Source organism: Myxocyprinus asiaticus, chromosome 48 (assembly GCF_019703515.2).
Source record: "Myxocyprinus asiaticus isolate MX2 ecotype Aquarium Trade chromosome 48, UBuf_Myxa_2, whole genome shotgun sequence".
NCBI classification, from domain to species: domain Eukaryota; kingdom Metazoa; phylum Chordata; class Actinopteri; order Cypriniformes; family Catostomidae; genus Myxocyprinus; species Myxocyprinus asiaticus.
In genome coordinates, this window is record NC_059391.1 from 5,417,537 (window position 1) to 5,489,625 (window position 72,089).

Here is a 72,089-nt window from a genome sequence, read left to right on the forward strand (position 1 = left end):
AAACAAGTGAAAAAAATCTACCAGTGCTGAAGAAGTAATCCAAAGTATTTAGAATATGTTACTGACCTTGAGTAATCTAACGGAATACGTTACAAATTACATTTTACAGCATGTATTCTGTAATCTGTAGTGGAATACATTTCAAAAGTAACCCTCCCAACCCTGTATATATATATATATATATATATATATATATATATATATATATATATATATACACACACACACTTCGTGCCCAATTATTAGGCAAATTGTATTCCTCAGGATTAATTTTATTGTTGAACAAACACAATGCTCTCAATCAATCCAAAATGTTATTGAACCTCAAACCTGAATTTTTAACATAGAAAAAGTGAGTTTTGTCTTTCTTAGGGGAATATATAAGTGTGCACAATTATTAGGCAACTAAATTACAAAAATAATTTCTCCCAACTCAATTGTTTATTCTCAATTTTTAGAGTAAGTGCAACAAATAAGTAACACAAAATGACAATTAAATAACATTTTTGGCCTTTCAAAAATATTCAGTGACCAATATAGCCACTCTTCTTTTCAATAACTGCCATGAGCCTTCCATCCATGGAGTCTGTCAGTTTCTTGATCTGTTCATAATCAACTTTCGCTGAAGCAGCAACCACAGCCTCCCAAATGCTGTTCAAAGAGGAGTATTGTCTTCCCTCACTGTAAATCTCATGTTTGAGAAGGGCCCACAAGTTCTCAGTAGGATTTATGTCAGGTGAGGAAGGGGGCCAAGTTATTATTTGGGCATCTTTGAGGCCCTTGCTGGCTAGCCAAGCAGTGGAGTACTTGTATGCATGTGATGGAGCATTGTCCTGCATAAAGATCATGGCCTTCTTGAATGCTGAGAACTTTTTCCTGTACCACTGCTTGAAGAAAGTACTTTCCAGAAACTGGCAGTAGGTTTGAAGTTGAGTTTCAGTCCATCTTCAACTTGAAAAGGTCCAACTACCTCATCCTTAATGATAGCAGCCCATACCAGTACCCCTCCTCCACCTTGCTGGCACCTGACTCAAAGTGGTGCCCTGTGTCCATTAGTGATCCAGCCACGGGCCCATCCATCTGGTCCATCAAGAGTCACTCTCATTTCATCTGTCCATAAAACCTTTTAAATTAATCAGAAAAATCTGTCTTCATGTATTTCTTTGCCCAATCATGACGCTTCAACTTGTGAATATATTCAGTGGTGGTCGTGTTTCAGCCTTCTTGACCTTGGCCATGTCTCTAAGTACTTGGCACCTTGTACTTCTGGAGACTCCAGGTAGGTTGCAGTTCTGGAATATGGTAGCATTGGAGGATAATGGGTTCCTGGTAGCTTCACGTTTAATTCTTCTCAAGTCTTTTGCAGTTAATTTGCGCCTTTTCTTCTCCATGCACTTTTTTGTGCCCCAGTTGACTTAATAGTCACGACTCAATAGTTTAGCTATTTCAAGAGTGTTGCATCTGTCTGAATGGCATTTTACAATATTTGACTTTTCAGTGTCAGTTAAATCTCTTTTTTGGCCCATTTAACCTGAGGTAATGAAGCTGCCTAATAATTATGCACACCTTGATATGTGTTAGTCACTTTCGCCACACCCTCCCACATTACACAAATACATACCACCTGAAAATGATTGAATCCAACAAGCATTCAAGTTTATATGGTTTGGAGTTGGAAAATGTTTATGGAAATTATGATAAGATCAGAATAATCACTTGCCTAATAATTATATATATACAGTCTTCTTCTTTTGGCTGCTCCCATTAGGGGTCGCCACAGCGGACCATCAGTGATCCGCATATTTGACTTGGCATGCCCTTCCTGATGTGACCCCCAGTGGCTGGGGGACTCTCACTCACACCTACAGGGCAATTTAGAGTCTCCAATTCACGTAGCCTGCATGTTTTTGGACTTGTGGGGGAAACCGGAGCACCCGAAGGAAACCCACGCGAACACGGGAAGAACATGCAAACTCCACACAGAAAGGCCCAGTTGAATCGGGACTGTTAGGCGACAGTGCTACCACTGAGCCACTTTGCTGCCTGGTGTTGTATATAAATAAATAGGGTACAATGGGGCTAAAGGCACCCCTTAAGTAAATTTAGCTTTTTTCTGGTCAAAAAATATATCAATATTGATAATATTGAATGTTGAATATTGATGGAGCAACATAATGTGTGAAAAGAAATTATAACAGAAGGTTGTTTTGATTAAAATTCATTTTTTTTTTTTTTTTTTTTTAAAGTTGGTGAGGGAGCCTTTTACCCTACACTTGGGGTAAAAGGCTCCCTCACTTGGGATAAAAGGCCCCTAGGGGGTTTAAAGTGATATTGTGTAGATACAGGGGTAATAGTTAAAGGGCACAATTTGTCAGTTAATGCAAATAATTTTGAGACAGCAAGATGCTTTTTTGAGTAACAAATTAAGATGATGCTTACTCAAAATAACTACTTCAGAAAAAGTCAACAATTTCCTGTTAATTTCAAACACATTTGGCATTTTATTACATTTCAAGTATTCTATAAATAAACTAATCTCTATTATGATTGGATGAGTCAATGTGAGACCACTTTGAGCATTTTTCATAACAAATCTATTTCCCCCACTTTAAAAAAAACAACAATGTGTTTTATAGGGGCCTTTAGCCCCTACAACAGAGGGGCTTTTTACCCCAAATACTATCCTCTTACTTATTGGACAGTTATTGAAAATTGTTTGATTTTATGACATAAAATAAAACTGAAAATGGTAAACAAGTATTTAGTTTCAAAATCAATTTGCAAAATTTTTAAATATATATATATAAAAAAATAGATCAAATTGCTTCCAAATCAATCTTTAGACATTAAATGCAAAGATCTCATGGATCAGGAATATTTTGCAGTGTATAGTGACAAACAGGTTTTTAGGAAATTGCTGTTGTTGTTTTTGTTGATATTTAGTGTTTTGGGATGATGATTATATTTTGAAGAACAGACGAAAGAAAAGCTATATATATATATGTTTTTTCAAACACAGTCTTTGTGTCTAACAGCATTTCTTGTCATATGTCACTCCGAGACGTCTTACAGGTCACCCACCACAGTGGCAGGTAGATGAACAAAATTACCCGCCATACCCTGTTTATATGTTATTGTTAAAAATCGGTTTGTCTATTGAGAAAATAAATGGGATTTTTCCTTCTGGAATCAGACTTTATTGCGCTTTATTCTGGTCTCTATGTATGGCTCGAGTCAGGGGCAGACTGGCCATCGGGAGAACCGCGATAAGCTGAAATGGGCCGCCGCATTATGAACGGGCCACAAAACGGTGCCGCGATATGCCGAAGGGGGCAGCGATATGCAGAAAAGTACAGCGACACTGCCCCCAGTGGCCAAAGCGGTAAGTGTTGGGCATGTGTGAGCTCCATTTTCCAGGAGAAAATTCCATGGAGTGGGGCCAAAAGCGAGTTGTAAAGTGAGATGTTTTCAGCTGTACAGGCTATAAAACTGTGAAGAGGAATGCATATTTTATAAACTGAACCCCCAACCCAAACCCCAGACCTAACCCTAACCATCAGTGGAGTAAAAATGTAATCCTCTGAATTGCACTCGTCACTGATTATGTGGACAAAATATCTTTCTGGTTTTAACACGGGATCCGATTCCGGGTCTCCCATGCTGCTGCCACAATGCGGTTCCAGTCGAGCCACAAGGGAAAGTTAACACATTGGAGACGAAGCAAAAATGTCTGATTGGAGACGCTGCTTGTCGGTGAGTTGGCATAATGTGGCCGATCCTAGAGTGCTGGAATTCTCGGAAACAACATGCGACTTCCCATGTGATCTGCAATAAAACCCAGAGGCTATGTCCTTTTATGGCCTAACCTTCATAACCATGATAATTAGCTGGTGATTTTTCATTTTCAAGCTTGCACAGTACCTAAACACCACATGTATCAAAATACCTTCTTGTAAATGTCTTCGTGCTGCTGGCTTTATGTCTCTCTGCTATTATCTATGAGCCATCCAGCTAATTATCATACAGGTCAAACCACTAATGTCCAGGCAAGTCACGTAGGACATTTGTCCTCGTATTGATCTTCAGTATGAGTGAGAGATAGCACACTTACCCTGATGAATGTCCAATGTGAGAAGAGACTAGATGGGAATGTGAATATTTATATGTTATTTGATTTAATGGTTTTGAAGAAGAAATGAGCAAAAATTGGGCAGTGAATTTGTAATTACCATGTATTATACACTGGCTGACGTTGGCCAGATCACATTTCTCTCTTGTTTGAAGATGCAGCATAACCTGACCTTGAATCACATGCTTTAATTCAAAGCAATTTTGAAGCAGTTCACTAGAGCCTTATTTGAAAATCTAATTAGTGGTGTTTGCTTAGGCAAGCATCATTATTACTATTGCTTATATTTGAATTATAATTGAATTTGAGCAAACCCCTGTCCCTATTAATCTTTGGTGCGTAACTTTTTCCTTGTTTGTACAATGGAGATGAATGATATCTCAAATTGTGCAGCATGTTGAGGAGAGGTGTGCAATTACTTTTCTAAGAGATCAGTGCTATTTATTTTCAAAGTTTATTTCCACATGGTGGATGTTAAAATGGGTGAAATAATCCCATAGACTTTTTTAGGAGGGACCAGAGCCATGGACACCAGAATATTAAGACTTTGGGGTGGAAAACTGATTAAGCCCTGTAAACAATCACCCAGAACCACAGAGAAGACCCTAGCAACCACATGGCAACACACTAAAAATCACTCAGAACACCATGGCGACTGCACATTAACACCCTAGCATCATGACAGCAAGTTTTGCCAGCATCACTCACGTTTCAACAGAAAATGTACGTATTATTTACTCTTTTTAAACTTCCAAGTGTGTAGGTGCCTTTTTTTACTCAATGCTTTTGCATAAGTGTCTAGTTTATTGTAATAGTACACGATGTGCTGTATTGTACTTGATTCCAAATTGCATACGTTTGGAAAAGATAATCAGTCTTTAGCTGTATAGTCAATTGTCCACACTCTGCAGTTTCATTATTACTGAGCTGCAATCAAAATAACAAAACAGCCATTTATTCCTACTTTCCTGTCTCCTGTATGATAATGCTATGGAAGATAAGTCACAATATCTGATACTCAGCAATAAAATAAATGGTCATATTTCGTATTTTATTTTGAGTTAATTAAAGAAAGTTCTGCAATCTCCCACTGTTCAGTTCAATCCTATCTCAGTTAGAGAGCTTTGTTCAATGGTTGCTGGCTTGAAGCATCCTTACAGAAAGCTTTGACCCTGAAATACTGAGCCCATGGCAACAGTAGCTAAGAGGAAGTGCTTAAATAGAAGACACCTTCAGTTGGACCTGCGGGCAAATCTCAAAATCAAAGAGAACAGAAATTTGATGGATCTGCATATTCAATTGAATAAAAGACACAAAGCAAAACTCAATATGAATTAATCAAATGCATTTATATTTCATGAAGAAAAAGACAATTAATAACTTAGAATACCTTTAATTGTGATGTTTGGTAAAAAGATGTCTGGACCAATACATCCATGACAATAATTTCCTGGAATCAATATTTACTTATAGGTTTTATTGTTATGAAATATAGATTTTTCTCCGTACATTTAAAAATCGAATTAATATGTTATTTTGCAGATGAAACAGCTGATATATTAACAAATGTCCATTTCTTGCCTTTATATTATATAACATTAAGTTTAGAATATAGCAACTCTCTGATGCTTAAACTGATGCATTTAATTGTTTCATATCACATCTCTGACACAAAATTTTTTCCTTTTCCGTTTTCACAGTAAATATGCTATTTACAACACTACTGTATATACAGAAAAGCAATAAACTATCGATTACAATAGCTACAGTAGTTATACAGTTTATGATGAGTTTGGAAGGTAGAGGAGAGATCTTTTGCAGTTTAATCTGTGAGCCTGGATTTCATCAACTTGACAGTTTTAGCTCTGGAAAATCAATAAAGGCTGAAAATAACAATCTGAGTCTTGAAGACTATAAAGAACTGACTCTAAAAATAGAATACAGTTGGCTGATGTTACAAAAACCAGAGCTCCACCACAACCTAACCTCTTAGTGCTGGATAAGGAGTGGGATAAAGAAATATGTTCCGTGATAATATTTGGAAAATATACAGGTCAAAAAAGGACAGCTTTCTTGGATCAAGCAAATATATAGTACTATACTATTTGTCTTTATTCATTAAAACAATATTTCTTTGCTGACTACAGTGTTGGGTGTAATCTTATTACAAAGTAAGTAACTTTTAGTCTGTAACGCAGTACATTTTAAATTCTTGAAAATAGAGGGCGACCGATAGTGGATTTTGCCGACACAGTAACTAAGGTGGTGGAAAATGCCGATAACCAATTAATCGGCTGATAGGTTTTAAAACTGATTTATAGAATTTATAGAAGTCTTTCCTTACTATGGTGGGCACAGACATTGAGGCTACAATAGTCCAAAATGAATAAAATCACATATGCAGATTATTGTGCAACTAAAATCCCAATAATAACCAGAAAAAAATAAAAAATAAATAAAAATAAAGATTTGGTGTATAACGCAGGACTTTTAATTACAGTATAAACAAGACCCCAGAATAGACTTATTTTGAAATGACAGAGACTTGGCTCCATTACAATCCTCTATATTTAAGTATTATCCAAATTAAACTTTTTAGCATACATTCAATAGATTAAAGCTATTGGCAACTATCGTCATAGATTTTTGCCGATAACCGTTAGTTCCAAAAAGCAACATTCGGCACCATTTAATCAGTAAAACCGATACATCGGCCTACCTCTACTTGAAATCAGCTAACACTTACTGACAAATAAGTTAATTATTTTTAAGTATGTTACTTTGGTTCCTATTTCTAAACTATTTTTTTAAATGGACAATCTCATATGTAGAGCACGCAAAATCGGAGGAATGTGCAAAAAATCTACCTGTGTCGATCGGTTTATAACACCGTGTCCTAACCAGAAGTGACGCGACACCACGACATGCGATAATAGGTATCTTTTCCATGTTAATACGAGTTTTTGTCCAAACTAGCCACGATACATGACGAGCGACAGTGACAGGGCTTTCTATTTTTGAAATGGTTTCTATTTATGCAGTGTCACGCCGGCCAGCGCAGTCAACAAATGGGTCTAAAATTATTGTTATTACAGTATATTAAAGCCATCATCACACTAGCTGGTTCACAACAACTTGATTTTGGCCAAGTGTTTCACACACCTATCAAATGTTGTGCTTGAGGTCTCACTCTCTTCAGCCGGAGCTCTGTCACACACACGCACAGATTCAGAATGGCAGTGGGGAGACATACCGGCTCATCCCCGCTTCCCTGTCACGTGGAGATCGGCGAAGTTACAACAGAAGTAACACATGAATATAAACAATCGTAACAGACTGAATAAGGATCCGATTCATAAAGTAACTTTGCCCTGTGTATGTGTGTGATTGTGTATTTACCCCCTCGGGGCTTGCTGTAGAAGGCATATGCACATATGGAGCTTCAGTGAGAAAATGAGTTGCATTCAGTAAACAGACTGGTTCGTCTGTGATTTTCTCAGTTTTCTACATTTTATTATCAATTATCCTCATTTTAGTGTATTAATATTGCAGTGTCCCATCGCCTGGTGTGGACAGACCGATTGCTTGTCATTGGAATCTTATCGCATCGCATCTGGTTAGGACAAGGTGTTATGATTAAACTGTTTTAATGTCCTTACCCCAATAAAGGAAAGCCATTTAAGGCAGTTACATGACCATACATGTTGTCATCTAATTAGGTATAAAGGGTGTATGAACATGTAAACGTGCTCATTGAAAGGGAGAAATCTATGGTGCTGTGTGTATGACAATGAACAACAGACTGACCTCACAGTGAAATCGGAAACAGTAGGTTGTCATTTCTTCAGCTGAAATGGGTCTATGATTAACGAAATTCGAAACACTGCCCCAGTGGCCAAAGCGGTAAGTGTTATTGGGCGTATGGGCACATGTGAGCTCCATCAATGTCCACAGAGGGGCGCCCAAAGTGATTTGTGAAGTTGTTTTCAGCTGTACAGTCTGTAATACAGTGGAGAGGAATGTATGATTTATAAACTGTACCCCCAAGCCAAACCCCACACCTAACACTAACCATCAATGGAGGAAAAATGTAATGTTAGAATGAAAAATGCAACCTCCAAACTGCTCTTTTCACTGATTATGCAAACGCAGTTACATCCTGGTTTCAACACAGTCTCTGAATCCAGGTCGCCCATGCTGCTGACGCAACACACTTCTGGATGTGCCAAAGGGGAAGTCAAACATGCTGGAGCCAAAGCAAAAATGTCTGATAGGAGATGGCACTTGTCAGTGAGTTGGCATAATGTGGGCGATCCTAGGGTCCTGGAAGTATCGGAAACAACATGCCGACTTGAACGAGACGTTCAACAAGAAGGAAATGTGGACTTTATTTGTGATAATTTTTCTAATGAAGTAATGAGTAGTGTAATCCATTTATAATTTTAGAGATGTAATTAGACATTTGTATTGGATTACTTTTTGTTTGTTTGTTGAGTAACTAACCCAACAACGGTTGGTTATCTGGATGGGTGTGAATGGACAAGAGGGAATGATGTGGGCAAATTTTATTTTTTGAACATTCAATTAATGAACTGAAAAGCATAATGGCACAGTTTCATTAATAACCATATTAATTATCTAATTGACTCATAGTTCACATATTACAGGGACAGTTCTCCTGAAATAACTGTTTCAATCAAGGTATCAGTGGTAATAGATCATGCATCAAACCTTGTGGGGTTTAACCTACAACATTTCAGTTACCAGCCCAGATATTTAACCACTAGCTGATAAGTTGGTCTGTCCTGACTGTGGGTTGTTAATGAGGAACCCCATGCTGCTCGCTCTCTCTCTCTCTCTCTCTCTCTCTCTCTGCAGTGCGCTTTAGCTATTTTAGTAGAAAGCATATGGACAAAACGAAACGCACAGATCAGTGATTTGAGCACAAATTTCTTTTGAAGAATGGAGAGCGAGAGAAGCAGCGCTTTCTTCATTGTGTTGAAGGGAGTTGTTGAGAAAGGGAGCGTATTTAAACCAGTATTCACTTCACCTATCCACATGTAACGTGGCAACCGGAGATGGCAAAGCTTTTCAACAAGTGAAGCTTGTTTTTCTGTTCCTTGAATAATCACGACATGGATGCGGTGAACGTGGACAGCCCCGTGGATCGCTTTAACGACAGTGTGGAGGAGCAGTACCGGACGCTGGCGTATGACACAGCGCTCAGTACTTTACTCGCAGTGCTGGTCTACGTGCTGGTGAAGGTGAGCCTGGACTGCATCCGCCAATGGCGCGCTCGGATCTCGGTTCTGATCGTGGGCTCGGGTCCAATCGGGCTGACCGCGGCGCTGGTCGCTGTCCGCTCCGGGAAAGTGCTGAAGTTGACGGTGCTGGACGAGCGCTACCGGAGCGCGCTGCTCTGCAGACCCCAACAGATCGCGCTGGACCCCCGCAGTGTCCGCTTCCTCTTGGACCTGGGGGTGGATTTCGACAACATGGAAGGGTGCTGGCACAACGAGCACTTCTTCACCAAAATCGGAGTGTTTCAAGAATATTTGCTGAGCATGCTGGAGCAGAAGAAGCAAAAGGTTGACGTGAAAGTTCATTTGGGTACAAAGGTTCGTGCGTGTTATTGCTCTGCCTACAACATTTCTTGTAAAACAACGTACAAAAGTAATTTTTTAAAAATGTTTTATTATTATTATTATTATTATTATTATTATTATTATTATTATTATTATTATTATTTTGCAGCAGTTTTTATTTGAATTTATTTTTATGCAATTATATTTTCTTACTTTATTCAAGTATTTATTTATTTATTTATTTATTCATCTACACAGGATCTGTATTCTTCTGAATTTCTTTTTTTCTTTCTGTGGATTATTTAATTCTGTAAATACTAATTATTAAATATGACTATCTAAGCAGGTCTTTACTTCAGTCAGTCTACCAGCTATCGAAGTTGGATGATATCTCTTATTTTGTTCTGTTTGTAATGATTTGTTCCTTAATACTTTTGAGTTTTTAATTGACCAACTTGACATTTACTCATAAATAGTGCATATTCTCATTTTAAAAAGGATTAAAAAGTGTAGGGTTCAACGGGGCTAAAGACACCCCATAAGGAAATGTAGCTTTATTTATTTATTTATTTAATAATAATAATAATAATAATAATAATAATAATAATTATTATTATTATTATTATTTGAATATTGATGGGGAAACGTAATTTGTGTGAAAAGAAATAATTATGGAAGGTTGTTTGATTCAAATTATTATTTTTATTTTTTTTAAACAAAAAGGTGGTGAGGGATCTTTTACCCACACCTGGGTTAAAAGACTTCCTCACAAAGGCCCCTAGGGGGTTTAAAGTGATATTGTGTTGATACAGGGGTAATAGTTATAGGGCACAATTTGTCAACTAATGCAAGTAATTTTGAGACACAAAGATGCTTTTTTGCGTAACAAATTAAGATGATGCTTACTCAAAATAACTACTTCAGAAAAAGTCAACAATTTCCTGTTAATTCAAACACATTTGGCATTTTATTACATCTCAAGTATTCAGATGTAAGTCAGTGTGAGGCCACTTTGAACATTCTTCATAACAAATCTATTCGCCCCACTTTAAAAAAAACAATGTGTTGTATAGGGGCCATTAGCCCCTGCAACCCCAAATACTATCCTCTCACTTATTGGACAGTTATTGAAAAATGCTTGACTTAATGACCTTAAACAAAACTGAAAATGATAAATAAGTAAACAAGTAAAGAAATGTGTTAATTTCAGGGGTTTTCATTAGCTACATAAATTTGCAAGATTAAAAAAATATATATTAAAAATTAGATTAAAATTAACACTTTTTCAGTTTATTTTTTTTATCCCACAAAGCTTGGAGTAATATGGCCTTAGGAACATATAATAAATGCTTCTTTTGAAAGATTTAGTTTGCTCAGTCAGATTAGCAATTGGAATTCACTATCCTAAAAGTTCTGTCAATGTTAACTCAGCAGAGAGAGCTGAGGAGACAAGGAGATCAATAAAGCTGCAGAAAATGACCTTCACCATTTTAAATCTATATATATAGAAAAAAACAAAAACAAACAAACAAACAAAAAAAAAAAACATAATTTCCTGGAAACATGAAGTATACCAATATATTGACCATCATCTGCTTTCTGTTGTGTGGCTCCTGACATTTTCTCTATGCCTCTCAGGAGTCAAAATGCTATCTTTTTACTGTATATAAAGCAGATATTGCCTCAGTAAAAAGAAAGGTGCATGAAAATACAAGCTGAAATAAATTTCTATAACCATGAGCCAGTTTTACAGATAACCATGACATACAAGGAATTACAATGATTAGAATTTAAAAGTGATGTTTTTTCAGGCAGCTTAAAATGCTGCATGTGGTAACATCTAAATTCATTAGTTTAATAAAAAAATATATATAATAATAGGCTGGAGTCTACCGGACTCACCCACAAAAGTAATTTTAAGGGTTAGATCTAGTAGAAAGAAAGAAAGAAAGAAAGAAAGAAAAAACCTCCTGAATTAAAAGCTGAAGCATATAATTTCTCTGCCACGAGAGTCACTAAACGGAATTGCAAAAATAATGTGAGATGAAAAACACATCACATTATGGTGCTTTTATGACACTTTTGGCTCACGTGCCGACTCGTATGCTCTTCAGGACTCGTACCCCACTCCTTTACATTACAAGTGTAACACTCTGTCTGTTGATCTCACTCAACAAGCTTGTAAATGTAGTTGGCTATGTAATGCAAATGTTAAAATGTATCACCTTACAAATCAAAGTAAAATTTTTTAGATGTCATAAGATAGCATTGTGTGAGGAACAGAGGGAAAAGTGTTTATGAACTGATAATCTGCCATTTTATGCGTGAACATGCGTGTGTTAAAGAGAATAAAAGTCGTTGTTGTAGCACCTCTAGTGATTATTTCACCAGGAAACTGCAGCGATATTTACAAGAGCCGTGTAAAAATCCTTTAGCAAAAATGTAAGTAACATGACTCTATGAGACCAGATTGTTTTGATAGCACCACATAATCACAGTGTAGTTTTAGGGTATAAAATTTATGGATGAGAGTTCAAAATGATGAAAAAAGGACATCCACTACATTTTAGGGTATTTTACACAAGCTTAGACATTATGTTGAAAGTGTGTTTTTGTGATACTTTCTTTGGACACAAAAGACATTTGTCTGCCTATTGATTTAAAATTCTGTGCAAGTCACTTGTGACCTGTAAATGTTTTTCAAACCACAGCTGATTGGTTTTAATAAATACAGTACACCAGGCTCAACTTATTCAGCAGTTGGTGAACTGATTGAACAGTCTGTTGTCTGTATCGCTCCCTGTTGTATTATGAACTGATTGTTTTGTTTAAGCGGTGCAGTGTGAGCCATACTGACACATTTTCACAGCAAGAAACAGCCATGAACCATTGTTAAACATTCACTTCTGCTATCTGGTCCCTTTCTATCACCCTTCTGTTCTCTGTCTCTTTTCTGTCTAGGTCTTTTGTGATGGCCAATGGTATTTGCTATGAAAATACTCTTTCTTTTCTGGACTGCTGCATGTTGTAAAGAGTTTATTTTTAAGTCACAGCAGACTTTTGTTTGGCTTCCTTTGGACATTTTATCTTTATTTTGTTTATCTGCAGGATTACGCTAAATGCCAAAAATACAAATATACTGCATTTCCCAAAATGTGTAGTGTATATACAAATAAGGAGACTATGCACTTGACTATTTTGGTCACATTAACCTTAACCCTAACCCAACCGAAACTCTAACCCTGACCCTAACCCTAATGTTAACCCAACCATAACCCTAAAACAATCCAATCTCTAAACCAAATCCAACCCTATTCACCTCTAACCACATTGCTATCAGCAAATACAAATCCTGCAAGTATCGCAGCACAACGGTTACCATCAAGACATGACCAATGTAAGGTTAAGTGCTTTGCTTTATGCACCATAGATATGGACTCAATACTTAATCAAACTGCCAAGAGTTTTGACAATTTTTACACCAAGACAATTTAAAAGTGCAAAATAACCATTTTTATTTATGAGATGACACCTGAAAGAAACATGCACGTAAAGAGGTTGTATGACAGTGATATAGCATATTAATAATTGAAATGCTTATCGTTACATAACATACACTTTTTCACATACTATTTACTATTTGAAAAAAAAAAAAAAAAAAAACTTTTTTCACAGTATATAATGAGCAGTATGCAGCAAGCACAACTATTCCATTCTGAACACAGCCGTATACTTGCAGTTCATGTTAAAGAATTTGTCTTGGACATTCAGGCCTGCCTATTAATGCCACCTCTCTGAAATAGCTAGACACATCCACAACCCTAGACAAACTCACATCCAATGAAAATGACAAGCTATTTTGGGTGACAAGCTGTTAGTCTTGTTAAATAAAAAATGTCCTGCTGCTTGGAGGAGGACACACATCAATGACAAACAAGAGCCATTACCTGTCACCATGTCCTTGCTAGTAAATGGTTAATGCTTGTGAGATCCATCATGTCCACTTTGAATTGTTCTTTGAGGAATTAGGTATTTTTAGAATTCTGTGGACAAAGAGCGCAATAGTGCATGCCCACTTTTTCAGCTTTCTTGGTTCTGGAAGTATTTTTCTATAAATTTTTTCGATAGGGATTTAATTAAATTCTTCATAAAAGAGTTCAAAGGCATGACACAAACCAACCAGCTCCAAGATGAATCACAACATTACAAACTTTGATTTGATGAAAAAAAGTATGTAAAAATTTTGGCCCAAAAAAAAAAAAAAAAAAAAAACAAAACAGTACAAGGCTGTGGACTTAACATCTATAATGAAGGAAGTAACTACAATCTCATGAACCACTGCGAAGTGTAGGGAGATCGACTCTCATGTGAGTGGGCGGTCGCTGCAGAGCTCTTTTGGCGCGTTTTGTGAACTGCAATTATGATTGGTGGATTTGGTGGATCATGAATAATAAAAAAATTGAAGTTGAAGAAACGCAGACTGATAGTTTTAACAGAAGAATATGCCATCGATTAACAACCTCAGAACACAAAAATCCATTTGCCTTTGGAGAAAATGAATGAGATTTTTTCTTCCGGAACCAGACTGTTGTGCTCTATTGCAAAATAAGATCCGGGTGCTCTGGCTTATCCTAAGGTTTAGTGGTTTTTCAAAAGGACTGACTTGAATTTAATCCTAAATCATGCTGCTATTGAGGAGAGGTGTGCTATTACTTTTCTAAAAAAATCTGACTTCTGATGGCAGTGGGCTCTTTTGACTTGCACCAGTAAGCAACCACCTTGCCTCCACCCAGAACTGCCTAGCAATCACCTACCAATGTCCTAGCAACCACCCAGAACACCTTAGCAACCACATAGCAACACCCTGACAACTGCACAGCGGTGCACTAAAACACTCAGAATACCTTAGCAACCATCCAGAAATGCCCTTGCAACCACTCAAAACACCTTAACAATCATATTGCAATGGCCTGGCAACCACCCACCACACATTTTAGCAAAGGCAAACACCACTCACATTTTCATCACAAAATATAAACACATCTAGTTTCCTTATACTGTTCTTGTAAAGACAAACTTGGTAACATTGTATTTATAGCAGTGGCGAATTATCAGGTCCAGCAAATCCTTCTCTGCTGGCCTAACATGCCTAATAAAAAATTATCTTTTCATTCTCATTCACCTTTTTGCCCATGTATTTTCGTTCGCTTTCCACTCCTAATTCATCTACAAACGAATAAGGGGAAAAAAGAAAAGTTTATCCAATCAGAATTTATTCCTTGACGCTTACAAGTAAAGCGTGACGGCTGTTTCACAAATCGCATGCCCAAAGCCGAGCTCGTTAGCCGAAGCAGCGTGCCTTCAGAATTTCCAGTGAATCCCTCAACAGTTCAAGTGAATCGGCATCAAATTGTCAGATTCATCAGCCAATCAGATTGATTTATTTCTTCTTGGTGGGTGTGGTCTTTAGGATATGTCCCGGTCAAAGCCTTCTAGCTGGCCTTGAGTGACGCAATCACGCTTTAAGTGATGTACGTAATTTGAAAGCAAAGAGCACGAGGTCTAGCTGACGAGAGTCAGCTGTTATCACTGCCGCTATCACCATCGAGAAAGAGATCTTTATGGATTTAAAACCCGAGATGTTCTGCATGATCATGTGATGGATTAATTTATTAAACAGAAAAGGAGGACTGATTTTCACTTCAAGTAAACTGGTAAGTGCTTTTTGCATTGTTGTAAAAACATCTCAAGTTTTCTAAGTGTAAATAAGGCTGCTTGAGCATTCAGTGTCATTTCAAGTTTTGAAAAGTAATCGTGTACCCTGACGAAACAAAATTTATTACAAGCAAACATTCATACTGAATCCATTGCATTATATTTTCAAATACATTTGTATTTGAGAAATATATGTAATATGATGACAAATTTCTCTCCACGTACTCTGTTGTTGTAGTCTGCTTTCATGTCCATTTGAAAATTATCGCTTTTGGTGAAGCATTTATAGTGATGGTCTCCAACACAAATGTGAAACTCTAATTCAAAATCATGCTCAGTTATAACCTATGCTGACCATACTTCTAACCTAAACATCTCTCTTGTTGCAATTATCCAGTTTAGTGAAGAATACCTGAGGAAGATCCCGAGGGGGGAGTTGCCGCGTGTCATTGTAGTGGCTGATGGCTCATGTGGTGATTCATGCTCTGTACTGGGCATCAGCGATGATTACATCGTAGAATCTTGTCGTGTTTATGGGGCCAATGCTTCTATAGAAAGACTAGACCAAAGACAGGTGAGTTACATACAATCTTAATGGTATAGTTCACCCAAAAATTCCAGATGTGTATGACTTTCTTTCATCTGCAGAACACAAATTAAGATTTTTCGAAGACTATTTCAGCTCTGTAAGTCCATACAATGCAAGTGAATGGGTGCCAAAATTTTGAAGCTAAAAAAAAAATTACATAAATCAGCATAAAAGTAATCCATAAGACTCCAGTGGTTAAATCAATATATTCAGAAGTGATATGATAGGTGTGGGTGAAAACATTCTTCTCATGTTTTTGATGATTCACATTCTTCATGCATATCGCCCCCTACTGGGCAGGGAGAAGAATAACTAGGAAAAAAATTACTTAAATATTGATCTGTTTCTCACCCGCACCTATCATATCACTTATCACATCCAAAGACATGGATTTAACTACTGGAGTCGTATGGATTACTTATATGTCTTTATGTGCTTTTTTGAGCATAAACTTTTTGGCACCCATTCACTTGCATTGTATGGACCTACAGAGCTAAAATATTCTTCTAAAAATCATAATTTGTGTTCTTCAGAAGAAAGAAAGTCAAACACATCTGGGATGGCATGAGGGTGAGTAAATGATGAGAACATTTTCATTTTGGGGTGGACTTTCCCTTTAATAAGCTACAATGCAACATGCATGTCACTTTACAGTTTAAGTCAACATGAAATCAAAACTGAATATTTACTTTCTCAATACTTGTTCCTTTTCCTGTTCATAACACATTATATATGATTTTAACACAATATATGATATATCTGGCATTATCAATGAATATTCAATGAAGAAATTGATTGCAGGTGTTTCTTAAATGTTAAATGTTGATTAATAAGAACACACACACACACACACACACACACACACATATATATATATATATATATATATATATATATATTTCATAATTTTAAGTAAATCATAAATCAGTATTTCTATGCATTATTTGTACTGTATTTTCCATTTCACTTCCCTCTTCCTCTTGCATTCATTATATCATATTACATCACTTATTTAAATCTCTATAACATCATTTGTTTTCACATGCTGTTTTTCTCCGAAATCTCTTGTTTGTGTTTTTGAATATGAATACAGTGTGTGCACAGTCTGTGGCCATGAGGTCATCAGGGTCTTTCAGAGCTGTATCAGACTATGAATATGGGTAGAAAATTAAGCCATTGTGAATAATAATGGAGTCTATTTCTGTCAGCAATAAACTCTGATGATGCAAGTAAACCAGAGAGAAGCTACTAGCCTTCTTCTGTATCTGCAATATCATAGTTTATGGGTAACATTCACATTGAGTTTATCTGTATTTGTACAGTTGGTCAAATAGTTAACACTGACCTAGGTTAAGAATGGGGTTAAGTCAAGTCAAATCAAATTTATTTGTATAGCACTTTTCACAACAGACGTTGTTTCAAAGCAGCTGTACATGAAATTATGCAATAAAAGAAAATTAATGAACGTAATGCCAATATTAGTTATTGATGTTTAGAACTATTAGTGGTTAAAATTTGTAAACTAAGTAAGAGTTGTGGGTCAATGATTAAACAAAATGATTTTATATTAACTATACGTTTTAGTGTTAAAGTGGGAATCGGACATCAGGCAGAACCGGAGATGGATCTGGCAGGCTCTGGTAACCTTGGGATATAATCCCGAGGTTTAGACAAGGAAAGAAATAGAATAAAATTAGCATAGATGCCATTCAATTTAAAGCAGGGTTAAAGAATAAAAGAAGTGTCTTTGGTTCTGGCAGAACAAACTAAAGCATTATAGCTATGAATTAAGGGATAAATTAGGTATATGCCTCGCTGAATAGATAAGTCTTTAGTCTAGACTTAAACTGAGAGAGTGTGTCTGAGTTCTGAACCCTGCTTGGAAGACTATTCCATAGTTTAGGAGCCAAATATGAAAATGATCTCCCTCCTTTTGTGGATTTTGATATTCTCGGTATTGTTAACAGGCCAGAGTTTTGTGATCGTAATGAGCGCAATGGATTATAGCGTGACAGAAGGTCACTTAAGTACTTTGGAGCTAGACCATTCAAGCTTTGTAAGTAAATAACAGTATTTTCAAATTAATACGAAACTTAACAGGCAGCCAATGTAACGCTGATAAAATGGGGCTGATATGATTGGTTCTAGTTAGCACTTTCGCTGCTGCATTTTGAACCAACTGAAGTTTGTTTATTAAACCTGCTGGACATCCACCAAGTAATGCATTACAATAATCTAGTTTTAGGTCATGAACGCATTAATTAGTTTTTCGGCATCAGAAACAGATAGCATGTGTCGTAACTTGTCAATATTTCTGAGGTGGAAGAATGCAGTTCTACAAATATTGGAAATGTGTTTTTCAAAGGTTAGATTGCTATCAGATATAGCACCTACATTTTTTGCTGTAGAAGTTGATGTTACAGTACATCCATAGTCAGATTATATTTTAGCCTCTTATTTTTTGAGGTTTTTGTTCCAGTAAGTAGTACTTCTGTTTTATTGGAATTGAGTAGGAGGAAATTTCTAGCCATCCACTCTTTGATATCAATTATACACTCTGTTTATTTGGAAAATTGTAAAATTTCGTTGGGTTTCAAATAAATATAAAGTTGTGTATCATCGGCATAACAATGTAAACTAATTCCATGATTCTTGATAATGTCTCCCAGTGGGAGCATATACAGTATAGGGAGAACAGCAGAGGCCCTAAAACTGATCCCTGTGGCATGCTATACTTAACTTTAATTTGATCTGACAGTTCCTCATTTACACAGACAAAGTGGTAGCGGTCAGAGAGATAGGACAACCAAGCTAATGCCTGTCCACAAATGCCAACATAAGTTGCCATGACTTACCACAATTGTTTGTTGTTGTGGTGGTGGTGGTTTTTGATCAGCAGGGGTTTGAGATCAATGTGAATCCCTCACATAACTGTTGATGTTGAGGTGGTTCCTGATCACCAGTGGTTTGAGATTGATGCAGTGATCCATGTAAAATATTTGTGCGGTAAAGCACGCAGTTTAATCACGCTAAAAGTGGAAAGGCGCGTGTAAGTGGTAAAATGCACGTAGTTGTATCGCGTTAAAAAATATCAAAGCGGATAAAAATATGCAGAAACAAATGGGAGAGATTAGAGATTAAACATTGAAAATAGAAAGATAAGCAATGCTAAGCAGGCTAGCAGGCTACACACACGAGTGCTAGCAGCAACAGGAACAGGAAATAGGAAACAGCATCACCACAGTGTCCCTGTGAATGTTTTTTCTCTCTCTCTCTTTAGTTAATGGGTTTTTGTTTGAACAAATTAGCTAACATCATGCTGATAACCAAGGTCCACTTCAATCACCTGTCAGGCTGCTTTATCCATCTTCCGTCAGGAATGATTTGATTTAATCCTGAAGCAGAATAAGAGATAAGCAGTGCTTTTCAGACTACTGATTTTTAAAAGCCACTGAAACTTCAGCCTCTGCATATTGCCTAAGATGAAGGGTGCTTTTCATTCAGAAGTGATCATCCCTAGTCCTATTCCCTTAGAAGACTTTACTATCCACTGTGAGAGCTTTGGAGGGATGAAAGGTGTGGGGCTCAAAAATAACAATCATTCTAAGTCATTTCACATTTGAAGTAATTTCTATTGGAAATTACCTTTGAATAGACCTTATCACATGATTATAATGATTGTTCTCCCTTCGAAGTGCCCTCTGAAGGCATCGTTTATGCCATTTGGAACACAGGGGAAGTGTGCATTTTCTGTGCCACTAGCGTCAGGAAATGGAATTGCAAAATCACTGTTTTCAAACAGATTCAAACTCCTTCATCTCCCATTGGTTGATGGACCTGCTCCAAACTCTCACCATTGGCTGAGGTAATGTTGCAGAAAGCAATGTTAGCCAACATTAGTCGCAAGTTTCATTGTATCCAGCATAGTTCAACGATTTGGTGTTTCCTGAAACCATGGTTCCAATAGACAACTGCAAACTGCATCGCAAAGTTGTTTGGTAAACACAATTGGAGTTTACTTTTTAATTTAAATTTAAATGTTAAATGTCTTATAGAATAAAACATTTATCCACCTCAAGTGAGCATAAACGTTTTTTATGCACATTTTGGAGATTTTATTTTTATCTTGGTGTTTCCATACAGCAACTTTTATGCGATATTCCAAAATACGCATAGAAATACGTGGATGGAAACCCAGCTACAAAGTTAGTGTTACTCTTTTCAAGTAAATCAATCTACGGATGGTGTACAAATAGATGTCTCTGGATATTAAGCCACAATACTTTAAGTATTTAATCGTCCAAAAAATGGTGGAGATCATAGCAAAGAAAAGTCTCATTAAAAGGCTGTTAGAAAATTCTTTAAGAAACGTAATTAAGAAGTCTAATATTACTTAAATAGGAAAAAGGTAGCAAAGCAGAGTGACAGAGAGAGGACCCCTATAGCACCACTGTACGTTGTTTCTTTTTTTTTGTTTTTTTTTAATATCAGACAATTTAACCTTTTTATGACATTATTATTATTTAAGATTAAAAACGTATGATATTTCTAAATAATACTTTTCACACTGATATGTCTGAAATTATTTTTGAAAATAATGATTAAGATTATACACTAATGTCACATTGAAAAACTAAAAAAAAAAAAAAAAGTTTATAAAGCAACCTACTGTAATAGCAGTGGAAACGAAGCTGCTTTTAAACATGTATTGACCCAAATCATTTACCTGAAAAGTAGCTGAAATCAATTACGTGTGGGAATAAGTTATATATCTGCTAAATGACTAGATGTAATTACAAATGTATAATATCATGTTTGTGTACATGTACATGAATCTTTTAGGATCAAGGAAAATATGTGCACGTGTGAGTCCAACTCAGTGCTTGTGCTCAGAACTACATAACACAGCAATTATACAAATACACATACAGTTGGGACCAAAAGTGTGAAATCACATTGAAAAATTTGGATTTTTTATTTAAACATGAAAATAAACAAAGTTTTAGTATTTTTGGAAAAAAAAAAAAAAAAAAATAGTTATTACTAAAATGAATATATTTCAGAATATGCATTCCTTCTTTCTAGGTCACTTATAATAATAATAAAAACATTGACCACGTGAATGCTACAAGGCCATATTTCTTTGCTTCCACTGAAGCACTCAAGATGCTCTTTGGAACATTGGAACTCAAATCATGCTGGATAACATGATTATCAGGTTTTGCACAAACTTGTGAAGTCAGGTGTTTTATACTTTAATTAACACTCCTTCCACACATTTTCACACACAGTCTAACATTGTATTCATATTCAAAATTTGTTTGGACAAAGACAAATGTATATGTGACATTTACTGACTGATGGATTGTACCTGATTGATGATGTTTCTAATTCTAACATTATTAGATTTTTTCAGAAAAAAAAAAAAAAAAAAGGCCTGCTGGGTGATTTTGCCCTCCATTAGAAATGTGATTAGTCCAGTCAAATTTCCTGTGCTCATTTCATCAGAGTAAAAGATCCCCAATTTGGGCAGAGATTGGGCACAGAAGAGGCAACACAGTTTTATCTCTGCAATGATTAATTTGAGAATCATTAGTTCAAAGTAATAAATGGGCATGTAACAAATATCTCATTTGGATGACATGAATAAAATATTGGATTCCATTTCAAAATGGTTTGCTATTAAAACAACAAAAGATGATCCAGTCCTGATCTAATATTTATGATTACTATGGTGTGATTAGCTTATTAAAACCGTAGTTCAGAAAAGGGTCAGTTAACAGGAAATAATACAATATTTTTTCAACATTTACTTTACAATAAGGTATCTCTCTGAGGCCATATAAATGACAGTATTTGAATTAAATGTGTTAACGTTAGGTAACTTTTATTTAATTTTATGGGTTATTCTTCAGTTAGGGAAATTGTCTCCTTTTCTGTCCCATAGGATGATTTCAAAGAAAACATGCTCTTTTTTTAAGGAAAAATAATAAGGAATATTGTACTGTTAGAGCTTTAAATGTTTTATCATGTCTCTTTAATAAAGGGAAGGTTGAAATTTACCAAAATGTCACTATTTTGGGTTTGTCCCCTACCCTACTTTTTAATTACCCCTCTTTGATAAATGTATTGTCTACTTTACACTTCTTCCCAAGAACCATATTCATTAATTAATAACAATTAAGTGTTGTTAAATTGACAGATTTCTAATCTGATCATTGGTCATTTATCCTACATATATTAGTGGAGAAACACGGGCTATTCAAAAACTAATTATTTTTTAATTCCCTACATACAGTATATTCCCCTACACCATCAAGTTGAGCATTTCAGAGAGCAATTGAGTTCTTCCAAAAAGTTTCTATTTGGTTCTGATGGAAATAAGAAGTGACAGGAGAGCACATCTCTGCAAGGACAACGGAGTAGTTTAAAGATCAGAAATGTCATTCAATTTATGATTTTTACATCATGAGCTTTATTACATGTTATAACTAAACCGCTCAGTATTTGAGAATTTTAGTTTATGAGAACTCATAAACAACCAAGTTTTATAAATTAATTTATTGCAAGATAACTTTTCCTCCAAAAAGTAAGAAATGTCATAACCTTCACACACAACATAAACACCACATTATACCAAAATTCATTTGAATGCTGATCAGGGTCATGATCATTTTTTTATTCCAAGGCATGTTATTGTGTACCGTAGATGAAACATAGTTTCATTTTTAACGATTTCAAGTAGTCAAAGGTGCCCTATTTGATGAATTACCCTTATGCATAAATAAGAAAATAATAGTTTGGTGTCTCTCTTTTCTAGGTTCCCACACCAGAGATCCGAGCTCACAGTTTATACTTTGATCTATCAGCATACGGGATTGACACTGTGAAATACCCACACAGCTCCTCCCAGCCTGCAGCAAAGCCAGGATTCCACCTGAAGATATACGGAACATTTCGGAACCGCTACATGGCTCTGGCCTGCACTTCAGATGCAGATTCCAAAATGATGCATTTCCTGCACCACACAGCCAACTCTTCTGTAAGACATCTCCTTCTCAACATGCATCTGTTTTACTCATGATCTTAATCTGATTTTAACTTCAGGGTTTTTATCTTCACCCCAGTGTTGTTCCAAGTCTGTATGACTTTCTTTCCTCTGTGGAACAGAAACTTTCATTGTATAGAAATGAAGACTTAATTGAGATGAATGGTGTCAAAATTTGATTGATGGATGAGATAATGATGATTGACTGGTGTGTGTGTGTCTGACAGCTAGAGTTTTGAGTGACGGGTGGGTGTGGCTGACAGCTGTTTTGAGTGATAGTTGGTTGTGACAGTTGGGTTTTGAGTGTTTTTAGTAAGAGGTGGGTGTGAGGGCTGGTTTTGACTATTTATTACTTTAAAAGGGTGATGTTTTTGAGTTGTTTGGAAAATCATTTATGACCATGGTTGTCTTTCTGGTCTTTTCTAGTAATAAAAGATAAAGTGAAGGCAGACATCACATGTTTGACCCAAGCGTAAATAAAGTTAACATTACACCATTTTGTAAACAAAAGGACTAAGCTACTTAACACAACAATCCATATGATACAGCATTCTACAAATTTAAATGCAAACAAATATTTAAATTAGATTTAAATGTTTAATTCTGCAACGTATAAATGAATGCTAAAACAAATGTACATCGGTCATTTAAAAACCTGCCATGTTTAAAACTTTATTTACACTGTTTTTAAAGTTCAAATGCCTCAATATGGTTAAATTAAACATTTTACATTTGTTCTTTTATTCATAATAATAAAATGTACACTATTTAAACATGATTATCAATTTATCAATTGAAATAGAGAGAAATATTTCAAAGTAATTGTAAATGTTAAATAAATAAAATGGTGACAATATATTACTTTTAACTGTATTACTTTTTATAATAGTCATGAGTTCATGCTATTCCAGAAGTCTTTCAGCAACGTCCTCTGGTAATAAAACAGATAACACAGAAATCCAACATGTTTGACACATACATCCTTCTCTCTCTCTCTCTCTCTCTCTCTCTCTCTCTCTCTCTCTCTCTCTCTCTCTCAATAACACACAACTTTTAGAGGCCTAGTTGCTCTGTAAACATGAGTGAGCACTTTTCAGGGATTTCCTCTTGGCACATAACCTCACCATGTTCAACACCACTAACTCTCTCTGGCCACCACACACTAACCATAAACCTTACACTGGAGAAAAGGCTTATTTAAAACTTGCAGTAAAACAAACTGATGTAGAATCTTTGTACTCTTCTAAATACTTGATTAGGTAATATAAAGACTATTTCATCATCCTTATGTCTATAACTTCATGTAAAAGCAATTAAAATGGTGACAAAATTAAAGTTCTTGTACTGTGAATTGATAGTTGACTGAACAAGAAATTAGTAGTTCTCTCAAAAAGAATTTTTGCATTTAGTGAACAAACAAATTCACACTGACTAAACAAAGCAATGTTATTGAAACAATTATTAAGACATTTGTTGATAAAAGTCAAAAATCTCTCACAGCCTGTTGCCATGATATTTTGTGTTTTCACAACTTTTCATTTTTTACAGTGTAAAGTCTTTATTTAATTTAACATCAATATCATCAAGAGGATCTGTCAACTAATTTAATAATATAATGGTCTGTTCTTGTAAATGATCTCATGTTCTAGCAAGAAGTTCCTTAACATCTGCAAAATTCACTATCTGTGATAACATGAGAAGGTGTAAAGGAATCCTGTTCATACAGACCCTCAATATACATACATATATAGTGTATAATATAAAGACTCATGCTTCATGTTGACAAGGACCATTACCATATGTTCTCATTACTGCTTACTTCTGAGGTGTTACTAATGTACCACACAAGCATATATCTGTTGTTCTTCACACTTGCACAATCCTAATTTCTGAACAACTGCAGCTTCATTAATCAAGAGTTTACTTTGATTTTCAAAGAGTCTGTTCACATTTTGTTTCGGTTGGGATACTGTAAATACTGGTAATCTACAATCGTTTTTTTAAGGATTTTCAGTATGTCTACTTGGACTCACCCTTAAAAATGACTTTTGTTGGTGTATCCTGATGTACATTTTAGGTAAAAAAATTTTAATTGTGTTTACAGGTGAGAGGCATAGCCAAAGTACTGTCAGAAGGTGATTGTTTCTGCCTAAGAATTACATTCAAACAAAAAGCAACTTTTCCCTCCATAATATTTCTTTGTGTGCAAATTTTATGAGGTGACTTTTTTGACACCTGCCTAAACACATAAATACTAGTGATAACTAGAAAAAGTCTTTCAAGAGATGTAGCAGTTATAAAAACCAAACTGGCCTCTAAAACGGCCAAATGTTCTTGGGGTTATTTCAGTTAACAGATACTGGATGTCATTCTGTCAGTCTGGTACTTTCTTTCACAACCCAAGTTACAACCTCTTAATGCATTTCAGCTGAATGAGTATCAGGATCATAGCATTAAAACTATTATCATCACTCGGTTTTCACCACTCTTTAATTGTATTATTTTATAATAGTTTGTACAGGTTGTAGAATACTATTTTAATATTTAGAAATTCACAGTCAACACTTTTTTTGGCCATGTAACTTCTAAAAACACCAGATGAATTAATAAATGTACACAATGGGCCGCATTCATGAAACATGAGCAGAACAAATTTTTTGTGTGAATCATTCATACATTTTCAGATTCATGACATTTTTGTATTTTCAAAATTTTAGTTGGTACGAACAACATTTACACCTGTTCCCGACCACGTGTAAATCATGTGTAAGACATCCAAACATTTGGTGTTCTTTCAGGCAAAATGCCATGACAACATTTTGACAGAAGTGAAATTAAATAAGTAATGAAAAAATTAGCTAAGGAGTAAAATAAATCTTAAAAATAACATAAATTAGTTAAATAAAAGCGTGTTGACAATTTCTTTTTAAACCATATAGGCCACTTAATTAAAAATGTTTCTTTGAGACTTGCATTTATTTCTTCAAATTTTATTCCTAACTGTGCTTCATGAATTTTATGTTGTTTTTTCAGCAGAACTGCTTGACATGGGGTGAAAAGGTCTTTGAAAGATGTAAATTTTGTTTGCTTTTCTCAAAAAACAAAAAACGAAAAAAAAAATTCTATTCATTTCTCTGAAGATTCTCCCAATTGCAAGAGAAGTATTTCACTGTTCCCATCATAATTTAGCCTACATGAGAAGTTTCACCAATGTTATCGGGAACGTCCATTTTATGTGCAAATTACTCAGAATTTACTCATATTTTTACAAAAGTTTAATTAATGATGCCAATGTATGTTGAACTGCAGAAAGGCATAAAAAGAGTGTTTTTGATCATGTTTTAAAGTAGCGAATTGTGTTAAAAGTACATAGAGTGTATCTGAGACAAGAGTTAGTGCAACCTTTACTTTAGTTCCAGTACTATTTTAAAATATACTTTAAATAAACGTGACCTCACAGATGTAAACTTTTATTATAAAGTGTATTATATTCCTATTTTTCCATCAAAAGATGACCCCATCCATATCCACTGAGCTTAAAACTGCTCCTGGAGTTAATACAGTTCTTTAAAACTGACCTGTGGACCAAATTATGTTGGGGTTTCAGGCTGATTGGCCTGGTTTTTGTCTTGTCATGTGTTTCTGTGTGCTTTGTGTTCCCTCCTGTGTCTGTTTGTTTACAGGTGTCATATGCTGGCCATGAACCAGGGTTTCCCCACAGGGGCAACTGTTCACGGCTGCTTCCTTATCTGCTCAGCCCGGGGCAGCGTTCCTTCCTGCCCTCCACTCGGCTGGATGAAGGCCTTCACTCTCCCAGATCCTCTCACTCCTCACCTCTTCTCCCACCTTGGTCCCTAGCGCCCCCTGCTGGTCTGCCACTGCCAATGCCCTGTCCTGGATTTATTCTCTCCCTTACTGCATTACTCTAGTGTGTTAATAAAGCTTACCTGTGCAACTAATCATCTGCCTATCAGATCTTCTTTCTTGCCTGACAGAACAATCTGGCTAAGATGGATCCTGCAGATGATGCCAGTATTCAAACATCCCCCAGCCAGCAAGGTGTCCCTCTTGATCGACATGCCAATCAGCTCACTGCTTCCAATCAGGCAATGGAGGCAATGGCGGCGCAGATTTCCGAGATCTCAGCCCAACTCTAACGGCTTCTCCAGTCAGACTCTGAAGCTTCCCTATTGACTGAGGCTCCTCCTGCCCCCAACCCAGTGTGGCACCCTAAGAGCCCCGGCTGAATCCTCCTGCTTCCTATTCCAGGGATCCCAAGTCATGCTGATCCTTCCTGTCCCAGTGCTCTCTGGTGTTTTCCTTACAGCCATCTGCCTTCCCTACAGAATGTTCCAAGGTTGCATTTGTAATTACCCTGCTCACAGGCCATGCCCGAGAATGGGCGACTGCCATGTGGGATGCCCAACATCTGTGCTGCTCTTCATTCAGTGACTTCTCCTCAGAGTTCAAGAAGGTGTTTGATCAGTCTGTGTCTGGACAGGAGGCAGAGGGGTTCCTCGTGGATCTCCGGCAGGGGGAGCGCTCAGTGTCGGATTATGCCATTGATTTCCGGACTCTTTCTGCTTCCTGTGATTGGAACGAGGGGGCTCTGTGGGACCAGTTCCTGCATGGACTTCCTGTCAAGATCAAAGATCAGATCTACGCCTTGGATCTTCCAGAAAGATTTGATGACCTTGTTACCCTAGCCATTAGGGTGGACAACCAGCTTGCCCTTCCTCAAGGTGGGAGAAGAGTTGCTGAGCGAGAGGATCTGGGCGAGGGAAGGCCTACACCCGGCCGAGTGGAGGGCAGGAAGGAACGCTGCATGGGGCTGAGCAGACTGGAATCCAGGGAGGACCAGGCAGTGGTGTGGGAAGACAGGCATACACCAGTGGAGAGTTCTGGGGTGGCCTAGGCAGGGAGTCTGGAGCAGAACAGCAGCAGAGTCCGGGGTAGATGCCGACAGACAGAACAAACAAAGGGGAAAAACAGACTGGAAAGACTCTGACTTAGAAACACTAATAAACGAGAACTCTCAGGAGAGAGACGACTCTGATCGACACACACATGACAATCTGACAGAGAACTGAAGCCAAGAGGATGTTATATAGGGAGTGGGGTAATAAGGGAGATGAGGAACAGCTGCCACTGATAAGGAAGCAGCCATGAACTATTGCCCCTGCAAGGAAACACCGGTTCACGGCCAGCACATGTCACCTGTAAACAAACAGACACAGGAGGGAACACAAAGCACACAGAAACACATCACAAGACAAAAACCAGGCCATTCAGCCTGAAACCCCAACAAAATATATGTGTCAGAGTGTGACCTGCCTATCTGAGTGTGATACCATCAACTTAACAGAGAATGTGTAGTTTTAAGTGTAATAATATGAGTTAGAAGCCTATTTGTGAAAATAACAGATGAGATTTTAATTAAGAAAAACAACCTAAGTATACAACATAACAAAAACATATATAACTATACCCATGTTATATACCTAACCAGATGTCAGACACATCCACATGGCTGACAAACAACAATTGTCAGCCATTTTCAACCCTCAGTCAAATTCAGCTGTCAGACACATCCAGCATTACTCAAAAACCAATTGTTAGCCACAACCATCACTCAAACTCAACTGTCAGACACATCAGCCCATTGCTCAGACAGTCATAGACACCCACCTATCAATAATCCTCATCATATCCGTCAGTCAAATTTGACATATGCCATTTAGACTACTGTCAGGTCCCTTTAATAACTTTGTAACTTTAATTACAGAGCTACACTGTAAAAATAAATGTATTTTTACAGGAAAAATACAGTATAATTTAACATTCACTCCCCGTTTTTCAATAAAAGTGATAAATTCCCCTCAAATACTTTTATTCACACTAAATTTACATTTTCCGTGTTACTTAACTGATTACATGTTACTGACAAAAACAGGCATTCTCCTTTAAATGAAGGTAACCTTCATGTTTTTCATTTGTGAAAATGTACTTTTAACCTGAGATGTTTTTAAAAATACGTCTGTAAAAAAAATTACTTAAATGTGTACAGAGAAAATACAGTATAATTTAACATCAATTTCAATTTTTTTTAATATCCACACCAAATTTGCATTTTCAGAAGATATTGCTCATTTGATACTTAAATAGTTGTTTTTAAATTTATTTGACAGTTCATTTGCAACGCAAGGTATTGGATTTATGCTGTATTCATAATAATGAAGAAACTCAACAAATTATTTTGAGTCAAAATTAATCTTGAATTTAGTACACTCTAAAGTAAAATGTATTTTTGCTGCTCGATCAGTTTACCTCATTAAAATGAAAACAAATGAAATTTAACTTAGTGAAATACTGAAGACATTTAAAATAAGTTTAATCCATTTGTGTTGGGATTTCTATAACTGTAAAAAATGTCTGTAATTTAACAGAAAAGAATGTAAAAATTGTTAATTGTTTAACAAATAGTTACCTTAACATATACAGTATAAAATTATAATATATTTCATTAGACAATACAAGTAATTTCACAGTAAAATACTGGGGAGAAAAAAAAGTAAAAGTACCATATAATTAATGGTACAAATTTGTATTATGTCTAACAAGAGAATACATGTACTTTTACATTTTAACTATTGTTAAAATTACAGTGAAAAACAATAATTGTGCGTTCCCAGAAGTTCCTGTGTGAGCCATCACATTTCATTACATTTTATGGAAATAGATTTGTTTTATTTTTATTTTTTATTTTTATATCAGTTATGTACATTGGGGTGGTCTGTGTTACATTTTATGTAGTTTAGTTCAAGTTAATTACATTATTTTAGTGTCATGTGTTATCCTGTAGGTGTTTTGTGTTTGTGTGTGTAACACTGTTGTAACAGCTGAGACTTTTGCCCTTGCGGCCACCAGAGGTAACTAGGAGTTTAGAGGCTTTTAGTTCCTCATGTTTATATGTCTGTTCTGTTATTGGTTCCTGTTTAGTAGTCTTGTTATCTTGTTATTAGTTTAGTCTAGTCATTGGTTATCTTTGCCATGTGTTTCCCTTGTCAGTGTATTTTAGCCCTCTTGTTTGCATTAGTCCCTTGTTGAGGACTGTTGGTTGTAACTCTGTTTCCATGTCCCATCTATCCGGTTCCTAGTTAAGTCTAAGTTTATAGTTAAGTCTAGTCTAGTCATTTCTGTTTGTTTTGTTCCGTTACCAGCACTGTAAATTAACTGCTCTTGGGTTCACACTTCAGTTACTTCGTCTCCATCTGGTACTGTCTTCAGATGTATTCAGGCCAGAATATTACAACTGTGCACTGTCTCTACTTGTGCTTTAATTATTGCTCCTGAAAAGTCACTCTTGATGAACTTTAAGTCATCATGTGGATTTCTGTAGTTACTACAGTGTTTAACAATACAGATAAAAAAGGAAAAGAAAAAAAAAGGATATGAAAAAATATTTTTAGTTCCAGAAGGCTCATATTTTAAGTTTGTAACATTTAATAATATAAACGGTAGTGAACTGTAAATTAAGGTTTCTATGTGTAATGGGCTTGAAGACCCCCTGTGAGGATGTGGGGTGGGAGAACGGATACATAAATGGACCATTTACAGTTTTCTAAATTGTATTACTACAGACAGTTTGTGCTACAGACATTAAGATACCTCATACCGTCCAGCTTGTTGAGGGGAGGTGTGATTTTACTTTTATAAACGATCATACTCAATCCTGATGGTCGATAAAATGTGGGGAAAAACCCATTTACTTGTCATATATAGAGACCACATTTGGGAGGGCTCTATTGACTTGGCCAGTGAGTAACCACCCAGAAAATTCTAGGTAACCACATAGCTAGCAATGTGCAAGAAAAAAAAAACCCTCAGAACACCCTGGCAAATGCATAGCAACACCCTGACAACACCCACAACAACACCATAACATCACAGTGATGAGTTGTGGAAGCACTACTCAGATTTTCTTCAGAACATATAAAATTAAGTTTACAGACTATTGTGTTTGTACATGTAGTTCACTGTCACTTTTCCTTCTGTTCTTTCAGATCATGAAGAACATCTTCCACCAGTCCTTCAACGCATACAAGATGGACATTGAGCCCCGTCTGAGTGATCTCACCATACACCACATGCAGTGCAGTCGCAAGTTGTTTGAGATTATGCTGTCATACAGACGGGTTAGTGCTGCTTACATTGAAGGAGATAATATCGCAGTCACTGTGGAAGGAGAAGCTGCAAGAGTGCTCAACTTTGACACGGGTGAGTTACCCGCATGTTACAAGGCCAAATTTATTTTATTTTTTTTTACTTTTAAGAACAATTGTTTGGCATGTATTTATAACTATAGATTTTGATGGATGTATTCACACACACACACACACACACACACACACACACACACACACACAAGGCTGGGGCTAGTTGTCACATGAGCTATATCTCAGTAACTATAAGGTTTAGAGTCAAAAGTCCATTTACACAAATATGTTTTTGTTCTTCTAGCAGTGGTTTTGTATGTTGGCTTCAAACACCCACTATAGTTCAAACCTCTCTTAAATTCTAAAAATATTTGTGAATTGTGTCCTCCAAACAAAATTTTCAATATCATCATATTTTTGTAATAACTATTACAGTTTTTCCCAATGGTTAACACACGTTTGCTGAATCTTTGGCCCGTTGTCCCAAAACTCTAACACAAAACTCTACAAATCTCTAGCAAAAGCAAACACTGCATTCAAAACTGTTTGATCTCTTTCCAAAATGTTTTTTTTTTTTTTTTTTTGCATCAAAATGACACACACACACACACATCATATGAATAGATCTGTCTATCAACAACACACTGATGTGCTCAACACAAAACACTACTATGAATATCCCATCAGTAGGTTTATTCCTTTTGCACTGTCAGTGCTACACTGTAGCCGGTTGTAAAAGATTGTTACAGTAATGTATACCTACTCAAATATACATAAATAAACACACACAAATGCAATACAGTAACAAAAACCATTGTCATTTATTTCCAAAATGCAGTATTTTTTAACACTTGGGTTTTGTATGTGACACTTTCCATTCCCAACAGGAGACAACCAGGAAAAACATTCAGTAAGATAAAGTGTTTTCTGTGCAAAAAGAAAAAATGAAAGTGGCTCTAAACTCTAAACACAAAAAGACAAAAACACATGCAAAATGTAAGAAAAAAGAAATTAGCTGCATCCTGTCTCCAATTTTGGTCTGGCCACAGCACCTCATCTACATCACAAGTGATGTTCTCCCTGGCTAAACAGCGGGGAAAGAATCTTCTGGAGTGACGGATCCAGCCGTCGAAAGCCCCCACATCAATTTAACCACACGCATCCTCCATTGGCTGGAGAAGAGGCATGCGTGCGAGTGGATGGCGGTCATACACCTTCCATCACCATGCCGAAAAAAACTCTTTAATTGGGTTTAGGAATGGGGAATATGGTGGGAGGTATAGAACAATAAATTGTGGGTGGTTGATGAACCAGTTGCAGACCAGAGCAGCCCGGTGGAAACTCACATTGTCCCAGATGACAACATACATGGGCTGCTCTGGTCCACCCCTTTGCTCGGCTGGAATGAGGATGCCATGTAGTGTGTCCAGCAATGTGATGAGAAAAGGGCGACCAAGGTTGGCATGGTGAAGGAGGACGCCTTGCAGGCTAACGGCTTGTCCCTCCACGCTGTCAGGGACATTCACAATGGCACGGTGACCAATATTGTTCCGTCCCTGTCCCCTTCTTTTGGCTAGGTTGAAGCCAGCCTCATCAATGTAAATATAAATGTGCTGAATTGCAGTGGCATCCAGCTCCAAGACTCTCTGAAACAGACAACAAGACAATATGTGAAATAGACCTAGAGCAGTCAATATGGTGAGGCACAATGCACTGGATTACAGTACTGTAATGTGTCTATACAGTGCTGATATAATAATAAATTCACAGTGTAGGACTTACTTGCACAGATTCATAGTGCTATTCTTTAACCCTCTCTGAGTTTCGCTCAAATGGCACCCTGTAGACATGTTTCATCCGAATTCGGTTGCGCTGTAATACATGATCCAGTGTAGAAAAGTCCACCTGGTGAATGTTATTGAATATTGTGTTGTCTGCAATTATGTGGTTCTGGATTTCTCATAGTCTAATGGTATTGTTTGCCACCACCATGTTCACAATAGCGGTCTCCTGTTCTGGTGTGAACATCCACCATGGCCTGGCCGTCTCTCATTTCTGCAGAAGATCCACAAATATGATATGATTGGTTACAGTAAGCTAAAATAATCTCTTTTCTTTCAATATGAAATTATATTACCTTAACATTGGCCAACATTCACTGAGTAACATAGGCCTACTGATATGTCGGACTGCAGTATACAACAGTAACCAAACATAAAGAGCATAGTGTAGATGGTAGGTAACTTACTGGTTCACATTTCTGAATGTACGGCTGATAGATGCAACCGTGTAGCGGCTCAGGTAGTGCTGAACTCTCTGCCCAGCCTCCCTCATACTCAATCCATGGTTGAGCACATGGTCAACCAATGTGGCCCTGATCTCATCTGAGACAACTGTCCTTCCTCGTCCTCCTCTTCCTCATCTTACTCTCACTCCTGCGCCTCTAGCTCTTGTTTCACCACTGACTTCCATTTTCCTTCTAAAACAGGAGAGCTCATCTGTGGCCTTTTATAGTGCTAAAGCTCTGATTTCTACGTGAACAATTCAGCAACTAGTGTTTACACCTGTGAGGAGTGGGTGTTGCCAATTGGTGTATAGAGCTTGGCATTGTGATTTGCATTGCTTTCCAAAAGGACTAAAGAGATTTTAATTTGGAATGTTGTGCCTAATGTAGAGAACTATGTGTATAGTTTTGCAAAAAGTGTGATATAGAATTGAAAACTGAGTGTAAAGCAGGAATTGGGAAACCTAAATGGTTTAGGGATTTGGTACATGAGTTTCAGGTTTCTGTGATTGTGTTTCAAGTTCCAATTTTAGTGTGTAAACAATTGGGTCATTACTGTAATTTAATTAATTTTCATGTAAAAAAGTAGTGTAACCCATTAGATTTGAAATTCTTGTAATCAAATTACAGTTACTGACTTTCAGTTTAGTTAATTGCTTGTAAGTATATTACTTAGGTTAAACATATTTCTAAAAATATATATATAATATAATTTATGGAGAGTAATATGTTTAAACAAGAATTATGCTAATATGTAATCAGTAATCGGCAATGGATTACTTTTTTGAGTAATTTACCCAAAACTGATTTTGAAAGAATATTTTAATTGAAAGTTTTAACTATTTCAGGACAAGGGTATTTTTCATAATTGTCAAAATGGGGCAAGTTGTCACATGTTTTAAATATCATAATTTGTCAATTAACAGGATATTATTATTAATTCAGTTTGTGAATTATAATAGTTGTTGGCCAAAACAATGGTTTGATACTTCTGTATGTTACCTTTTCCATGTTTGCTGTTTCATGACTCATTTTTTTGTTCAATTTTTGTTTTACTATATATTTATAGTATATTTTGCTGAAAAATGCCTATAATTAGGTATGTATTTTAAGAGAGGCAAAGATTTTGTTTTGGTGTTGATGGTGGGGTGACAGGGTGACATGTCCTATCAAATGTACTCCTCAAATGCCACTGGTTTAACTCTAACTTCCATTGTGACAACTTACCCCACATTTCCCCCAAATACAAGTGCAATTTGAAAATGTACATATATGATCAAGTATAAAAATTATAATTTCATTCATGTTTATATATGGCCATATATCAGGTTTCTGTATGGGAAATTATATTTGATATACTCAAACTATTTGTCTTTTATTGATTAAATAGTGTTGTTTATGTGATAGGTTGTGGTGTGAACTTTGGAATGAGAGGACTGGAGTCGCTCGGATTGTTCATCTACAGAACCGCCACAGCACTGGACCAAAATGACGTGTTTGAGGCGCTCTCAGCCAAAATCCAGCATTCCAGACACGTGGCAGAGACCATCAGGCAAACTGGACTGGCCTCTGCAATGTTTGAATGACACTTTCAGATTTGTGTTTGTTTAAAAGAGAAAGAGACAGTTTGTGAGTGTGTATACTTGAGGTACGTCATAAAGAACTTGCAAAACAAAATACTTACAAATTGTAATCTGAACTTTTATTTATAATAATAATAATAATAATAATAATTCTTTACATTTATATAGCGCTTTTCTAGGCACTCAAAGCACTTTACATAGTATAAGGGGAATCTCTTCAACCACCACCAGTGTGCAGCATCCACCTGGATAAGACAGCAGCCATAGTGCACCAGAACACCCACCACACACCAACTATTGGTGGAGAGTAGAGTGATACAGCCAATTAATGGATGGGGATTATTAGGAGGCCATGATTGAGAAGGGCCAATGGGGGGAATTTGGCCAGAACACCAGGGTTACACCCCTACTCTTTACAAGCAGTGCCCTGGGATTTTTAATGACCACAGAGAGTCAGGACCTCAGTTTAATATCTCATCCAAAAGATGGTGCCTTTTTACAGTATAGTGTCCCTGTCACTAGGATAGTGTACAGTATAGTGTCCCTGTCACTAGGATAGTGTACAGTATAGTGTCCCTGTCATTAGGACCCACACAGACCACAGGGTGAGCATCTCCTGCTGGCCTCCCTAATACTTCTTCCAGCAGCAACCTTAGTTTTCCGTAAGAGGTCTCCCATCCATGTTTTTGAATGTTGTTGAGCAAGTGTGCAACTACTTTTCTAAACCAATGAATTTGTATTCAATCTGTGAAGCAACCAAGTTTATTAGTGTATTGTGATGGTAAAATTAGTTCATTTAACTTTTGTGTGTGTTTTTACATTGAACAAACCTTTTGAGTTCAGCCAAACACAATTAATGCTTTTATTCTCCCAAAATCAATCTCATAAAATATATGCATTGGGCTACTTTACAGTTGATAAATACAAACTTCAACACCATTATCATATAGGAAACTGACATTTAGGCATAGCTTATACTTAAACACCATTATGCAAATGAAGCACATAACTTGAATTTTTTAATTTTATTTTTAGCAAATTGCACCAAGTGCCAACTTAACTCAGTATGTTAAAGGTATGGCCATGTTTGAGGGATTTTGTACTCTTTGGTGTCATAAAGTACTGTGTTTCCAGGGTTGGGAGGGTTACTTTTTAAATGTATTCCACTACAGATTACAGAATACATGCTGTAAAATGTAATTTGTAACGTATTCCGTTAGATTACTCAAGGTCAGTAACGTATTCTGAATACTTTGGATTACTTCTTTAGCACTGGTAGATTTTTTCACTTGTTTTGACTATAAAAACTCCGCCAGTACAGTAAGACAAAATACACGTCAAAAATACATTCTCTGAAAAACCTAAATATCTTATGCAGTGTTGTTTCTAAAACAAGATCAATCAAACTGATTATTATCAAGAATACGATTTTTGCCCTAATATCAAAGGTCTTACTAGAAAAAAGAAATTATGATCCAACGTGAATTTTCTTGATAAAAAAATTTGATCGTGCCTGATAACATGTGCATGTAAAATGGCTAGAAATAGCATTTTAGCTTAGCGTAAAGATGACAATTTACACAAGGTTTATTTCTATTTCTTCTGCTCCAAACTTACTTCAAACTTACTTCTCTGTCTGCTCGTATGAATGTAACACATCACAAGAAAGTGTTTCACCACTGTTCAAATGCATTTTGGATCGCATCATTTATATGTATAAATGTTTTCCATCTGAAAGGACTAAATATTAAATGAAACAAATGACAATAAAATGCAAAGTAATCTCTTCAGTAATCAAAATACTTTTTGAATGTAACTGTATTCTAATTACCCATGATTTAAATTGTAACTGTAGTGGAATACAGTTACTTATATTTTATATTTTAAATACGTAATCCCATTACATGTATTTTGTTACTCCCCAACCCTGTGTGTTTCTCATAGATATTTAGTGGCTGTGAGTATGGAGACATCTGTTCATGCTCACATAAACAAGTTATCACTATAACAAGGAATGTCAGAAATACAAATTGCTGCACAATTAAATTGATATACTAACAAAGTAATCTGCATATTTGCTGAATCTTATTTAAGATTTTGAATGGTGGGATTTTCAGCATGCTGAACGTGAATAGCAATTAATGCAATACCACAAGCAGACATAGACACTTAATGAATTAAAAATTAATGAATCAACAATGAAACTACAAAAGTGCCTGTCAGAAATGAGGCTACCAGCACTATGTATTAGCTTATCTTCCCTACGAGGTTACATAATAAAAGAATGAAAATGTATATGTATTGTATGGCAGTTGTTAATAAAATAAAGTGTTTGGCTTATGTGCATTTTTTAAATAAAGATGACATCTTCAAATAAGATGTTTTTAATAACCCTGCTGGGGAAGTTTTGGCACTTTTTAGCCGGTCAGGCTAAGAGACTAGTTTAAACCTGACCTGCAAACCAAATTAGGCTGGGTATTAAAAATGTATGATAGAAAATACTCAAATTTGAAAAGTATGCAAATGATAAAAAATGATTAAACTCTGCACACGCATGTTTGCTCATGATGGCTGTAAGTAAGCGCTTTAAGATTGAACGCTTCACTACAGCAGTTCATTAGCTCTTATCAAAAGTCTGGTGATGATGACCTCTGGTGGAGATTTGAGTAACAGAGGTGAATACTCTCTAGGGCACTATATATTGGCAAAAATGTACATGGGTATACAATGTCCATTACGTTTCTTTTTATTTTTTTTTATTTTTTATATAAATCTAAAAATTTATATAATGTATATTAAATCCCTATGTACATGAATGTATAGGGAAAGTGTATATTTTAGGTCGTGTAACTTGTCACCATTTAGTTTCTCCCCATTTTCTATCACCTTTTTGTTTACACTCATTTCCTTAATGGCATATCTCTTCAGCTTAAATTTGATGTGTCGAAAATGTATTTATTAAAAATGAAAATTGTGAATTATTTTCCCTCTATTATTTAGATGTAAGGAGAGTTTGCATTAACTTTGTACTTGAGTGTAAAAATTCCTACCGGAATAGACAAATGAGAGCTGCATAGAAATTGGTGTAAATTAAAAGCAATTTACCTTAAATATCCTTAAAGCTGAAGCGTGTAATTTCTAATTGAAACAATGTTGCTGTGTCGAGCTGGATGTTTTGATAGCACCACAGTATTACACTTTCACATAAAATCAACCTACAAATGGTTTACTTATAGCTGGGATGCAAAAAAGAATTTTACCACATACACACTCTCCATAGACTTCCATGCATTTTATGGATTTTATACAGATCTAAAGATAATTTCTATCCCCTAACCCTAACCCTAACCCTACCCCTAAACCTAACCCTCACAGAAACCTTTTTGTATTTTTACATTTTCAACAAAACATGATTTAGTATATTTAATAAGCCTTTTCCTTCGTGGGGACCGCTGGCAGGGTCCTACAAACAGGCACACACACACCCTTAATTACAAGAAAGTCTGTTTGTTGGGAAAGGAATATTGTTGTTCAAAATGTTCAATATGTTGCTTATGTGTCTCACATTCAATCACATGCAATAAAGAATGCAAAAAAGAGTACAGCGCTAGTTGCACATGCACGAGATGCTCACACTTGTTCAATAAAGAGCTCTTTCCCACTTCAAAGCCAACACATTATGCACAAACGCTTCCCAGTGGTGAGCAGCGCATTATATCATACAATGAACAAACTAAATTGCCTTCTGTCCTGTTACACAGACGCGTGGCGAACCCTTACGGGCATTTCCGACTAGGTGCTAAAAACGATCTAACACGGTTATATGATTCAATTTGCACGTCGGCCGCCCCGTTTCAATGGTGTTCTGTCTTCCACGGTTCCATCCGAAGATAAAATACATAATCTTCTCGCAAAGAACGCAATAGAGGTTGTTTCGGGAAAATTTATACGCCTGCTGTCCCGCTGCGTGAATGCGTGGCAAGCCCTCACGGGCGTGCCAGACTGGGTGTTTAAAACGATCAAGCATGGTCATACGATTGAATTTGTAAACCAGCCACCTCGCTTCACCAGCGCTTTGCAATTTTGTGGTCCGACTACAGGATGTGCAGGTGTTACACGCAGAAATTCAAAAACGCGATAGAGACTGCGATAGAGACTGCCCCAGACTGCGACACACACAGCGGGATTTACAGCTATTATTTCCTCGTTCTAGAGAAGGACGGCGGGCTTTGGCCCATTCTAGTTCTGAGACGCTTGAATCGCGTGCTCGCAACATGCCCATTCAAAATGTTAACTCAGAAACAGGTCTTATCGCACATCCGTCCTCAGGACTGGTTTGCATCAATAGATCTGAAGGATACATACTTCATGTACCAATTGCACCACGTTACATGTTCAAGGGAACTGAGTATCAATTTAAAGTCTTTCATTTCAGTCTGTCTCTGGCTTCCCGCACGTTCACAAAATGTATCGACGCGGTGCTCACCCGTTGAAAATGAACAGTGTGCGTGTTTTTAATTACCTCTGCGATTGGTTATTACTAGCCAATCAGAGGCACTACTGACCGAACACAGAGACTCTTGCTTTGCCATATGGAAAATATGGTCTAATGTCAACTCTCACTTTCCCCCAGCCAGTAAATCTCCTTTTAAGGAGTTCATCTCGACTTTGTGAGCATGCGTGTGCAATTCACGAACAGGCGTGTACAGACCATTCTTCGGTGTCTGTCTCAGTTCAAACTGGAAAAACATTACCACTGAAGTCATTTCAGAGAACGTTGGGTTTTATGGCGGCAGCATCCGTCATCATACCGTTAGGTCTGTTACACATGAGACTTCTCCATACTGGCTCAAGCAATGTTCCACATTGTGCCTGGAGCCTCGGGCGCATGTGCATCGCGGTGACTCGCCACTGTCTGGCTGCTCTAGCACCATAGAGAGTGCCGGCCTTCTACTAGCAGGGTGTTGTGCATGTTGGGTCAAATTTTCAGAAGGAAAATGCTAACCACAGATGCATCCAATACAGGTTGGGGCGCGGCGTGTGATGGACGTCTGACTTTCCTGTGGTCCACTTTAGTGAGGAGAGTGAAATCGCAGTGCGAGCGAGCTGAATGGGGTGCGTGCCAGGATTTTGTCAGTTCGTTATGAACTTCCAGGAAGAATGGGGCAGATCTGTGGAATGCATTTGCTTGACGGTGTCCGGACTGCAAGAACCATTCATCAAGGTGAGATTTTTCAGGTTTCTCTGGAGGAGACCACTCGAAACCAAGCTATTCGACCGCCCTTGAAAGGACGCAAAGCATCTCCTTGTCAGTGGCGCATGCACGCTCTTTGCCCTTGCTGGGGGAAGGGGCGGCAAAGTCCTCCATTGACGACTCACCAGATGCAGCGAGAGACATAACATCATCATACCCAGCATCAGAACCCCATAACGTCAGCTTAGTGATGCAATGTCTCGTTCCCTTCATCTCAGAGAACCGAGGTTACATAAGTAACCGAGATGATTTCTGGTAGATGCCGACAGGAAAACTTGAAGGCATCAATAACTAAGGGAAGTGGGGCTTATGTATCATATCTTATCTCTCACTGTGTTTGGTCACATGTGTGTGCAAGAGAGAGAGAGCACTATCATCCATGGCCTTGAGAAATGCAAAATTAACACAAAAGTATAGCAACTGATAAAAATAATATGATGATTACTAGTGTTGTCAAAGGTACTGGTACTTCAGTACCAAGTCGATACTAAAATAAAAAAGATGTAACGATACCAGTGTTTCTGCAGTACCGGTAGTACCGAGCACTGACTCAGTCCGGTACCATTGTGCAGTATGACTGACACATGACTGCTTTAAAATGCTAATTTTGAACGTGTGCTCTGTTACTCCTTACACTGAAATGGACAGTTGATCAAATTAAAATCGTGACATGTCCTAGTGTGATTTATTAAACCCCTAATGGCTGCAATCTTAGTGTGGAAGTGCTGCGTGCTTTGCATGAATGTATAATTCCAACCGCTCACTCTCTGGAAACTCCACAGACATAGAGAATCATTCACGACACCTTGTATCAGACGACAGAGCAGAGCACTAATCTACCGTGAACCATGCAGCACATGTAAACTATATATTTCTCATATATCACAACATTTGTGCTTTAATCTCAACTCAACTTTATTTATAAAGCATTTAAAACAACAGAGTTGACCAAAGTGCTTCACAGTAATACAATTTAAAACATAACATTTTAAAATTACCACATACACAAACACCAGTAATCTAAAACACAAAATACAAACACTCCAAAACTGTGTCCTACATTTCATTTGTCTGACTCAAAGGCCAGTGTAAAGAGATGAGATTTCAGACGTGACTTAAAAGTGTTGCAAACTGTTTATCCGGAAAGTGAAGATTTCCAAACGCATTTTTGCGCCCTTGAAGGGCACTTCGGGAAGGGGACGCCACTTGAAGTGTCGTTCCAAACAAAAGTAAAAAGCTTATTTTTTCCACAAAAGGGTCCTTTTACAAGACATTTAGTGAAGGGTACATTCAAACTCTAATGCCATGCTCTCTTTAGAGAGCCCACATTAAGAGCTTTGTCCTTTGTAGTGAGTAGGGCATAGGGATGATCACTTTCGACTGGCATTCGTCCTCAGGCAAAAAATACACATCATAATAAAAGCCCATTTCAGAATATAAGCTAAAGCCCTGAAATTGAAGAAATTCTACTATGACTACTGAAATGTTGGTACCATGAGAACACTAATGATTACAATATAATGATTTTTTGGAATGTGCATTCTTTGCCATGCCGCAGGATTTTGCATAACCACAATAGACACGATACATTTCTTGACGTTAACATACTGGTATTCCGTCCACCCCAATGCAGAGCCCTGCATCCATTTGATGCTTATTATAATGCATTAACACATCAACAAGTTTTAATATATTTTTAATACGTTTTTGGACCCCAGGTTGGGAACCACTGCTGTAAATCATGTTCAGTGAAGAAGTCACCTACATTAGAGATGTGTGGCCTTTGCATTAGGGTTAGGGTTAGGGCAGCAACAGCGCATGAACGTGAATCCCACGATATCTGTCTTTGATCTCGTAGGTGTCTGATCCACAACGAGAAGTGAGAATTGTCTGACTTGACAGCTCTTATTTCATTCCTCCCCAGATTGCAGCCGTCTACTCTTGTCTACTTTCAAGGTGAGGCATTTGGCATCTCAAACGAGCCTCGTCTCATAAACTTTTGGATGCTTCCGCTTATCTCAGTCGTTCCCATAATGGTCAGCTCTGGTTCATTTGATTAAAATAGTTGCTTCTTCTTCTTCTTCTTCTTCTTCTTCTATTAACGGTGGTTCACTAACAAAAAAATGTGTTGCTACACAATAGAAGAGTGTAAAACTGGTTCTGTTACAGAAATAGAAAAGTGGGAATAGACCTTTTTCACAGACTGTGATGACGCGTTTCCGCCTTGTTAAGCAGCGTAAATCTTGCAAACTTTTTTATATGATAATTTTAACCTGGAATTAGTATTAAAAAATTAATTACCACAGCTGTGAGGGGGTTTCGATTACAGCTGCTGAGAGAGTGACATTTAGTTTGACATCTTCTCCCATCTGACTTGCCTTAACCACCGCTCTCTATTTTTTTCTTCTTCCGGAAAGTCATTCAGACGTAATAGTGGATTTTTTATTTTGCTCTTGGAGCAAATGGGTAAGTGAAAATAACATTTGCTGTGGTCTCCCATTCACTCCCATTCATCGCTGTCCAACCCTGTGTCTCAATCAGCTTCTCAGCACCCTATGGCTGTGTCTTGTTTCGAAGGCTGCATGCTAGGTAGGGAAGGGAATGCATGAGGTACATTTTAGGAGAGTTATAATTATGTAAAAGAAAAGAAAATAGATTTTACAGGTGTAGTTTTAGTCTAATACTTTATTTTAATTATATATTAATATAATTATACATATTATATACTCTGCACCTATCTACTGAGGTACTTCAACTTGGGAATTAACATTTCTTGCATTTGAACATCATATTTACGGGCAAATTGGGGTCATTGGGGTCATTTGACTTTCCGTTGAAGCAAAGAATTGTGGGTTGTGAGTGCCCACGAAGGATACACCTCATGCATCCTCCGAATTCCCGTGAAAGAAAGTTGCATTCGAAGGGTGCATTCGAAGTGTACTATTCGCTTTTCTGAAATGAGACAGCCTCAATGACGTATGCGGCCGACAAATGCGACCTCCGGAGGACACAGCCTTCAAAACGAGACGCAGCCTATGTCCTGAATCAGAATATTGTGAACCATGGGCGTCTCCAGGGCTGGGCTACCACGGCTTAAGCCATGAATGTTTTCTGTAAAGCCCCGAATGTTTTGAACATCTTTTTGTAATGATGTCAGAAGTACCAGTGCTTGGGTATCAAGTTGATATGAAAACATATTACATTTTATTATTTTAACGTTAACATTTAACGATTGCGGCTGTATGTCTTGGAAACTGTGTTGAGTTGGTCCATCCAGATGCAGTAAGTACCAAATATTTATATATATAAACCTGAAAACAAGGAGAAATATATACAGATGTACTCCATGAATTTGCTAACTTAAAAGTTCTCTTTATTAAGACACGATGCATTAAACCTAGCATACTTTAGCAGATCTAGCTATTGTTTTTTATCTCTTGTACCTATTTAGCCTGTTTACAACCTGCTTTCTTGTACAATAACTTAATTACCCAATGAATCAATGAAAATGGTATACAGCCGTACAGAATGTGTGTCAAACTATGGAAAGCCGAAAGGGACAAAATAGTGTTTGTTTTTTTGTTTTTTGTTTTTTAATCATGTTTTAAAGTATATTTGTTTTTTTGTTTTTGTTTTTTTGTTGTTGTTGCTATTAACAGTTTTATTGATTCCATATAACATATAATAATAATAATAATAATAATAATAAAATAACAAAATATTTAGAATCACATTATACTATTTACAACCCTTCCTCCCGAACATTAATCCCCCCACCCAACACAAACAGATACCCCAGTGGTCAAATGTAATTGACAAAGACACACAAAAAAAAGACAATAAAACAGTAGAAAATATTTAGAAATATATAATGGACAATATACGTTCAAAAACAAAAAGGCTACAACACACATATTTAAAAGAACATGTCTCCCTCCATTGCCCCTCCCTGAGAGCCCTCCAAAAAGGCAAAATAGCCACCCCACCTTCTGATGAACATAGCCATGTTGCCTAGCCTTCTATATGACAACTCTTACAAAGCCGCTACCCTGCCCATCTCCTCATACCACTCATGAAACGAGGGGGCTCCATCTGACTTCCATCCTCTAAGGATAACCTGTCTGCCTATCATAACACCAGCCAGGATCCAATTCTTCATGTACTTATCCCCTACATCAATGACCGCCCCATCACCTAAAATACAGATTCTGGGGCAAAATGAGATTTGAGTACCTAATACGTCACCCATAATACTCTGGACCCTCAACCAAATTTCTTGAATTTTAACACATTCCCAAAAGACATGGGTTGTGTCTCCATCTTCTCATTGACATCGCCAGCAGGTGGGTTTGTCTTTAAGACCAAGCCTATGCAATCTAGAGGGGGTCCAATAGACTCTATGTAAATCTTAAATTGCATAAGGTGAACCCTTGCATCTCTAGATGCAGATTTTATGTTTTTTAGAATCCTAGCCCACACTCCCTCCTCCAATGCCAAGTTTAGATCTTTCTCTCATAATCTCTTAAGAGAAGTTGAAGTTCTATTCCCCAGACACTGAATTAGCAGGGAGTCATACACCAATGCCTCATGACCTTTTCCAAAAGCAGTAATCACCACTCCCAGAGTATCTGCCGGTTTAGGGGGGTGTAAACCACTCCCAAAAACAGTACAGAGCAGGTGGCGCAGCTGTAAATACTTATAGAACTGAGATCTGGGAATCCCAAATGTTGAATCAAATTTTGAAAGGATCTCAACACTCCATTCTCATATAGGTCACCGAGTGTAGTAACCCCCCTCCCAATCCACTCCGACAAGCAAAAAGGGGACTTGTTGATGCATAATTTGGGGTTCAGCCATATGCTTGAGGCAACATTTAAAAAATTTTTGTCCACTTTTGTCCATACCGAGTGCAAATGCGAGATAATGGGATGTAACTTAACCTCACCGATTAATTTGATAGAGAGGCTCTGCAATGGCGAAATAGGGGCAAGAACTTCCTGTTCTATACAGAACCAGGGAGGGGCTTTCTCAGGTGGAAGCGACCAATGAGCCAAATGTCTGAGACCGAATGCATAATAATAAAATAATATCTTGGGTAGGCCTAGCCCACCTTTGTCAATCGGCCTGTGTAACTTATTGAAATGCAATTTGGGACTTCACTATGCTATCAAATTGCTTGAAATAAGAGAGGGGGACATCTACAGGGAGAGACTGAAGCAAGTAATTGAATTTTGGAATACAATTCATTTTAATAACATTAACTTTCCCAATCATAGATAAATGTAATGAAGCCCACCTATCCAGATCACTAGAAAACTGTTTTATTAAGGGGTCAAAATTAACTCTAACTAAATCACACAATTTTGCTGGGAATAAAATGCCCAAATATTTAATGCCTTGTTTGGGCCACTGGAAAGCGCCCGGCTGGAAAGCCGTTACTGGGAAGTACGCTGTTGGGCCTCATGTATTCAGATAGAAGACAAAGGCAGGCCTAACAGTCATAAAAACATTCCTCAAGCCCCCTCCTTCTTAGTCTTAAATTTTACTGATAAAAATCACGCCAAAATCAAACAAAGGGAGTCCAAAACAGACTACAGATCCATGAAGCCTTACTCACTAAAGGATCGAGCGCTCAACTCCTATTGGATGAGGCACACCACAGAACGTCCCTCAAACATGACATCATCAGGACTTCAAATAATTCTGAAATGCTTCCAGAGTTGCTTCCAGCGACTTAGTTCACCGAATATGGACGTAGCTTTTTGCTGCTCTCCGGTGCAGCCTCGTGGCATAAGGAAGTAATGTCCGACTTGAAACTGTAGCCATACAATCTCCATCTCGCTGGACGAGCTGAGATTACTCTGTGTTCAACCAAACACTCTAACAGATCCGAAGGAGACCGCTGAGCAATTCACATCTTCATCCGTTGGCCTACAGAAGTGAAGAGATTAAAGATTTCTCTTCCATCTTCAATCAAGTCGACATTTCTGAGTTCTCCGCCAGCCCGCCAAGAATCAACAGCCGTACTGCCCGCCGAGAATCAACAGCCGTACCGGCCGCCGACAGCGCGAGGAAACGGCCTCTCGTCATCACACGAGCCTCAAGGAACCGGGTCAGAGTTAAAGGACGGGGGAAAACACATTCTACCTGTGTCCTCATGCGATTCAAGTAAGAGGTTTACGTCTGGGCAGAGATAGAATATTATAGTGTGTTATTCTTGTGTTTCAAGGTTTTTGCTTGTACAGTTTACGGACCGCCATGTCCGCTAATTATTAATACTCAGGGTATTAATTATCACGAATTTGATTTGCTGTATTGTGGTCCAACCAAATTGGATTGTTGTGCATTTTCGCCATCGCGGGTGAGACAGCAACTGAGTTCATCCATTAGAGTCAAATAACACAGGACTTTTACGAGCCCCGCTTGTAAAACCGCGTCTCTGAGTGATGAACACGGCTGCTTTATCTCCAGCTATCGCGAAATCAGCTTTCGGGCTGTCACTTAATAATCTCTCTCTCTCTCTCTCTCTCTCTCTCTCTCTCACTAACCACACTGACACACACACACACACACACACACACACACACACACACAGTCACACACACACCTTATGTGTTATAGGATTATTTTTATTTCCATATCTAATCATATCACTGTTTAGTTTGTAGTTGTAAGTCAGAAGTTTATTGACTGCATTGTATTAATTATTAATTGATATTACTGCATAAATAAACTTTGTTTATATTACAAAGAGAAGTGTTTTGGTTTGTTTTGCATACGCCTGTGTCACGCTGACGGGATGTCAGTGCTCGGATTCAAACCTTCATTCATTGTTTTTTTCCCGAAAATCGATATTCTTCGGATGTCGATTTTCCTAAGAAAAAAATCTAATATTGAGACTGTTTTAATATTCGGTTATTAGTCCCTGATTTCAGGGTGGTGCCCCGTCAATGTTAATCCTTATTAATATTCTATTGATTTTTGATAATTGATAATTATCTTTGATTGAATTTGAATGATCAATAAGCTAGTGTTAATTTTAATTAATTTTCATCGACGTTAACAATTAACGATTATCTTTGATAACTGTTGATTTAAAGGATTAAAAAAAGCTAACATTGATTCTCATCAATGTTCTATTGATTTTAATAATTATCTTTGATAATTATTAATTATTGCTAATAACCAAACTTGCTCCTAAACGTAGCACACTACATTTACTGGAGTCCCATATGAGGTTTTAATGAGTTAGATACAATTAATTAATTTAAATATTGATTAATAACTACAGAAATAATTATTAATTATTTCTGATAGTAACACTGATCTAAACAACCAGTAAAGCCCTACAACGCTGTCAGAGACAAAGCTTCGGATTTAGACCAATTGAATCTATATCCTGAAAACTTAGAAAAGGAATTAATAATTCTGTGGAGGCAAGGCATACATCTAGTGGGGTCAGAGATGAATAATAAAATTTCATCTGCATAAAGCAAAAGTTTATGCGCCATACCTCCCACCACCACCCCTGGAAAATCATCCTCCTTTCTTATCGCGACTACTAATGGTTCCAGAGCAAGACAGAACAATAATGGAGAAAGAGGGCAACTCTGCCGGGTGCCCCTATCCAGAGTAAAATAATCTGAAATTAATCCATTTGTTTGTACCGCCGCTACTGGGTGTCTATATAGTAACTTAATCCAACCAATAAATGTACTCCCGAACCCATACATTTCCAAAATCTTAAAAAGATAATCACATTCTACCATATGAAACGCTTTTTCAGCATCAAGTGAGATGGCAGCGACCGGAGTCTGATCATTTGCCACTGACCACATGATATTGATGAAACACCTAATGTTATCAGAAGAGCTATGGCCCCGAATAAACCCCACCTGATCTATATGTATAAGAGATGTCATAACTTTACTTAATCGGTTAGCCAAAATCTTTGACAAAATTTTTACATCTAGCTGGATCAGGGAAATTGGACGGTAACTCTTACATTCGCTTGGATCTTTGTCCTTTATAAGAATCAGACTGATCTGGGCTTGTGTCATGGTTGGCGGTAGCATTCCATTCTTTAATGTTTCTGTATAAACTTCTAACAAAAGTGGAGCCAATTCTTTAGTATAAGATCTAAAAAATTCAGCGGCTGAATGAAAGCGGCCAGTTGGTCTCCATATAAACATTGATTTCAGTCTTTAACATTTGTTGGAAATCAGGATTTTGCATACATTAGGGATACATTAAAGCGCCAACTATATGATTTATTTTTCTCTGTATGTGGCAACACCTTTAAACTCACCAGGGTGTGATCTGAAACTAAGATGTTTCCAATTGAGCAATCAACAACAGATGAAATGAGGTACTTAGATATATAAAAATAAAATCTATTCTAGAATAAATCTTATGAACTGATGAAAAAAATGTATAGACTCTACCGGATGGGTTCAAAAGTCGCCAGATATAAACAAGACCAAGATTTTTACACATCCTGTGAAGCGTCAATGTTGCTCTAGGGGGCTTACACACTTTTGCTTCACTATGATCAAGAACTGAGTCCATCAAAAGATTAAAGTCTCCTCCTAATATTATATCATGAGGGGTGCTAGCGGCTTGCAACATCCCTTCGAGATCTATAAAAAAGCCCTGATCATCAGCATTAGGTGTGTAAATATTAGCCAAAATCAACCTTTGCCCCTGAATTTCTCCTAAAACAATAATGATTCTTCCTAATTTATCTTTACTCTGTTTAAGACATTTGAATTGTAAATGTTTATTTATCAGTATAATGACTCCCCTACTCTTGCTTGAGCCAGCACTAAAGAAAACATGTCCATCCCATATCTTCCCAAATTTTTCAGCTTCCTGTGGGGAAAGATGTGTTTCTTGAAGAAACACTATATCATATTTCTTATGCGTAAGAAAATAAATAACCTTCCTTCTTTTTATGGGGTGCCCCAACCCATTCACATTCCACGTGGAGAGAGACAATCCAATCATATTAACATTTGACATATTGATATAATAAAAATAAAACAATTGTGTGTCAAAAACAAAATTATACAGACCACGTTCCCCATTAGTGCAATAATCAAACCTCGAACTTCCCCCCAAACAAAACAAACAGAAAAAGAAAAACCTGTGCATTAACCCTGCACACGACAGCGCCAACAGGCATCAGTCCCTCTAAATTCAAAAGGTCCATGTACACCTACGAGAGCCCCTGCGACAAATTTGCCATCGGATTGCTCAAGTCTGGTGCTTCTGCACAAATTTTGTGAGGCAAAATTACATAACAGAAAATACTTTGTAAAACAGACCCCAGCCAACAGGCAGAATAAACACAAAGAACATGTAGATTCATTCACAGAACTGTCTTGAAGGTGTGTTCCTCCACAAAACAAATTCCATCTGATATAAAGCCGTTCAGTTTCCTCAGAAAGACAACCAAGTGATCAGTAAGCCGGCTGTTATGAGTGCAGCAGATGACGAAATCATTCTAATGTCCCTTAATAATACTCCACAAAAACAAACTCCAGCCAACAGGAGGCATAAGCACAAAGAATGAACAGATTCATCCACAACTTTACCGAAGCAGTGTTATTCCACAAAGCAAACTCCAGGCGCTTGGCGGAACCAGCACAAAAGAAACAAAACAGGCGTCACGGTTCCTCAGATGATCAAGTGTGTATTGAGCAAGTCAAATTCACTCGGAGGCCGCGTAAAAAAATACACCATGACTTAGTCAGTCAAACTTTATAAAATACGTCCTCTTTGTGAGCATGTAGATATTTTGTTGTCATCCATAGTGTCCATACTCTATCTGGCCGGGAACTTCAGCATAAAAGCAATCTTCTGTCAATGCAAAAGTTTATTGAAGGAGAAGTGTCATGCCACAAAACAAACTCCAGCCGCTCCGATATTTCATCAAAGTATGGCCCCATATTCACAGAGGTCTGGGCTAAGCCCTGAATGTCCACTGACCCTAGCACCGCCCCTGTTGTGAACATGAATTCGGGCACTGGTAAGGGTGTTAATAGACTAAACATTGGGACACTTATGACTCAATTACCTGCGACACTATAACGTGCTTGCGCATTCAAGTGCAGCTGTTATTAATCAGCACCATCGCTGTATAAATGACACTATTGTTCATTTTCGTTGAAGATATTTAAACGTACAGTGTTATTATAATAGATAAATGTCATAAATAAAGAAATACAAATATATAGGAGTGAATTTTAAACCTTCTTTTAACAACTCAGATATTTAAAAAGATTGTTTCACTTTCATGGTAATTATGAATGAAAGACATTACAAACAACATCTCTTTTAAAAACAAAACAAAGCTTGGACTTCATAGTTTTACACTTTGGCTTGTCATCTAACCACTTGAGAGACTTCAGAAGACATGACAACTTTTCTGGTAAAGCAAGATAGTGAGCAACGATGCTCCCTCGTTTTTACGGTGCATTGTGGGATGTTTTTAGGGAGCAAAGGTTTCAGTGCACTGGAATGATTTTGCTATTGAGACAGCCCTAAAAATGTCTGACTCCCTGATCAGTGCCCTGACTACTGAACTAGAGAGCTGATTGAGACGCACCTGAAGTTTTTTTTTTTTCTCTTCATACCGCTGCTGGTTGTAACTTCCATCTGCGAGTAGTCGTGGTCCCTCATGTTTGCTTGGCCCGAGGTTGCACCTAGACTAGGTTCAGTCTTTCCACTTGGCATGTCAGGTTAAAAGTACATTTAGGTTCTAATTTGTACTTTGAGATGTTCCAATCACTTATTCCAGTGTTCATTTAATCTTTTTAATCTTGTTTCACTGATAAAATTGAGATTTTCAAGTAAATTTCGTGGCAGTTGAGCGAGAGCTTAGAGATGGCTGCTTGCCCAGTTCACAATCTTGCCAGATCTGCACCCAAGGTTTACCCTGCAATTGTTTACTTCCGTATTCCAAAACCCAAAGTGTGAAAAAGGTATATTAGTAAAGCAACAGCGTTTACATAAAAATGGGTGGAGCTTAGAGGCACGGAAGTTGCCTCTAATTGGTCAGTAGCAGTCGTGTCATCTTTTTTTTTAATGGAACAAACAAGAAAGATACAAAATGACCGTGTTTTTTTCTAATACTAGAAGAAGAAATCCAAAAAACAAATATTTGACACAAATAAATCCATAATAAAAATGTCCATAGTCCATAGTTAAAAAAGGCTTGCCCTTAAATGTTCACCCAAATGTAGTTCACCCAAAAATGTAAGTTCTCACATCATTTACTCACCCTCATGCCATCCCAGATGTGTGTGACTTTCTTCCTTCTGCAGAACACAGACAAAGATTTTTAGAGCAATATTTCAGTTCTCTAGGTCCTCACAATGCAAGTGAATGGGTGCCAAAATTTTAAGCTCCAAAAATCACATATAGCCATCATAAAAGTTCCTAAGAGGACAGGGCGGCATTTTTTTTTTATGATATAGTTTTCCTTCCCTTGAAATAAGTTTTGCGTTCCCTCGCAGTAAGTTTTGCATTCCCTTGTAATAAGTTTGCATTCCCTCACAATAAATTTACAATGGTTTTACTACAATAACCATATTTTTACCTTGATATATGTTGTAAAACCATAGTAATAATACAAGGGAGAGCCCATGATGCATTAAAATGAAGTGGTTAAAATTGCTTAAAAACAAGAGCCCTCCCTCTCTTTGCGAATTGAACAGGCTGAATCCTAGAGCATACGATTCATGTGAGAATAGTTTATGCGGCATTTTACTGAGCTTGCCCAGTGCTGCGAGCAGCTGGATCTGCAAGCTTGGGCCCGTACAGCATTCGACGGTAGAACACTTGATTCTTGTGAAAGTGATAAATGCTGCATTTTAAAAGAACTCCTTATGTGAAACGAATAGGCTGAATCCTCGAGCACGGGACCACACTGCGTTTAACAGGAACAGCCTGTTAATGTTTCACATGTTTCATGTGAAAAGTTTGTGCTGCATAAAAACAAGAACTCGCTCTGCGATACAAATGGGTTGGGTCATCGAGCACGGCATTTGATATGTGGGCATATAGTAGGCTATATTCTAATTAAATTTATTGATGCGGAGATGCAGGCTTGGTGAACTGTTTAGGGAAGACCTAAAACGGTCCGATTGTTGTCAATCACTAGGTAAGTAATGTTTAGTTTGGTATGAGTTGCATAATATGGGTTACGTAGAAGCATAGACGCATGACCCGAAGGACATGCTGCAGTTGTAGCACATGAACGATGCATTGCGCTGTTTTGCAGCGTAGTGGGAGTTGTCGCATGGCCCGAAAGACACCACAGATTTGGACAGCGCATTTGCACTGTTTGCAGTGTAGTGGGAGGTTTAGTCGCATGACTCCGCAGTTGCTGCACCTGGACAGCACATTTGTGCTGCTTAGGGATGTATTGAACCAATAGTAAACATAGTAAAATGGTATACGTGTCTGCGGACACCTAAACTTAGTTGTTTGCTAGACTAAATGTCAGGAATATATGTGAAGCAATGTCAGGATGCATGCTTGCATGTGCATACGTACCACGTCATTTAAAGTTGTGGTTTGTCACGAAATTAGCACCTGAAACTAAGTACCAAGATTAATACTGATAGTTTAATGGTACTGGTAGTCTGATGTTTATTTAACTTAAGCATATGGTTTGGAGCTTTGTAGATTGTTTCCCAACATAATGCAAGTAATTCAATTCACTGTATTATTGGCACAGGGTGACTCTTTTGACAAGGACGTATGAATCGTTTGGAGTTTGTGCCTGAGGATTGGATTTAATAGATACTATATGGGCGCCTTTTGCAGTAGTGAGGTGAATGAAATGACTTGTTTATATTGATGACCTGTAATTAATTCTACAGGAAAAATGAAATATTGTGGGTATGAAGCAAAGTGCAAAGCCGAGTCATCCATTACTTTAAACTTTGGTGGAGCGTACGATTATGACAGATTGTTGAACACTTTTAAAGTCATGCAGCAATTAGTTTCTAAGTTCGAGCTTGTTAAGAGTTTGTAATCCAATGATTACAAACAGTTGGATTAAATGAACTTGCTCCTCCTGAACCTTATTAATGAAACTCCATTACACGAACTTACTCACAGTGACGTCACTGCATAACAACACATGTCAAACTCATTTCATTTTAAGTGGCCCTCGAGCTCTTCCCTGTCATCTGTATGTTTTAGAGCGCATTTTGCTTGCTTCAAAAACGGAATGAAACAGCGCTACACGGGTCAGTTATTAACACGGCTTAATCATAGCAGCACGAGGGCAGAGCAGGTGTGGTAATTCACGGACTGGTCTCAACCGAACAGACTATTTTAAATGCGCTTGTGAACCAGTGAGATGCGTGGCGGGGACTGTGAAACCCGTTTGAATGTGGTACAGAATTGACTGTTGCAAAACTCTTATGTCTCAGTGATTAAACTAGTTTAAAACAAACAGCTCCCATGTTCTAAACAGCACTGACAAAGAAAACATAAATTAGAAGCTATTTCAATTCACAGATCACAATGCTAACAAATGGATTTACTGTATTAACACTAACTGTACTGTATTACCTATGGTAGTTGTGGCAGAAAAATGTTCTAAATGTATTAAGAAAATGTTTTGTATTTCATTACAAAAATGCCATAGTTCTTTAAAGAGAAACCATAGTTACTAACTATGAAAGTGAAGAGCCATGCATGGTTTTACATGGTTACCATGAACTATTACAAATATCTTTGTTAAAACTATGGATACTATGGAAGAACTATGGTGCATTTTCATAATTATGGACCAAGCTATCAGTTTTCCATCTTTGTAAAATCTGTACGCTTATAATGCTCTCTGATTGTAGGAAAATTTAAGTTGTTTTGTTTGCCTTCAGAAATTCCAAGAGATGACTGTTGTTTAATCAGTAGGAGCCTGATGAAAGGAATATGTAAAGAAGACCCAACTTATTCACACTGTCAGAATATTTCAATTTAGCCATATAAAAATTAGGTGTTCATTTTTTCTACAGATGTTACTGTTATATAATATATAATTTTCATCTGCATCCCAACCTCAAAATCAATGCTATACTGTCAAATGTGCATTTAATAATATATAATATTATTTGCATGGGTGCTACCAAAGCAGGTGCTGGTGCCACATTTTCAACCGGTCCTTTCCGGGCACAAATAAACCGTGATGTGGCCCAGGCTGAGATTGAGTTAGACACCCCTTTTTAAACCTATTCTTCAACCAACACACGTTAGAATGAGTTCGGCGTTGCGGGCTTCTGGACATGTGTACAACATCACTGCTGTTTAAAAAAATCCTAGGGGAAGCACCGCCTTCCCTTTACACAGTGCATTATATTAATAATAAAATGTATTATTTACAGTTTATTGCACGTCTAAAGTTCTTTGATGAATATGTGTGTGTGTGTGTGTGTGTGTGTGTGTTTTAGTTTAGTGCTGTAATGATTTTAACTGATCCATTAAATGACTGTTTGAATGGCTCAACATCCCAACCGAACAGACTATTTTAAATGCGCTTGTGAACCAGTGAGATGCGTGGCGGGGACTGTGAAACCCGTTTGAATGTGGTACAGAATTGACTGTTGCAAAACTCTTATGTCTCAGTGATTAAACTAGTTTAAAACAAACAGCTCCCATGTTCTAAACAGCACTGACAAAGAAAACATAAATTAGAAGCTATTTCAATTCACAGATCACAATGCTAACAAATGGATTTACTGTATTAACACTAACTGTACTGTATTACCTATGGTAGTTGTGGCAGAAAAATTATAAGCATATAATTATAAGAGGTAGTCTGTCTCTATCAGGCCCAGCACTAAATTTAAGCAGCATATTTTTACTAAACTCTATTTCAACATCCCAAATAACAAGATTTGATTCCCAGAACATTCCGGCAACATTAGTTTTTGGTTCTCAGGACGGACATCAAAACGTTCTTTTTGCTTGGTGAGGCTTTATTTCCCCTCTTCCTCGACACCACTTTACAGTTTACCTTTATACACTGTCTAAACACTAACACACACTGTTTCCACAAATAAACTCTCACTATTAGGAAATCCTTGCTCTGGCTCGGCTCTGTCATATCCAGTCTCTCTCTCGACTGAGTGTTGTGTCGCTCTATTTATGCCGCTCTCCCCGTGCTCACTGAAATTAGAGACAGGTGTTAGACATAATTTAGCTCAGGTGTAAGCGCCCTTACCGCTTTCTCTCTCCGGAGAGATGCTTGACCATGCCCCCGCTGCCACATATCCCCACCGCCCGACTCAGGCCGGGGCGACATCCGGCCTGCCTACCACTACCCCCCCATTCCTGGAAAGGAAGTCGGCGACAGCCATCTGCGCCCCCGGTCTGTGGACCACCTTGAACTTAAACGGCTGAAGAGCCAGATACCAACGGGTGATCCGGGCGTTAGTATCTTTCATGCGGTGGAGCCACTGGAGTGGGGCGTGATCCGAGCAGAGGGTGAAGGCCCGCCCCAGCAGGTAGTATCGGAGAGTGAGGACCGCCCACTTGATGGCGAGACACTCCTTTTCCACGGTGCTGTACTTAGTTTCCCTTAACGAGAGCTTACGGCTAATATACAGCACCGGGCGCTCCTCCCCCTCCACCACCTGCGAAAGTACGGCCCCCAGCCCCCTGTCTGAAGCATCTGTCTGTAAAACAAAAGGGAGAGAGAAGTCAGGTGAATGTAACAGCGGCCCCCCGCAAAGTGCGGCTTTAACTTGCATGAACGCCCGTTGACACTGCTCCGTCCACTGGACCTGGAGCTCCCTTTTTAGTGAGATCAGTCAGCGGGCTGGTGACGTCCGAATAATTAGGCACAAACCTTCTATAATAGCCAGCCAGCCCCAGGAACTGTCTCACCCCCTTTTTGGTCTTGGGTCTCGGGCAGGTCGCAATCGCCGCTGTCTTGTCATTTTGGGGACGCACCTGCCCGTGGCCCAAGTGGAACCCCAGATACCGTACCTCCACCCGTCCAATCGCGCACTTCTTCGGGTTCGCTGTGAGTCCCGCTCGGCGCAGCGATCTCAGAACCGCCCTCAGATGTTGCATATGCCGCTGCCAATCATTGCTGTAAATGATGATGTCATCTAAATAGGCAGCGGCGTAAGCTGAATGCGGCCTGAGGATTCGGTCCATGAGACGCTGAAACGTAGCCGGGGCTCCAAACAAACCGAACGGAAGTGTCACAAATTGGTGTAATCCAAACGGTGTGGAGAAGGCGGTTTTCTCACGGGAAATTGGTGTCAAGGGGATCTGCCAATAACCCTTCGTCAAATCCAATGTCGAATAAAAACGAGTAGTGTCCAACCGATCGAGCAACTCATCAACGCGAGGCATTGGATAAGCATCAAATTTAGACACCGCGTTGACTTTCCTGTAATCCACACAGAATCGCACAGATCCGTCGCTCTTAGGCACTAGAACAACTGGGCTGGACCAATCGCTGTGGGATTCTTCTATTACCCCCATACCAAGCATCGCATCCAATTCTTCCCGAACAATTTTCTTTTTGTGTTCGGGTAGTCGATAGGGGCGGCTACGTACCACCACCCCCGGCTCGGTCTCGATGTGGTGATGGATGAGGTTTGTATGTCCCGGTAGAGGGGAGAACACATCTGCAAACTCCGCGAGTTGGCTCGGTGAGAGGTGGTCTCCGCAAGTGACCGGGGTGAACTGTTTATGTTTTGAACTCACCTCCGGTCCGAGCTCCGCCTTCTCGGGAACCACCGTAGCCAACGTCACGGGGACCGCCTCCCTCCACAATTTTAGGAGATTGAGGTGGTATATTTGGTGTGCGTCCCCTCTATCGGTTCGTTTAACCTCATAATCGAGATCTCCCACTCGTCGTGATACCTCAAAGGGTCCTTGCCACTTGGCGAGTAATTTAGAGCTTGATGTGGGAAGCAATACAAGCACTTTATCTCCCGGTGCAAATTCCCTTAGCTGAGTTCCCCTGTCATACAGTCGGCGCTGTCGTTCTTGAGCTTGGAGCAAATTCTCCTGTGTTAGTTGCCCCAAGGTGTGGAGTTTTGCTCTAAGATCAAGAACGTACTGAATTTCATTTTTACTGTTTGAAGGTCCTTCCTCCCAGGCCTCTCGCATTACATCAAGCACGCCGCGTGGGCGTCGCCCATACAGCAGCTTGAATGGGGAGAAGCCAGTGGAGGCTTGCGGGACCTCTCGTACTGCAAATAACAGGGGGTCGAGCCATTTATCCCAATTTCTAGAATCATCGTGCACGAACATACGAATCATGTTTTTGAGGGTTTTATTAAATCGTTCCACCAGGCCATCCGTTTGAGGACACTGGTGCGAATCGATTTAATATTTAATAATTCGTACAGTTCGCGTAGTGTTCATGACATAAATGTTGAGCCCTGATCGGTGAGGATTTCTTTCGGAATCCCCACCCGGGAGATTATTTTGAAGAGTGCCTCAGCAACACTGCGTGCTGAGATGTTGCAAAGAGGCACGGCTTCCGGATATCACGTTGCATAGTCCACTAGGACCAATACAAAGCGATGTCTGCGTGCTGACCGTTCTAATGGCCCGACGAGGTCCATTCCAATTCTCTCAAAGGGAACCTCGATCAGAGGGAGAGGGCTCAATGGCGCTTTTGGGGTGGCCGGTGGATTAACCAGCTGGCATTCGCGGCATGCCGCACACCACCTGCGGACATCGCCGCCAATGCCTGGCCAATAGAAACGGGCTATTAGACGGTTCAGTGTTTTTCTTTCTCCTAGATGACCTGCCATGGGATTATAATGAGCCGCCTGGAATACCATTTCCCGACGGCTCCTTGGAATCAAAAGTTGGGTTGTATCCTCTTTGGTCCGAGTGTCCTGTGTCACTCGATACAACCGCTCATTTATAATTGCAAAATAGGGGTATGAAAGTGCGATGTCAGGCTGGAGTCGTTGACCATCGATGACTCTCACTTGGTCAAAGGCGTGTTTGAGGGTTTCGTCTCGCGACTGCTCCAAAGCGAAATCCCCCTCAGGGAATTCCCTGAGAAGGGGAGGGGCTGCAGCCTCTCCCCCTCTCTCGTCATCATGACGTGGAGCTGTCAAGGAAGGCCCCGGCTCCGCCTCCCCTGCCAGAGCATCGCACATCACACATCTCCCTATTTTCACACAGGACCCATCCATGCAAATTCCCTTTAATAAAACTCTAAAATCAGGCCAATCAGTCCCCAAAATCAGCGGATGGGTGAGGCGGGAACTAACCGCAGCCTCCACTCTATGCTTTTTCCCCCGAAATTTAATTGTCAGGGTCACCACCGGATACTTGTGAATATCCCCGTGTACACACTTCACCTTCACCGTTTTGGATGTGACCAATGCCTCGGGTTGAACCAGGCGTTGGTGGATAGTGGTTTGATTACACCCAGTATCCACCAACGCTTGGTGAGTACCCCCCTTGACACTTACCGGTATCCGGTACGCTCCGGCCCGGTCAGGGGCAGCCTGTGGGAGGTCAGAGACCCGCACCACCATCCCCAGCTCCATCAGAGGGCACTGATCTCGGAAGTGGCTCGGGTCTCCGCACCTCCAGCAGGCCGGCCCAGGTGCTACGCCCGCACTTGCGTCGGCGGGCGCCCCCCCCTGAGGGGGAGAGCGGCGGGGCATTGGAGTAGGGGAAGGTGTCGTCTCCCACACCCGGGGAACTGGTCTCAGGGGCTGAGTTCCTCCTCGTCTCGTGGGGCAGGAACGGGACCTGGAGAGAGAGCAGACGGGAGAGAGAGAGGGGAGGGGGAAGAAACAGAGGGAGGAGAGAAAACGTAGGAGGGATCTTCCGCCCTCGGGATCACGCCATGTGGTCCTCCGCAAGTCGGATAGCTTCCTCCAATGACGCCGGGCGGTGGCACTGGACCCACTCCGCTGTCCCTTTTGGCAGTCGAACTATGAACTGTTCCAGTACCACCTGGTCGATAATTCCCTGGACGTCGCAATCCCACTAGCAGCCATCTTCGGCAGGCATCACGGAGCCGCTGGGCAAAGGCAAACGGGCGGTCAGAGCTTTCCAACTTCAAGCTCCGGAAGAGTTGACGACTTTCCTTCAGAGTGCGACCAACCCGTTGCAAGATGGCTTTTTTTTAGATCTCCGTAGGCCAGGAGGCTCGACGCTGGCAGTTGTTGAGCCGCGAGCTGGGCTTCCCCGGACAATAGTGGGATCAATCGGGCTGCCCATTGGCCGAGCGGCCAGCCCCAGATCTCGGCGGTCCGCTCAAACAAATCCAGGAAAGCCTTGGGGTCGTCCGCCGCCCCCATTTTCTGTAATTCTGGCGGGGGTAACGGCGTGGGTGTGTCCGGGGTCACGGCTGAGGATGCCCCCTGGCTGAGGAGGCTCCAGATCGCCTGCCGGTCCTCGGCTTGAGCATGCATGAGCTCGACAAACCGGCGGTCTTGATCTTGTCGGAGCTCAAGCAGCATTTGTTGGTGGTTCCGATGTAGGCTGGCGAGGGCTTGGAGGATCTCCGCCAACTGGGAGGACTCTACGGGACGACCTCCGTCCATCTTCGACCCAAACTTCAATCCCGGGTTTCGGCACCAGTGTAAAAGATGACGCGAGAAGCAGTTTTCCTTCTTCAGGTGAGGCTTTATTTCCCCTCTTCCTCGACACCACTTTACAGTTTACCTTTATACACTGTCTAAACACTAACACACACTGTTTCCACAAATAAACTCTCACTATTAGGAAATCCTTGCTCTGGCTCGGCTCTGTCATATCAAGTCTCTCTCTCTCGACTGAGTGTTGTGTCGCTCTATTTATGCCGCTCTCCCCATGCTCACTGAAATTAGAGACAGGTGTTAGACATAATTTAGCTCAGGTGTAAGCGCCCTTACCGCTTTCTCTCTCCGGAGAGATGCTTGACCACGCCCCCGCTGCCACATTGTTAAATTCGACTGGTTTGTGAAGTTGCCTTTTTACTGTATCCGACAACTGTCATATTTCTCCCCCAGTGGCATTCGCAACCTGCTCTTAGAATCATGTTACAATAACAACGTTTTTGCAAAATGTTTTTTATGTTGCCTGTTTTACATAGCACAGCAATTTCCTGATGGAATGAACACTAGACGTGCTAAAACAACAATGACTTTTATCCCCTTTCACACAAATCACAAGTAAAACGGCAGATTATCAGTTCATAAACACTTACTTTTTGCCCTGTTCCTCACAAAATGTTATCTTATGACATCTAAACACTTTTACTATAACACATAACTCATTTTATCGTTTGCATTAAATAAACAACTACATTTACAAGCTTGTTTAGATCATCAAATTGCTGTGATCAAATCGCGTGGTAGCTTAACTGATAGAGTGTTGCATTTGTGATGTAAAGGACCAGGGTACAGGTCCTGAAAAGCACACAAGTTGACACATGAGCCGAAAGTGTCATAGATGCACCAAAAAATGACATGGTTGCTTCAGAAATTGTGTTTTTTATCTCGTTGTGGGGATGGGGGCATGGTCATGTATCTGTCTGCAGGAAAGGGAGAGCAGTAAGGCTCGTCACCTGGGGTGTCATTATCTCTAAAACCTGTGTCTTGTTATAGTGATGGCGGAGGGAGACCTGAAAAGGTAGACAGATGCATCAGACAGCATAGAGAGACAGCATAGAGAGACAGCAGAGAGTAATAAAGGAGTAATAAAAATACTCACATTGACTGTTCACTGCCTCCTGACACCTCCATTTGCCCCAAAAACATAAACATTGTCACAATGGTGTCGAAACCCGGGAAGGCTATCGGAGGATAATGTCGTCATGGAAGCTTCACCACTGGGCGAAGTAATCAAGTCCCTTGCCAGCATCCAGCAGAATCAACACCAAGCCCTCATGGACTTACTCCTGCTCCAGGCCTAAGCGGAGGATTGGCAGGCGTTCCGGAGCCTGATCGACAGAGAAGGGGCTGTAGCTGCGACCCCGGAGCCCACATCACACGTTACCCTCATCAAGATGGGGCACAGCGATGATCCCGAGACCTACCTTGAATTGTTTTAGAAGACTACCGAGGTGTGGAAATGGCCACCCGCCCAGTGGTGGCCCGCCGGTTAACATTGCTCTCTGGGGAAGTGCAGCTAGCAGCCATGCATCTTCCTGTCGCCAGCCTCCTCAACTACAGAGACTTGAAGAAGGCCATCGTGCAATGGGTCGGCCATAGTCCTGAGCAGAACCGCCAGTGCTTCAGGACCCTGAAGTTTGGGAAGCACGGCCGCCTATTTGCTTTCACGCAACAGCTCTAGGATGCTTGTCGAAAATGGCTGCTGGCTGAGGGAACCTGCGGTGCCATGGACATCGTCGACCTGGTGACACTGGAGTAATTTATCTCCCAACTTCCTCAGGGGATGGCCGAGTGGGTCCAGTGTATCCACCCTGCATTGCTGGAAGAGGCTGTTCAGCTGGCCGAAGACTACATGACAGCGTTTCCGGGAGGCAGTGATACAGAGACTCTTTCTTCTCTCTCTTCTCACTCTCTCTCTCTCTCCTACCTCTCAAACCCATACCCCCGCCACCCCACCCCGCCTATTTCCATCTTGTTGCTTGGTGTAAGGTGGGGCATTGTGTGCGACTAGATGGGTGAGGGTTCTGTGTGTGTACGGGGATATTCATATGTATCCAGTGGTTACCACTGAGATACTATTCAGGGGAAAAATATAGAGTAGAGGCCACGGTTAATTCCCACCTCACCCATCCACTGATTTTGGGACACAAATTGGCCAGAATTTATTAAGGGAAATATGTGTGGATGGATCCTGTGAAATGATGTCCTGTGAAATGATGTCATAGCCTGACGTGCAATGCTATGGCTTGAGAGGTGGTGCCAGGGCCGTCTACGTCTGCTCTCCATCAAGATGATGCAAGGGAGGGAGTTCCTGTCCTCAGGGGGTTCCCTGAAGGGGAATTCCTTCTAGAGCAGTCACATGACGAGTCCCTCAAACAAGCGTTTGACCAAGTTAGAGTCATCGATGGTCAACAACTCCAGCCTAACGTCACACTCACATACCCATATTTTTTAATTATTAAAGATCGGTTGTATCGAGTGACTCAGGACACTCAAACAAAAGAAAATACTACAACCCAAATATTAGTACCAAAGAGCCATCGGGAAACTCACTTTCAGGCGTCTCACCATAATCCAATGGCTGGCCATTTAGGACATGAAAAACATTCAACCGAATATCGGCCCATTTTTTTTGGCGGAGCATTCACGGGGACATTCACAAATAGTGTGCAGCATGCTGTGAATGTCAGTTGGTAAATCCATCGGTCACCCCAAAAGCGCCATTGCATCCTCTATCGCTAATCGAGGTCCCCTTTGGGAGAACTGACATGGACCTCGTCGGGCCATAAGAACGGACCGCACGTAGGCATCACTTTGTATTAGTTCTGGTGGACTATACAACGCAATATCCGGAAGCAGTGTCCCTGCGCAACATCTCAGCATGTAGTGTTGCGGAGGCACTCTTCAGAATTATCTGCTGAGTGGGGATTCCAAAAGAAATCCTCACTGATCAAGGGACTACATTTATGTCATGAACACTACGCAAACTATATGAATTATTAGATATTAAATCGATTCACACCAGTGTTTACCACCCACAAACCAATGGGTTGGTGCAAAGATTTAATAAAACCCTGAAAAACATGATCCGTAAGTTCGTACACGAGGATGCTAGGAATTGGGATAAGTGGCTAGAACCCCTGTTATTTGCAGCGCGAGTGGTCCCACAAGCCTCCACAGGGTTTTCCCCATTCGAGCTACTATATGGGCGTTGGCCACGCGGCATGCTCGACGTCATATGGGAAGCCTGGGAGGAGCGACCTTCAAACAGTAAAAGTGAAATTCAGTACGTTCTTGATCTCCAAACTCCACATTTTGGGTCAATTACACAGGGGAATTTGCTCCAAGCTCAGGAACATCAAAGCCGGCTGTATGACAAGGGCACTCGACTATGGGAATTTGCACTGGGAGATAAAGTGCTTGTATTACTGCCCACCTCAAGCTCTAAATTACTTGCCAAGTGGCAAGGGCCCTTTGAGGTCATATGGCAAGTCAGAGATCTCGATTTTGAGGTTAAGTGAATGGATAGGGGCAGAGCACATCAAGTTTACCATCTCAACCACCTAAAATCATGGAGGGAGGCGGTTCCTGTGGCCTTGGTGATGGTAGTTCCCGAGAGGGCGGAGCTCGGGCCAGAGGTGACACTCAAACCTAATCAGTTCACCCCGGTCCCGTGTGGAGACCACCTGTCACCTTCGGAGCTCACAGAGGTAGCCAAGTTGCAAGCAGAATTCACAGACATGTTCTTGCCTCTCCCCGGTCACAAAAACCTCATAGAACACTACATCGAGACCACCCCGGCGGTGGTGGTTCGTAGACGTCCCTATCGCCTTCCAGAACACAAAAAAAGTAGTTCAGGAAGAATTAGAGACAATGCTCGAGATGGGCGTAATAGATGAGTCACACAGCAATTGGGCCAGCCTGGTGGTTCTGGTACCTAAGAGCGACGGGTCAGTCCAATTCTGTGTGGACTATCGAAAAGTGAATGTGGTGTCTAAATTTTAAGTGTACCCAATGCCCCAGATTGATGAATTGCTCGATCGGTTGGGAGAGGCTCAATTTAATTAGACACTGGATTTAACAAAGGGTTATTGGCAGATCCCCTTAACTCCAATCTCCCAAGAAAAAACTACACTGTTCGGTTTTTGGTTTAAACCAATTCGTGACCCTTCCATTTGGTTTGTTCGGGGCTCCCGCCACCTTCCAGCGTCTCATGGACAAAATTCTCAGGCCACATACGGCATATGCCGCCGCTTGTCTAGATGAGATCATCATTTATAGTAATGATTGGTAGCGGCACATGCAATATCTGAGAGCCATCCTGAGATCGCTGCAGTGGGTGGGGCTCACGGCCAACCCGAAGAAGTGTAAAATTGGGCGGGTAGAAGTTTGGTATCTCGGGTTCCACTTTTTGCGTCCCCAAATTAGCAAAACCACAGCAATCATGGCCTGCCTGGCGCCCAAGACCAAAAAGGAGGTGAGACAGTTTCTGGGGCTGGCTGGCTACTACAGAAGGTTTGTGCCTAGTTACTCTGACGTCACCAGCCGCTGACTGATCTCACTTGAAAGGGGGCCCCGAGTCGTGCCAACAGGCTTTTCTAAAAGTCAGGCTCTTACATGCTTCTCTCTACCCTTTATTTTGCAGATGGATGCATCAGACAGAGGGCTGGGGGCGGTGCTCTCGCAGGAGGATGAGGGGGAGGAGCAACCTGTGCTGTACATTAGATGTAAACTCTCGCTGAGGGAAACGTCCTGGTTACTTGCGTAACCTCCATTCCCTGATGGAGGGAATGAGACGTTGTGTTGATGTAGTGACACTAGGGGTCCCTACACGAAACGCCACAACTGGCTGAACTGTGTTACGTGAACTGGCGGTGTGTGGTGGGCAGACTGCTGTGTGCCTCATAGCCAGCACACCAGGTCGACACGTAACCTCCCCCAACATAGTTATGAGTGTCGAACAGCCCTTTCTGGGGTCAAGTCGACTACACAAAAGATAGAGACAGGCTTAACCCAGTCGTGGCCTCTTTTCCCCTTCTTTTTTCCACTCCCTAAAAAAGAAGGGGGATTATCCGACTGGGCCGCCAGGTCTAGTCGGGGGGTGTCCCTCCCAAGGGGAAGACACCGTGGAGACCACACCTCGCCCAAAGAGAGGGGGATATTTAAGTGGAAGAATACATCACATGGTCTTTCCAACCATGTGGAGAGTCTTCAAGGTAGATCCTGCCCAATGGGGGAGGAGTTACTACAAACATGGAGACTGGGGCAGAGGGGCTCTGCCCAAGGAAGATGCAGTTTGCCAACAGGGAAACGAACTAGCGGAAGATATATATCGCATGGGGTTAGCCTTACAGGGAAAAGCCACATGCGGAGCACCTACCCCAGAACAGGACTCTTAATTAGCACGTGTACTGGGCCGGCAGCGAGTCTCTCTGAACACTTGTCTGCCACAGGGCTCAGAGGAAGTCAACCAGGGAACAGAGTTTGTGAACACTACTGGGAATTAATGGTGCACGTCTTCAGCTCCAAGGGAGGTGGAAGGCGCTATGTGCAAGCGATACACCCGGCCAGCTATCCCGGGCTTATCCGCTTGTGTTGCGTGCCACTACCTGGGATGAAACCGGTCCCACCCAGAGGTTGTAGAACCTTGCAAAGATGTTGGGTGTTGCCCAGCCCGCTGCTCTGCAAATGTCTGTTAGAGAGGCACCTCTGGCCAAGGCCCAAGAAGCCGCTACACCACGGGTAGAATGGGCTCGTAGCCCTACCGTGGGCGGCATGTCCTGGGTGTGATATGCCATTGTTATGGCGTCAATGAGCCAGTGAGTGATCCTCTGCTTGGAGACAGCGCTTCCTTTCCGCTGTCCACCAAAGCAGACAAAGAGCTGCTCAGAGATTCTAAAGCTCTGTGTGCAATCCAAATAGATGTGTAAAGCACGCACCGGACACAGCAACGTCAGGGCTGGGTCTGCCTCCTCCTGGGGCAGCGCAGTCTGTGAAGACACGAGGGGACAAGGACAGGCCGAAAGGGAGGACCTTGTACTGATACGCCCGACCCTCGAATGCAAACTGCAAGAAGGGTCTGTGTTGAGGTAGAATCGAGACATGGAAGTACGCGTCTTTCAGGTCTACCGCCGCGAACCAATCTTGATGCCAGACGCTCGCTAGAATGCGTTTTTGCAGCCGGTTGTGAGACGGGTGCGTCTGCTTCCGGGCTGCACACGGGCTGCGGCGGAGTCAGTGCAGTCACCGCAGGGGGACGCCCTTGGCGATGAGCAGACGGGGTGTGGGATCTTGAGCCGCGCCGGGGCAGGATGTGCCGGATAGCCTCCGTCTGCTACTTCACTGCTGAGAACTGCTGGGCAAAGTCCTCGACGGTGTCGCTGAACAGGCCAACCTGGGAAATGGGGCGCCAAGGAACCGTGCCTTGTTGGCTTCTCCCATCTTGACCAGGTTGAGCCAAAGGTGGCACTCCTGGACCACCAAGGTGGACATCGCCTGCACGAGAGACCGTGCCGTGACCTTCGTCACCCAGAAAGCAAGGTCGGTCACCGAGCAGAGCTCCTGCATCAATCCCGGGGCGGAACTACCCTCATGCAGTTCCTTTAGTGCCTTGGCTTGGTGGACTTGCAGGAGAGCCATGGCGTGCAGGGCGGAGGCTGCTTGTCCAGCGGCACCGTAGGCTTTGGCCGTCAGGGATGACGTAAACCCACAGGCCTTGGACAGGAGCTTTGGGCACCCATGCCAGGTGGCAGCGCTCTGCGGCCATAGGTGCACCGTGAGCACCTTATCCACTGGGGGGATCGCTGAATAGCCCTTGGCCACCCCACCATCGAGGGTATTGAGGGCGGGGGAGCTGAAAGATCAGGACCAGGCAGTAAAAGGTGCCTCCCATGATCTTGTCAGCATCTCGTGCACTTCTGGGAAGAAAGGAACTGGGGTGGGGCGTGGCTTTAAGCGGTACTGTGAGCCCAGGAACCAATCATCAAGCCGCGAGGGTTCAGGGGAAAGTGGATGGTTACACTCTAGCCCGACGCTCGCGGCTGCCCGGGAAAGCATGTCCGTCATCTCCGCGTCAGCCTGTGATTGGGCGACACACCCGAGGGGAGGAGCCCAGCTGAGGCTTCCGCGTCCGACTGGACGAGCCCGCTCTCCGATGCTGCGCTTGAGAGTTCATCACCTTTGCGGGCTCCGAATAAGAGGTCGAACTCGCCATGAGACGTGCCGGCAGACTCATCCGGAAGCCCGATCGGGGCAGACGAGTGTGCTGGGGAATGGGAGGTCCGTGGGGGGATACCCGGTGGAGGTGGTCCCACTGGGGTCCCCACATCACCCCCAGTGCTAGCCGCGCTGGCCTCATACCCATGGGTAGAAGGACCGGGGCGGGAAGCCGCTGGGGTGGCATGCTTTCTTACAAAGGTAAGCCATGACTGCATCGTTGCCATGGACATGTTCTCGCAATGAGTACATGACCCATCCACGAACGCTGTCTCTGTGTGGGCAGTGTCCAGACATGAAAGACAGCGATCTTGACTGTCAGAAGGCTCAGTGAGCATCGACCATTCGGCTCCGAAGAGAAAATCTGAATCAGTGGTTGCATACCACCTCCTTTTATACCCGTATGTCTGGGGGAGTGGTATGCAAATACCACTCGCCAATTTTCATTGGCCTTTTATCAAAGACCAGAGGTGTTTCGGGCTCCCAAGAGTGACCACTAGTGTCACTACATTGACACAACGTCGAGGGAGTGACAGATAGGGAACTAAGTACAGCACCATTGAAAAGGAGTGTTTGGCAATCAAGTGGGCAGTCCTCACCCTCCGCTTCAACCTGCTGGGGGCACCTTCACCCTCTGTTCAGATCATGTCACACTCCGGTGGCTCCACTGCATGAAGGATATCAATGCACGGATCACCCATTGGTACCTGGCACTTTGTGGGGGACCGCTCTTTCATGCTTCTCTCTCCCCTTTATTTTGCAGATGGATGCATTGGACAGATGGCTGGGGGCAGTGCTCTCGCAGGAGGATGAGGGGGAGGAGCAACCTGTGCTGTACATTAGATGTAAACTCTCACTGAGGGAAACTAAGTACAGCACCATTGAAAAGGAGTGTTTGGCGATCAAGTGGGCAGTCCTCACCCTCCGCTTCTACCTGCTGGGTTGGGCCTTCACCCTCTGTTCAGATCACACCCCACTCTGGTGGCTCCACCGCATGAAGGATAACAATGCATGGATCACCCATTGGTACCTGGCACTTCAGCCATTCAAATTTGAGGTGATCCACAGACCAGGGGGCGCAGATGGCTGTGGCTGACTTTCTCTCCAGAAATGGGGGGGGGGGGCAGTTGGCAGGCGAGATGTTGCCCTGGCCTGAGTCAGGCGGTGGGGGTATGTGGTGATGGGGGTGTAGTCGTGTGTCTGTCTGCGGGAGAGAGGGAGTGGTGTGGCTGGTTGACATAATTTCTAACAGCTGTTTCTCATTACAGTGATAATGGAGATACGCCTTAAAAGAGCTGAACATGCCAGAGGAAGGTAGAGAGAGAACGATACAAGAGCGCAGTGACTGGCATTCCTTATTGTGTGTTTTATGATTATTATTACTATTGTTGTGAAGCTGAAGTGTTCAAAAAGCCATTTGAGAGTTTTTGTTGCTTTGAACTGAGGAATAAGAAAGCCCTGGGTAGGCAGCAATCAAACAAACTGGAAAGAGAGAATAAAAGCTACCTGAAGCATGTCACTGCTCACCGTTTCCTCCTTTTCCATACCCGAACCCTTAGATCCCATACAGGGAGTTGCACCTTGTTGGTGTCCTTGCTCTGTGGATTTGCACATGTAGACTCGCTGGACTTTACACAAGTACTGTTTGTCTCCACACGAGAAGGGCTTCATACAAGGGCTGTCCATTCACGTGATTGAAAAAGCGTTGCACTGTTGTTATGCGCACAATGGCCCAGTGCATTCCTCTTCAGCAAAGGATCACTAGGGCCTCACCCCTTTGACCTGTCTGGCTTGGTTGACCCTACCAGGAGCACGAAGCTACTGCCAGTATATCTCTCAGGGTCATAGAGACATGCAAGCTCCCCAACAATGACAAAGTGGTGATCCACTGGGGAGAACAGAAGGCTACCTTCAAAATCTGTGGACAGATTCTCATTGCTGAGGACAACCCCACATAACCTCTGGGTAACTTTTGACAAGAGACTGACCTGGAAACAACAGACAGAAAAAATTGAAGCTAGAGCCAATGTGCAGCTTGCACTGGTGAAGAAATTGGCCGGTACAAACTGGGCTGCAGATGCTAGCATTAGTGTTGGGTTCGAGTCCACGTTAGTCGAGTCCAAGTCTTTAAAAAATCAAGTCTGAGTTTAGTCCGAGTCCAAAAGGGGCTGAGTCAGACTCAAGACCAAGTCCATAACAGGCCGAGTCCGAATGAATCTGTTCATGAATCTGAATTAAAATTGTAACCGTAAACTCAACATCAATATTTTAAGCTTATTTTAAACTTGACAACTAAGAAAAACAGTTTGTCAATATAAATGTAACAAAAACACCTCTGTTGCCTGTCATATATATTTTGTATGATTAGTATCCTGCTGAACAAATTTCAAAGTGGTTTCAGAATGAAAGCATATGCTTTAGTATGCAATGGTGTATGAAGACAAAACTATCCTTCAACACAATTCTTATTGCGTTCTTTTGACATTTCAGTTATTTGTTGCTTTTTCCTCTCCACTCAAACATAGACTAAAGAAAGTAAAAGCTGCATTAGTCATTACAACCTAGGTTTTGTTTTTTTTTTTAATTTAGTTTTTATTTCTACTTCATTTTCAATTTGTCAATTCAATTTAATTTAGTTTTATTTAAAATTATCCCTATCTAAAGAAATAATGGTCTATATTTTTTTCTCTATCTGCCGACTGATTTGGGAAAATACATACTGTACAAATGAGTCAACACTGTAGTAATTAGCACTCACTGAGAAGTTACGTCTCACGGTTTGACTGCAAAAGCCCACTGATAATATTAGGGCCATGTCGTCACGGACATGATTCTCTAGTTAATTTGCAGGAAACCGCACAATGCAGGGCAGTTCTACATGTTGTTTGTGTACCTAAATCCATGATGTGTGCTTGTGCATCTCGCAGCATCTGCCGCAGAAGATAAAAATAAATAAATAATTGATATTTGCTTGAGCGGCAGCCACGCTGGTCTGCAAGCATTTTGAAATCTTTAAATACCAACCAAATAAAATTTAACTGAGCTCTTCTTTAACTGCAAAAACATGGAGAATAATAATTTTGAGTCCTAAATTTAACAGAATTGTCCTTCAAAATTGTCAGAGATATAGGCTACAAAAAGACGTGCATAAGTTATCCAGTGGTTTACAATAAAAATAAAATAACATTTAAAGTTTAAAGTTTAGCTTCCTACACAAACTCTGTCATCCATAATACATGTAATTTATAGTCTATAATTAAATTATAAACAAAACATTTCACTGCCCAAAATATCCTAATATTTTATTGTGCATGGTTGAATGTTGTGAATGGAGGACAAATGCTATAAAAGAATGTATTTTAAGCAGCTCGTCAATGCTTTGAAAATAGTCAATCAATAATAAATAGGTGCTGTTTATCTGTTTAGAGTTGCTGTCTGCTTTAGCAAAACCACTTTTTTCCCAAGACTATTTAAAAAGTTACACAGTTAGTTCATCAAGCTATTATGGACCAGTTCAAGCTGACGACACTGCATGGACCACAAGAGAATACAGAAGCCTACATGTGTGATACATTATGCCTAAGAAGACTTAATATCCAATATTAATACTATTTTTATGTATTTTTATTTCAATGTGCTGCTTTTAGTAAACTGTAAGAGACATGATGTGGGTGACTTGACTAAGTGAAGTTCCTGATTTGAAGTTTTTAACCACAATGAAACCATAATGCGAGCACCGTCTTGGCTGCACAAATGCCATACGCAATTTTACCAGTTGTCAGGTCCCGTGTCGTGTGATACTGCCTCATTTAGTTTCTATTACATTAGATACATACCCATCTTTATGTTTTCATGTGCCAGCCACCTCAGTAGTCGATGTTATACAGTAGTCTCTTTAGTAACATTCAAGCATATTGGTTGACTGACCCCAACTCTAGCTAGAATACTCAAGAAAATGTACATAGGCAGAGTGAGAACAGTTCTTGATTACGTTATGATGACTCTGGCAAAGGAGGGATCACATAAAGAGCAGAAGGACAAATCTACAACCTTCAAAGAAGCCAAGACTATCATCAAGGCCAGACAACACAGCAGGTGGTTCCACCAACACCCACACTATAACAAAACTGACCAATATAACCTGCTGACAAGAATTGAGCAGATGACCATCTATAGGTTGCGGACAGGCCACAACTTCCGCAACCACCACCTGTTCACCAAGTTCCACATCATCTAGTCAGATAAATGCCCTTGTCAAACTGGCAGCGTGACAACAGAACATCTGCTGCAATCATGCCTATTACACGAGAGCCTGAGACATCAGATCTGGATGGCAGAGACATCAGTGAAGAGGAAGCTCTTTGTGTACTAGAAGACCTGCAGCGCACTGCAGCCTTCGTACGGAAGACAGGCGTGTTCATTTGAGTGTTCGAGAAGAAGATACAAGGGCTGCTGCTTGTTTCTTGTATGTTTCTTGGAGATGAATATATCTCTTCACTTCCACAACACAACGAAGAATTTCATACCTCAATTAAATGTGCACTTTTGGTCATTATTATGATGGTAATCCTCATGCTGTGAAATTCACACAAGATTAACCCTAACTATAATGCTAGAAGCAAATGTGGTCTCGTGCATTGAAAGTGCCATGGGCCTTGATTACAGGTTACCATATAGACCAGGGGCAATGAACTTTGCAAAGCCCTGGGGCCGCACTCTTTTTTTATTGATTTCTTTTGTTTTCCATTAATTGAAAAGGATTTTAATTACTTTTTCATATTAATGAGGCAAGTAGATTATGCTAATCATGCTATTTTAATACATCATAGAAACACATCATATACAGTATAGATACAGT

General features: G+C 40.1%; 1 protein-coding gene across 1 annotated transcript; it reads left to right on the forward strand.

The window, feature by feature from the left end:
* The first annotated feature begins 8,960 nt into the window (after positions 1 to 8,960).
* Positions 8,961 to 38,070, forward strand: LOC127437464 (uncharacterized). Its single transcript, XM_051692402.1, has 5 exons — positions 8,961 to 9,747; positions 15,827 to 16,003; positions 22,839 to 23,060; positions 31,130 to 31,343; positions 34,974 to 38,070. Exons 1-5 carry the CDS (start codon positions 9,265 to 9,267, stop codon positions 35,150 to 35,152), a joined length of 1,275 nt encoding a protein of 424 aa, XP_051548362.1. The 5' UTR covers positions 8,961 to 9,264; the 3' UTR covers positions 35,153 to 38,070.
* The last annotated feature ends 34,019 nt before the right edge of the window (positions 38,071 to 72,089 follow it).

What these genes read in the sequence shown, in the direction of transcription:
- LOC127437464 (XM_051692402.1), top strand. Translation starts at nt 9,265, where the DNA reads ATGGATGCGGTGAACGTGGACAGCCCCGTGGATCGCTTTAACGACAGT. An exon ending in AAGTTCATTTGGGTACAAAG is followed by an intron (nt 9,748 to 15,826) that starts GTTCGTGCGTGT and finishes GCAATTATCCAG; the next exon opens with TTTAGTGAAGAATACCTGAG. An exon ending in ACCACACAGCCAACTCTTCT is followed by an intron (nt 23,061 to 31,129) that starts GTAAGACATCTC and finishes CTGTTCTTTCAG; the next exon opens with ATCATGAAGAACATCTTCCA.